The sequence below is a fragment of the Oncorhynchus masou genome, chromosome 11 (assembly GCF_036934945.1).
Source record: "Oncorhynchus masou masou isolate Uvic2021 chromosome 11, UVic_Omas_1.1, whole genome shotgun sequence".
In the NCBI taxonomy this organism is placed as follows: Eukaryota; Metazoa; Chordata; class Actinopteri; order Salmoniformes; family Salmonidae; genus Oncorhynchus; species Oncorhynchus masou.
The window spans coordinates 24,024,927-24,097,015 of record NC_088222.1 but is presented as its reverse complement, the minus strand read 5'-3'; the positions used below and the strand labels follow the sequence as shown (position 1 = coordinate 24,097,015).

At 41.8% G+C, this 72,089-nt stretch overlaps 2 protein-coding genes and 2 pseudogenes across 3 annotated transcripts; 3 read left to right on the top strand and 1 right to left on the bottom strand.

The window, feature by feature from the left end:
* Positions 1-4,885, top strand: part of LOC135547944 (short transient receptor potential channel 7-like) — an 8,428-nt pseudogene extending 3,543 nt beyond the window's left edge.
* A 14,276-nt stretch (positions 4,886-19,161) lies between these two features.
* Positions 19,162-26,736, top strand: LOC135548369 (eukaryotic peptide chain release factor subunit 1-like). The gene is made up of 11 exons (XM_064977899.1): positions 19,162-19,310; positions 19,652-19,760; positions 22,139-22,314; positions 22,527-22,666; positions 22,944-23,082; positions 23,169-23,359; positions 23,488-23,617; positions 23,715-23,897; positions 24,012-24,076; positions 24,310-24,457; positions 25,251-26,736. The coding sequence occupies exons 2-11, from the start codon at positions 19,675-19,677 to the stop codon at positions 25,331-25,333; spliced, it is 1,341 nt and encodes a 446-aa protein (XP_064833971.1). The 5' UTR covers positions 19,162-19,310; positions 19,652-19,674; the 3' UTR covers positions 25,334-26,736.
* A 2,686-nt stretch (positions 26,737-29,422) lies between these two features.
* On the top strand, positions 29,423-66,138 carry fbxw11b (F-box and WD repeat domain containing 11b). Of its 2 annotated transcripts, XM_064977898.1 has the most exons (14): positions 29,477-29,522; positions 33,668-33,718; positions 40,527-40,586; positions 40,898-41,120; positions 49,039-49,225; positions 49,440-49,530; positions 49,642-49,779; positions 49,967-50,085; positions 50,221-50,470; positions 59,249-59,367; positions 59,528-59,638; positions 63,984-64,062; positions 64,154-64,318; positions 65,204-66,138. In XM_064977898.1, the coding sequence occupies exons 3-13, from the start codon at positions 40,539-40,541 to the stop codon at positions 64,313-64,315; spliced, it is 1,527 nt and encodes a 508-aa protein (XP_064833970.1). In that variant the 5' UTR covers positions 29,477-29,522; positions 33,668-33,718; positions 40,527-40,538; the 3' UTR covers positions 64,316-64,318; positions 65,204-66,138. The 2 variants fall into 2 exon arrangements, with proteins under 2 accessions (XP_064833969.1, XP_064833970.1); XM_064977897.1 differs by lacking the exon at positions 33,668-33,718 and having other exon boundaries at positions 29,423-29,522.
* A 2,966-nt stretch (positions 66,139-69,104) lies between these two features.
* The window catches only part of LOC135547943 (fibroblast growth factor 18-like), a 3,965-nt pseudogene continuing 980 nt past the window's right edge, over positions 69,105-72,089 (bottom strand).

Sequence of the window (72,089 nt, the reverse complement as noted above, 5' to 3'; positions counted from 1 at the left end):
AGTTAAATAATATTTTCATCGGTGTAATGTATTGGCTTGCTTTCTCTCTCATATGCTCTCCACCCTCTCACTAATTTAACAATACGGGCTCAAAGCTTTGTGCAGATATTTCTGAAAGAGCTGATTTCAGTCTTTTGATCACACAGACATGATTAATTGGGCAGATATCAAATCAGGTAATACACGTACGTGCACTACACTCAAATATTATTGGAGTGATGACACACTTATATTATTGGAACCGCTTTGAGAAAATTAAGATTGGGAACACACTCAAATGAGTCATTGACCTTGTGACATGTTTAGAAATTATTGCAATATCTGAGTGTACTGTATGTCAGGCTTTGCAACATATTGCCCACCCTCAACATACAAGGTATTCATGTAGCTTTTTCAAGAATAAGTCTAATCAGGGATTTTCATATCCAGTCTGTTGACTCCTGGTATTGCTGGAGCTGTTCATAAATAATACTCCACAGGTCTGTCTAATCTATTTTATCCTGATTGTTGACCTCTCCAAATATTGTGTTGAGGTTTAAAATTGATGGGTATGAATATAGACACACACAAATACAGTATCTCCTCATACATTTTATAAGACACTTTTATCCAGAGTGACTTAGAGCTGTGAGTGCATATGTTTAAATACATTTTTTATTTTTGTACTGGTCCCCTGTGGGATTTGAACCCACAAACCTGGTGTTGCATGCTCCATGCTCTACCAACTGAGCCACACAGAACATGAACACGTAGATGCACGCCAGCACACACACAGTTCATGCTCATTATAAAGAACCACTATGTGTGACAAACACAAACATGGTTGATCTGTGGTGTTCCAGGTTTCTTTTAGAATATTTTACATGCAGGCCAAAAAGTGAGACACTGACACATAATAGCAATCCATCAAAAGTTGTGACCCCTGGAGTTTGCATCATTTTCAATCATTCTTACATACAGTAAGTCTCTCTCTCTCTTCTCTCTGTGTATAATGACTACAGGAAGCTATCCATGCAGTGTAAAGAATTTGTGGTGGGAGTGCTTGACTTATGCAGAGACACGGAGGAGGTGGAGGCCATTTTGAATGGGGATGTGGACCAAGCTCTGCCCGGCGATCACAGTCGACCCTGCCTCAGTCGGGTCAAACTGGCCATTAAGTACGAGGTCAAGAAGGTTCGCTGATTCACTCGAGCTGAATCAAACATATTTTTTTCAAACAGCCATTTTAAATGTTAATCTCTCTCTGGTGGTTGTGCGTGTCTGTAATTGTCTTTCAAAACACTCAGTAGTCTTCATTTGAAAAGTAATCAATCTCAAGGGCACAATGAGAAACACACTTTTGAGTATATTTTCCCATTCTACCCATCCCCTAAAAAGGGTTTATTATTTTAAAAAACTGAAATGGGGCCTAAATGAAATAGGTGTTTTACAGCTGTTTAACAACCATCAATGTAGGAATTCTACAACGCAATAATATGCAAGGTATGACAAAACAGACAACCTCTGCCTCTGGTTATCAATGTTGTAGTATGTCAAAGTGATTTTTCATTATGTCTCTAGTTTGTGGCCCATCCTAACAGCCAGCAGCAGCTCCTGACCCTGTGGTATAAGAACCTAGCAGGACTTAGGCAGCAGTCTGCTGGGGTGAAATGCTGGATAGTCCTGGGAGTGGCTATTGGCCTTCCTTTCCTCTCAATCGCATACGGGATAGTGCCCTGCAGTAAGGTACATACACAAACCCCTTTCTATTGTCTTCTCAGAATCACTCATTAACACATGATCCAGGCTGCATCACATCCATCCGTGATTGGGAGTCCCACAGGGCGACGCACAATTGTCCCAGCGTCGTCCGGGTTTGGCCGTCATTGTAAAATAAGAATTTGTTCTTAACTGACTTGCCTAGTTAAATAAAGGTTAAATAAAAACAAAACATAAAATAATAATATTAAAAATATGTGTTTTACCTCTACCTACATGTACATATTACCTCAATTACCTAGACTAACCTGTGCCCCCGCACATTGATTCTGTACCCGTACCCCCTGTATATCCACTCGCTACAGTTATTTTACTGCTGCTCTTTAATTATATAATTTTTCTATTTTATTCTTAACACTTATTTTTCTTAACTGCATTGTTGGTTACGGGCTTGTAAATTAAGCATTTCACTGTAAGGTCTACAGCTTTTGTATTTGGTGCATCTGACAATTACAATTTGATTTGGGTATATATCATGAGTTTGATGGTTGCTGTTTATGTGGTTGATTTCCTCTGTATTAGTTCGGTCAGATTCTCCGTAGCCCCCGTCATGAAGTTTGTGGCCCATGCTGTTTCATTCACCATCTTTTTTGGACTGCTGGTAATCAATGCCTCGAACCGCTTCGAGGGAGTAAAGAACCTTCCCAATGAGACTATAACAGACCACCCTCTTCAGGTGTTCAGGGTCAAAACCAGTCAATTCTCCTGGACTGAGATGCTCATCATGAATTGGGTGATTGGTAAATTACTCAGATTTACAAACAGCTGCTTTTTTGGGGAGAGACATTATTATCCAGTCTATTCATATCTCCTTGTTCATATCTCTTTACCACGGTATAATCTGAATGAAATCTGAATGTACTGAAATAATTTCACTCGTATGCTCCAAACAGACGGCTTTTGCACTAAAAAGCACTCTTCTCTTTGTTAGGGATGATCTGGTCGGAGTGTAAGGAGATCTGGGCTGATGTGCCAAGGGAGTACATCATGCACCTGTGGAACGTACTAGACTTTGGCATGCTGTCCATCTTCGTGGCATCCTTCACGGCTCGACTCATGGCCTTCCTGAGGGCCTCTGAGGCCCAGTTATATTTAGACATGTACGTTCCCAACATAGACCTGAGCAACGCCTCACTGCCTTCAAATGTAGCATATTACACTCATGGTCAGTGCAAGTGATATGTTATTATTAAAAGATGATTATAATAATAGCATAGGTCCAACTCTGTCTACAGGCTAACAGGGTGTGTATGTAGCATTACAGTAACCTTTGTGTCATAAAACGAACAAGTGCTGCCACCGTTTCTCTCTCGCTCTCTCAGCAAGGAACAGGTGGTTACCCTCCGACCCTCAGCTCATCTCCGAAGGTTTGTACTCCATTGCAGTGGTGCTCAGTTTCTCCCGCATTGCCTACATCTTGCCGGTCAATGAGAGCTTTGGCCCACTTCAAATCTCCCTCTGTCGGACGGTCAAGGACATCGTCAATTTCATGGTCATTTTCATAATGGTCATCCTGGCTTTCATGATTGGCATGTTCAATCTATATTCTTATTACCTTGGTGCCAAGTACAACCCTGCCTTCACCACGTAAGTACCCTCCTGCCTATTCTTGTAAATGAAATGCTTTAAGAAGAGATGTATTCATTTATTATTATTATTAATTTGTGTGCTATTTGTTTATGTCTGTGTCCACACGTATACTACTCGAGTGTGTGCGTGAGTGTGTGCGTTGTTTGATTATTTATGTGTATGTGTTCACAGAGTGGAGGAGAGCTTTAAGACTCTATTCTGGTCCATCTTCGGCTTGTCTGAAGTTATCTCTGTGGTCTTGAAGTATGACCATAAGTTCATAGAGAACATTGGTTATGTTCTCTTTGGCTTCTACAATGTAACCATGGTAATCGTACTGCTCAACATGCTGATTGCAATGATCAATCACTCCTATCAGGAGATTGAGGTGAGACTAGGAAGCAATAGGCTTAAACACCACTAGGGAATTCGCATGAAATCAAATGTCAATAATCACTGTATTGAGTTCAAAGGGGAATAATGTCCATTTAGAGTATGTGTGAGTATTATACTGTTATGTTCATGTTGTATTCATGTACCTTTTTATGAGTGTAATGTTGCGAGCAATTTTGGTAAAATTATCAGACCATACTAGATGACTTAAAATAAATGAGTCATTGCCTCTTTCCTATCACTCTCCACTTATGCTCTCACTGGTGGTCTGTCTCAATCTCAATAGGAGGATGCTGATGTGGAGTGGAAGTTTGCCTGTGCTAAACTCTGGCTGTCCTACTTTGACGAGGGGCATACTCTTCCCCCACCATTTAACCTGGTTCCCAGCCCCAAGTCCTTCTATTACCTAGTCCTGCGCACAAGGGCTTGTCTGGTGAGGCTGTGCAAGGCCACAGCCTGTCTCCAAGACAACCAGCGGGAGACGGCCATAATCAATTTGCGATTTAAGGTCAGAAGTCGGCTTTGAGGGAGTGGCTGTAGCCAGTTTGGATATCTGCCTCGTTAGATGTTGTCAGTCTTTAATGGATTTTTTAATAGGTGTGTGGTTTCTGTTCGGTTTCAGAACAATCAGTACAGACCTCAAACAAGGACACCAGGGCAGGATGACTTCACCATTAAACATCCTACTCGATACCAGGTACTTCCTCCATACCAGTCAATTTGATTAATTAGCAAGATCAGACGATACTCAGAAGTGCTACATTTTGAACCGTTGTCTCTTAAGATTCTCTCTTTTCTTGACAGAAACTGATGAAGAGGCTCATTAAGCGATATGTGTTAAAGGCTCAGGTTGACGGTGAAAATGACAAAATCAACAAAGGTGATTTATGATTCATATCCATATGTAAGATCAGAAAGCTGTTACGCCCTCTTAACGGAAGACTGATCATTCTTACAACTGCAAGACCGTGACATGGAGCTGTAGTGGATTGAGTGATTAATAACCTGCCATGCATCCCTTGCAGGGGGGCTGAAGTAGATCAAGCAGGACATCTCCAGCCTGAGATATGAGCTTCTGGAAGAGAATTCTCAGGCCACAGAGGAACTAGCTGACTTGATCCAAAAGCTTGGTGACAAGCTTAGCAAGAACGCCAAGAAACCTTGATGGAAGTTGAGGGGTGTCCTCTGTATAAGAGCTTTGTATAAAACCTTCAAACTTACGTTTGTCAAAAGAGAGTTCAGGGTCCAGAGTAACGCGGAGGTTCTTCACAGTTTTAATTGAGATGACTGTAAAACCATCAAGATTAATGGTCAGATTTAACAGAAGATCTCTGTGTTTCTTGGGACCTAAAACAAGCATCTCTGTTTTGTCCGAGTTTAAAAGTAGAAAATATGCCGCCATCCACTTCCTTATGTCGGAAACACAGACTTCCAGGGAGGGCAATTTTGGGGCTTCACCATATTTCATCGAAATGTACAGCTGGATGTCATCTGCATAGCAGAAAAAGTTAACATTATGTTTCCGAATGACATCACCAAGAGTTAAAATAAAACAGATGAACACCGAATGAACACCGAAATTTACAGTTGATATGTCAGAGGACAAACCATTCAGAGACTAACTGATATCTTTCCGACAGACAAGATCTAAACGAGGCCAGAACTTGTCAGTGTAGACCAATTTGGGTTTCCAAGCTCTCCAAAAGAATGTGGTGATTGATGGTATCAAAAGCACCGCTAAGGTCTAGGAGCACGAGGACAGATGCATAAGTGTCACGTTCTGACCTTAGTTCCTTTGTTTTGTCTTTGTTTTAGTATGGTCAGGGTGTGAGTTGGGGTGGGCAGTCTGTTTGTTTTTCTATGTTGGTTTTTGTGTTCGGCCTCGTATGGTTCTCAATCAGATGCAGGGGTCGTTAGTTGTCTCAGATTGAGAATCATGTTTAGGTAGCCTTTTTCCACCTGGGTTTCGTGGGTGTTTATTTCTTGTTTAGTGTTTTGTCATTCACCTTACGGGACTGTTCGTTTGTTGTTTATTGTTTATGTTCAGTGTTCATTTTGCCTCATTAAATTATGGACACTTACCACGCTGCATTTTGGTCCTCCAATCCTTCTCGCTGCTACTCCTCAGAAGAGGAGGACGAGATCCCTTATAGAAACACCCACCACAAAAGGACCAAACAGCGTGGTAACGGGCAGCAGCGGCAGCGATACTTGGAGAACTGGACTTGGGAGGAGATTCCAGACGGCAAGGGACCATGGGCACAGGCTGGAGAATATCGCCGGCCCAAGGCTGGGCTGGAGGCAGCGAAAGCGGAGAGGCGGCGGAATGAGGAGGCAGTATGGCAGCGCGGCTGGAAGCCCGAGAGGCAGCCCCAAAAATTGCTTGGGGGCGGCACACAGGGAGTGTGGCGAAGTCAGGTAGGAGACCTGCGCCAAAATTCCCATGCTTACCGGAGAGAGAGCGAGGGTCCGGGCAGGCACCGTGTTTATGCCGTGAGGCGCACGGTGTCCCCGATGCGTGTGCATAGCCCGGTGCGGTACATCCCAGTGCCTCGTATCGGCCGGGCTAGAGTAGGCATCGAGCCAGGTGCCATGAAGCCGACTCTACGCATCTGATCTCCAGTGCGTCTCCTTGGGCTGGTGTACATGGCACCAGCCTTACGCATGGTGTCCCCGGTTCGCCAGCACAGCCCAGTGTGGGCTTTTCCACCTCGCCGCACTGGCCTGACTACGGGGAGCATTCAACCAGGTAAGGTTGGGCAGGCTCGGTGCGAGAGAGCTCCAGTGCGCCTTCACGTTCCGGTCTATCCCGTCTGTCCGGAGCCGCCAGAGTCTCCCGTCTGTCCGGAGCCGCCAGAGTCTCCCGTCTGTCCGGAGCCGCCAGAGTCTCCCGTCTGTCCGGAGCCGCCACAGTCTCCCGTCTGTCCGGAGCCGCCAGTCAGCCAGGAGCTGCCAGAGCCGCCAGTCAGCCAGGAGCTGCCAGAGCCGCCAGTCAGCCAGGAGCTGCCAGTCAGCCAGGAGCTGCCAGAGCCGCCAGTCAGCCAGGAGCTGCCAGAGCCGTCAGTCAGCCAGGAGCTGCCAAAGCCGTCAGTCAGCCAGGAGCTGCCAGAGCCGCCTGTCACGCTGGCAATGCCGGAATCGCCCTTTTCTCCGGAGCTGCCGGAGTCTCCCGCCTGTCCGGCGCTGCCGGAGTCTCCCGTCCATTTATGGACCCATGGCGAGGGTCCTCAGTCCGAGGTCGGCGGCGAGCTTTTGTCGAGTTCAAAAGTAGAAAATATGCCGCCATCCACCTACTTATGTCGGAAACACAGGCTTCCAGGGAGGGCAATTTTGGGGCTTCACCATATTTCATCGAAATGTACAGCTGGGTGTCATCTATATTGCAGTAAAAGTTAACATGATGTTTCCGAATGACATCACCAAGAGGTAAAACAAAACAGAGTCCTGATGAACACCGAAATTTACAGTTGATTTGTCAGAGGACAAACCATTCAGAGACAAACTGATATCTTTCCGACAGGCAAGATCTAAACCAGGCCAGAACTTGTCAGTGTAGACCAATTTGGGTTTCCAAGCTCTCCAAAAGAATGTGGTGATTGATGGTATCAAATCACCGCTAAGGTCTAGGAGCACGAGGACAGATGCAGAGTGTCACGTTCTGACCTTAGTTCCTTTGTTTTGTCTTTGTTTTAGTATAGTCAGGGCGTGAGTTGGTGTGGGCAGTCTATGTTTGTTTTTCTATGTTGGTTTTTGTGTTCGGCCTAGTATGGTTCTCAATCAGCGGCAGGTGTCGTTAGTTGTCTCTGATTGAGAATCATACTTAGGTAGCCTTTTTCCACCTGGGTTTCGTGGGTGTTTATTTCCTGTTTAGTGTTTTGTCATTCGCCTTACGGGACTGTTCATTTGTTGTTGTTTTTCAGTGTTCATTTTGCCTCATTAAATTATGGACACTTACCACGCTGCGTTTTGGTCCTCCGATCCTTCTCGCTACTCCTCGTCAGAAGAGGAGGACAAGATCCCTTACACAAAGCCTCAGTCTGACGCTATTAAAAGGTAATTTACCACCTTCACAAGTGCAGTCTCAGTGCTATGATGGGTCTAAAACCAGACTGAAGCGTTTGGTATATATTATTTGTCTTCAGGAAGGCAGTGAGTTGTTGTGCCACAGCTTTTTCTAAAATGTTTAAGAGGAATGAGAGATTCGATATAGGCTGATAGTTTTTTTTTCTGGGTCAAAGTTTGGCTTTTTCAAGAGAGGCTTTATTACTGCCACTTTTAGTGAGTTTGGTACACATCTGGTGGATAGAGAGCCGTTTATTATGTTCAACACAGGAGGGCCAAGCACAGGAAGCAGCTCTTTCAGTAGTTTAGTTGGAATAGGATCCAGTATGCAGCTTAAAGGTTCAGAGGCCCCGATTATGTTCATCAATGTGTCAAGAGATATAGTATTAAAAAACATGAGTGTCTCCCTTGCTGCTTTTTAGTTAGCTTTGCGACAGTATCAAAAATACATTTTGGATTCCTCAATTGAGTTGGAAAAATAGGATGATCGAGCAGCAGTGAGGGCTCTTCGATAATGCACGGTACGGTCTTTCCAAGATAGTCGGAAGAATTCCAGGTTGGTGTAGCGCCATTTCCGTTCAAATTTTCTGGAAGCTTGCTTCAGAGCTTTGGTATTTTCTGTATACCATGGAGCTAGTTTCTTATGACAAATATGTTTTGTTTTTAGGGGTACGACTGCATCGAATGCATTGGGCAAGAATAAATTGAGTTCCTCAGTTAGGTGGTTCACTGATTTTTGTACTCTGACGTACTTGGGTAGGCAGAGGGAGTCTGGAAGGGCGTCTAGGAATCTTTGGGTTGTCAGATAATTTATAGCACGGCTTTTGATGATCCTTGGTTGGGGTCTGAGCAGATTATTTGTTGCGATTGCAAATGTAATAAAATGGTGGTCCGATAGTCCAGGATTATGAGGAAAAACATTAAGATCCACAATATTTATTCCACGGGACAAAACTAGGTCCAGAGTATGACTGTGGCAGTCAGTAGGTCCGGAGACATGTTGGACAAAACCCACTGAGCCGATGATGGCTCCGAAAGCCTTTTGGAGTGGGTCTGTGGACTTTTCCATGTGAATATTAAAGTCATCGAAAATTAGAATATGTGCGGGGGATATGGTCACTAGTGTAACCAGGAGGAGAGGCCTCATTTAACGCAGTAAATTCATCAGGCTTAAGCCATGTTTCAGTCAGGCCATTCTCATCAAGATTATGATCAGTGATTAGTTCATTGACTATAACGGCCTTGGAAGTGAGGGATCTAACATTAAGTAGCCCTATTTTGAGATGTGAGGTATTATAATCTCTTTCAATAATGACAGGAATGGAGGTGGTCTTTATCCTAGTGAGATTGCTAAGGCGAACACCGCCATGTTTAGTTTTGCCCAACCTAGGTCGAGGCACAGACACGGTCTCAATGGTGATAGCTGAGCTGACTACACTGACTGTGCTAGTGGCAGATTCCACTATGCTGGCAGGCTGGCTAACAGCCTGCTGCCTGGCCTGCACCCTATTTCATTGTGGAGCTAGAGGAGTTAGAGCCCCATCTATGTTGGTAGATAAGATGAGAGCAACCCTCCAGCTTGGATGGAGTCCATGACTCCTCAGCAGCCCAGGCTTGGTCCTGTTTGTGGGTGAGTCCCAGAAAGAGGGCAAATTATCTACAAATTCTATCTTTTGGGAGGGGCAGAAAACAGTTTTCAACCAGCGTTTGAGTTGTGAGACTCTGCTGTAGAGCTCATCACTCCCCCAAAACTGGGAGGGGGCCAGAGACAGTTACTCGATGCCAAAACATATGTCTAGCTGATTTACACGCTGAAGCTATGTTGCGCTTGGTGACCTCTGACTGTTTCATTCTAACATCGTTGGTTCGGACGTGGATAACAATATCCCTATACTCTCTACACTCGCCATTTTTATATTTAGCCAGCACCATCTTGATATTAGCCATAACGTCGGTAGCCCTTCCCCCTGGTAAACAGTGTATGATCGCTGGATGATTCATTTTAAGTCTAATACTGCGGGTAATAGAGTTGCCAATGACATGGGGTTTTCAATTTGTCAGAGCTAATGGTGGGAGGCTTCGGCGCCTCAGACCCCGTAACGGGAGTAGAGACCAGAGAAGTCTAGGCCTCTGACTCAGACTTGCAGTTTAACCTCTATGGAATTGTTCAGGACGCTAGCATCCCACCTCGTCAACAGCCAGTGAAATTGCAGGGCGCCAAATTCAAAACAACAGAAAACTCATAATTAAAATTCCTCAACCATACAAGTATTTTACACCATTTTAAAGGTACACTTCTCTTTAATACAACCACAGTGTCCGATTTCAAAAAGGCTTTTTGGCGAAAGCAGAACATATAATTATGTTAGGTCGGCAACTAGTCACAGAAAGCATTCAGCTATTTTGGTGTGGGGGCTGTGCTTTGGCAAAGTGGGTGGGGTTATATCCTTCCTGTTTGGCCCTGTCCTCGGATGGGGCCACAGTGTCTCCTGACCCCTCCTGTCTCAGCCTCCAGTATTTATGCTGCAGTAGTTTGTGTCGGGGGCTAGGGTCAGCTTGTTATATCTGGAGTACTTTTCCTGTCCTATTCGGTGTCCTGTGTGAATTTAAGTGTGCTCTCTCTAATTCTCTTTCTCTTTCTTTCTCTCTCTCGGAGGACCTGAGCCCTAGGACCATGCCTCAGGACTCCCTGACATGATGACTCCTTGCTGTCCCCAGTCCACCTGGCTGTGCTGCTGCTCCAGTTTCAACTGTTCTGCCTTATTATTATTGGACCATGCTGGTCATTTATGAACATTTGAACATCTTGGCCATGTTCTGTTATAATCTCCAGCCGGCACAGCCAGAAGAGGACTGGCCACCCCACATAGCCTGGTTCTGCTCTAGGTTTCTTCCTAGGTTTTGGCCTTTCTAGGGAGTTTTTCCTAGCCACTGTGCTTCTACACCTGCATTGCTTGCTGTTTGGAGTTTTACGCTGGGTTTCTGTACAGCACTTTGAGATATCAGCTGATGTACGAAGGGCTATATAAATAAATTTGATTTGATTTTCCAACCAAAGAGAGGTGTCACGCAAAGCAAAAATATAGATCAAATTAATCACTAACCTTTGACTATCTTCATCAGATGACACTCCCAGGACTCAATGTTACACAATACATGTATGTTTTGTTCGATCAAGTTCATATTTATATACAAAAACCTTTACATTGGCGCCATGTTCAGAAATGCCTCCAAAACATCCGGAGAAATTGCAGAGAGCCACATCAAATAACATAAATACTCATCATAAACTTTGATGAGAGATACATGTTTTACATAGAATTAAAGATAATCTTGTTCTTAATGCAACCGCTGTGTCAGATTTCAAAAAAGCTTTACGGCAAAAACACAATATTCAATCATCTGAGAACAGCGTTCAGCCACAAAAGCAAGCCATACAGTTACCTGCCAAATTGTGTCAACAAAAGTAATAAATGGCATTATAAATCTTCACTTACCTTTGCTGATGTTCATCGGAATGCACTCCCAGGACTCCCACAATACATTTTTGTTTTGTTCAATTACGTCCATATTTATGTCCAAATACCTCCGTTCTGTTAGCGCGTTTAGTTCACTATTTCAAAGGCACAATGCGCGAGCGCAAAATCCAGACAAAGTCAAAAGAGTTCCATGACAGTTTGTAGAAACATTACAATCCATCCTTAGGGTCTTTTTATAATATATCTTCAATAATATTCCAACCGGACAATAGCGTATTCATTACAGAGGAATAAGAAGGAACGGTGCACCCGCATGACCGCGCAGTAAACAACTGATTGGCCTCAGCCTAGTCCACTTGTTGAAACAGCTCTTATTCGACACCCTTCCATTATAGAAGACTCAAACAACTTTCTAAAGACTGTTGACATCTGCTGGAAGCCTTGGGAAGTGCAATCTGGCCCCATAGACACAGCATATTGGATAGGCAATCACTTAAATTAAACTACAAACTTCAGATTTCCCACTTCCTGGTTAGATTTGTCTCAGGTTTTTGCCTGCCAAATGAGTTCTGTTATACTCACAGACACCATTCAAACAGTTTTAGAAACTTCAGAGTGTTTTCTATCCAATACTACTATTACTATGCATATATTAGAATCTGGGACAGAGCAGTGCGGCTTGGTTGGGTTGTGTATCGCAGGACGCATGACTTTCAGCCTTTGTCTCTCCCGAGCCCGTACGGGAGTTGTAGCGATGAGACAAGATAGTAGCTACTAACAATTGGATACCACGAAATTGGGGAGAAAAGGGGGGTAAAAAAATATTTAAAAAAATAAGCAGGGTTGGGTAGGTTACTTTATAAATGTAATCCGTTACTAGTTACCTGTCCAAAATTGAAATCAGTAACAGTAAATCAGTAACTCTGTTGTTTATGAGTTTGTTGTCATGGAGGACTGATTGGGCTCATTGATTCGAGTTGAAAAATAAATAAGCTTGTTTTTTTCAGTTGTCTTGAACTCACTGAAGTCTTGAGCTTTCACAGTTCCGAGTTTCCAGATATTTGAATGTGGCAGAAGTCATGCTGGATTGACAGCATGGCCAATGTTGAATGTTTATCCTTTTCAGCTTGGAAAAGAGAGCGTTAAACGCAGATTTAAATCACACACCTACTCCACTGAATAGCAGGCTAGTGATTGATTTGCAATGAATGCTTGCAGTTAGCCACTGATTCCTTACAAACCACTCATTGTTGAATTTGATTTCCAACTTGTTGTGTAATGTTTATGTCCAATGGCCGATGAGCACCGTTTGGTTTTATCTATAATTTCTCTTCATATGACAAGGGTTGAAAAGGATTTGCCAGTAGATTGTCGACTTGATTCATGATGACTGCTTGACAAGCTAAGTTTTGAAAGTATGATTATGTTGACATGATCAGTCCAATCAAAGCTACAGTAGATATAACGTGATTCAACAATTTTATCTGCGGCCAATGACCTTGAGCCTTCCTGGATGGGCACTTCTAATGTAACACTATGGCAGCACCCAAGGGGCTTGAATTTTCAAGCACTGCCCGTAGGTTTTGCATTGACATCGTGTCCCCATGAGTGACAGAACACAGAGCCAATCACGGCGCAACTAGAGAACATTACAAACCCCTACCCTCTGTATTTTCCACTGGCTGCCCCACCACCACAGATAGGCTGAAACACCTGTATTTTGCAGCTGACTTACTCAAGAAAGCAAAATAGAGACCATGTTTGTATGCAGCTTTATTAAGTCAGTGATTTTATTTGTATGAAAACTGATACAGTGGGGCAAAAAAGTATTTAGTCAGCCACCAATTGTGCAAGTTCTCCCACTTAAAGATGAGAGCCCTGTAATTTATCATAGGTATACTTCAACTATGACAGACAAAATGAGAAAAAAAATCCAGAAAATCACATTCTAGGATTTTTAATGAATTTATTTGCAAATTATGGTGGAAAATAAGTATTTGGTCAATAACAAAAGTTTATCTCAATACTTTGTTATATACCCTTTGTTGGCAATGACCGAGGTCAAACGTTTTCTGTAAGTCTTCACAAGGTTTTCACACACTGTTGCTGGTATTTTGGCCCATTCCTCCATGCAGATCTCCTCTAGAGCAGTGATGTTTTGGGGCTGTTGCTGGGCAACACAGACTTTCAACTCCTTCCAAAGATTTTCTATGGGGTTGAAATCTGGAGACTGGCTAGGCCACTCCAGGACCTTGAAATGCTTCTTACGAAGCCACTCCTTCGTTGCCCGGGCGGTGTGTTTGGGATCATTGTCATGCTGAAAGACCCAGCCACGTTTCATCTTCAATGCCCTTGCTGATGGAAGGAGGTTTTCACTCAAAATCTCACGGTACATGGCCCCATTCATTCTTTCCTTTACACGGATCAGTTGTGCTGGTCCCCTTGCAGAAAAACAGCCCCAAAGCATGATGTTTCCACCCCCATGCTTCACAGTAGGTATGGTGTTCTTTGGATGCAACTCAGCATTCTTGTCCTCCAAACACGACGAGTTGAGTTTTTACCAAAAAGTTATATTTTCGTTTCATCTGACCATATGACATTCTCCCAATCTTCTTCTGGATCATCCAAATGCTCTCTAGCAAACTTCAGACGGGCCTGGACATGTACTGGCTTAAGCAGGGGGACATGACTGGCACTGTAGGATTTGAGTCCCTGGCGGCGTAGTGTGTTACTGATGGTAGGCTTTGTTACTTTGGTCCCAGCTCTCTGCAGGTCATTCACTAGGTCCCCCCGTGTGGTTCTGAGATTTTTGCTCACCGTTCTTGTGATAATTTTGATCCCACGGGGTGAGATCTTGCGTGGAGACCCAGATCTAGGGAGATTATCAGTGGTCTTGTATGTCTTCCATTTCCTAATAATTGCTCCCACAGTTGATTTCTTCAAACCAAGCAGCTTACCTATTGCAGATTCAGTCTTCCCAGCCTGGTGCAGGTCTACAATTTTGTTTCTGGTGTCCTTTGACAGATCTTTGGTCTTGGCCATAGTGAAGTTTGGAGTGTGACTGTTTGAGGTTGTGGACAGGTGTCTTTTATACTGATAACAAGTTCAAACAGGTGCCATTAATACAGGTAACGAGTGGAGGACAGAGGAGCCTCTTAAAGAAGAAGTTACAGGTCTGTGAGAGCCAGAAATCTTGCTTGTTTGTAGGTGACCAAATACTTATTTTTCACCATAATTTGCAAATAATTTCATAAAAAATCGTACAATGTGATTTCCTGGATTTTCTTTCTCATTTTGTCTGTCATAGTTGAAGTGTACCTATGATGAAAATTACAGGCCTCTCATCTTTTTAAGTGGGAGATCTTGCACAATTGGTGGCTGACTAAATCATTTTTTGCCGCACTGCATGTGACTGTATTAGTGCAAAAATAACACGCAAAACAGGCAACAACAAAAAAATATAATAACATACAGTATGAGTCAAAAGTTTGGACACACCTACCCATTCCAAGTTTTTTCTTAATTTGTACTATTTTCTACATTTTAGAATAATAGTGAAGACATCAAAACTGTCAAATAACATACATGGAATCAAGTAGTAACCAAAAAAGTGTTAAACAAGTCAAAATATATTTTATATTCTTCAAAGTAGCCACCCTTTGCCTTGATGACAGCTTTGCACACTCTTAGCATTCTCTCAACCAGATTCATGAGGTAGTCACCTGGAATGCATTTCAATTAACAGGCGTGCCTTGTTAAAAGTTCATTTGTGGAATTTCTTTCCATCTTTATGTGTTTGAGCCAATCAGTTGTGTTGTGACAAGGTAGGGGTGGCATACAGACGATAGCCCTATTTGGTAAAATACCAAGTCCATATTATGGCAAGAACAGCTCAAATTAGCAAAGAGAAATAGCAGTCATTACTTTAAGACAAGAAGGTCAGTCAATGCGGAAAATTTATTTGACAGTTTCTTCAAGTGCAGTCCCAAAAACCATCAAGCTCTATGATGAAACTGGCTGTCATGAGGACCGCCACAGGATAGGAAGACCCAAAGTTACCTCTGCTGCAGAGGATAAGTTCATTAGAGTTACCAGACTCAGAAATTGCAGGCCAAATAAATGCTTCACAGAGTTAGTAACAGAGACATCTCAACATCAACTGTTCAGAGGAGGCTGTTTAAATCAGGCCTTCATGGTCAAATTGCTGCAAAGAAACCACTATTGAATGACACCAATAAGAAGAAGATACTTGTTTGGGCCAAGAAACAGGAGCAATGGACATTAGACCGGTGGAAATCTGTCCTTTGGTCTGATGAGTTCAAATGTGTGGTTCCCACCGTGAAGCATAGAGGAGAAGGTGTGATGGTGTGGGGGTGCTTTTCTGGTGACACTATCAGTGATTTATTTAGAATTCAAGGCACACTTAACCAGCATGGCAACCACAGCATTCTGCAGCAATACGTCATCCCATCTGGTTTGCGCTTAGTGGGACTAACATTTGTTTTTCAACAGGACAATGACCCAACACACCTCCAGGCTGTGTAAGGGCTATTTGACCAAGAAGGAGAGTGATGGAGTGCTGCATCAGATGACCCGGCCTCCACAATTGTAACGCTCGAAGAGTGATGGGTGTGGAGTCAGGCACAGAAAGCAGAGGATTTGGTAAAACGCTTTATTCTCCGTACAGTAACAGCGCACAAACAGGTGAAGCCCGAAACACAGGCATAAAACACTCCAACAATGTACTAACTTGTACATACACTGTACAGCGGAACTCCCAACAAAAACCAGGAACACTCATTGACAAAACAGCAAACAAGCCTGCACAAACACAGGCAGGCTAATTGAATTTAAATAATCCCAACCCAAAAAAACCCAACAAGGAACAGGTGAAACCAATTAGACTAAACAAAACGAAAAGGGGAAAAAATGGATCGGTAGCAGTTAGTAGACCGGCAACGACGACCGCCGAGCGCCACCCGAACGGAAAGGGGAGCCACCTTCGGTGATATTCGTGACAACAATCCCCTAACCTCAATCCAATTGAGATGGTTTGGAATGAGTTGGACCGCAGAGTGAAGGAAAAGCAGCCAACAAGTGCTCAACATATGTGGGAACTCCTTCATGACTGTTGTAAAAGCATTCCAGGTGAAGCTGGTTGAGAGAATACCAAGAGTGTGCAAAGCTGTCATTACGGCAAAGGGTGGCTACTTGGAAGAATCTCAAATATAAAATATATTTAGATTTGTTTAACACTTTTTTGGTTATTACATGATTCCATGTGTTATGTCATAGTTTTGATGTCTTCACTATTATTCTAGAATGTAGAAAATAGTACAAATAAAGAAAAACCCTGGAATGATTAGGTGTGCCAAAACTTTGGACTGGTGCTGTATATATAAATTGTTTTATTAAATGTTTTGCTAATTAGGTGGGGCTCAAAACAGGTGGGGCTCTGCCGCACCTTCCCTGAATGACTGGTCGCCACTGACTGTCGACAGTCTGAAAAAAAAGCTAATATGAAATACACATTAACCTTGACTAGCCAGTCTACTGTAAGGTCGTAAGTATCTAATGGAAACCTGTACTTCCTCTAGATAGTCACGTTTGATCGTCTTCTCAGCGATGGATCGCAATTGTCTTATTAAAGGGGAAGCGTCCTATTATTCTCAAAATGACATTCTTCGGAAACAAAACTGAACGCAACTAATATAATTTCTCAAAACATAGATGAATGGCTAAATTACATTAAACAGCTAATACATATCATAATAACCAAATATAGCCTAGTAATAACTGGATATAGAGAGAAAGCATGCCAAAGTAGAGCTTGACAGCTTGTAGTCCTAAAAAACGGAAATTAGTTACCTCTGGTTCGTTCAGCCATTCCTATAGGGAAAATTTATGAGGAAATAATAGGTTTTGGCATTAACGCCGAAAGACAAGCTTCAAATCAAATCAAATTTTATTTGTCACATACACATGGTTAGCAGATGTTAATGCGAGTGTAGCGAAATGCTTGTGCTTCTAGTTCCGACAATGCAGTAATAACCAACAAGTAATCTAACTAACAATTCCTAATCTACTGTCTTATTCACAGTGTAAGGGGATAAAGAATATGTACATAAGGATATATGAATGAGTGATGGTACAGAGCAGCATAGGCAAGATACAGTAGATGGTATCGAGTACAGTATATACATATGAGATGAGTATGTAAACAAAGTGGCATAGTTAAAGTGGCTAGTGATACATGTATTACATAAGGATGCAGTCGGTGATATAGAGTACAGTATATACGTATGCATATGAGATGAATAATGTAGGGTAAGTAACATTATATAAGGTAGCATTGTTTAAAGTGGCTAGTGATATATTTACATAATTTCCCATCAATTCCCATTATTAAAGTGGCTGGAGTTGAGTCAGTGTCAGTGTGTTGGCAGCAGCCACTCAATGTTAGTGGTGGCTGTTTAACAGTCTGATGGCCTTGAGATAGAAGCTGTTTTTCAGTCTCTCGGTCCCAGCTTTGATGCACCTGTACTGACCTCACCTTCTGGATGATAGCGGGGTGAACAGGCAGTGGCTCGGGTGGTAGATGTCCTTGATGATCTTTATGGCCTTCCTGTAACATCGGGTGGTGTAGGTGTCCTGGAGGGCAGGTAGTTTGCCCCCGATGATGCGTTGTGCAGACCTCACTACCCTTTGGAGAGCCTTACGGTTGAGGGCGGAGCAGTTGCCATACCAGGCGGTGATACAGCCCGCCAGGATGCTCTCGATTGTGCATCTGTAGAAGTTTGTGAGTGCTTTTGGTGCTTTTGGTATCGTCCTTGCTTAGGAGATCTTATCCGTTTTATTCTACGAAATAATATCAGTCAGCAAATATTACCTTTAAGAATTGCAAATCTCAGTGGTAGCTGTTGAAAGGAGGATGGCTCATAATAATGGCTGGAAAGGCGCAAATCGAATGGCATCAAACAAATAGAAACCATTTGTTTGATACCATTCCACTAATTCAACTCCCTTTCCAGCCATGACCACGAGCCTGTCCTCCCCAATTAAGGTGCCCCCAACCGCATGTGGTAAAGCCTTTAGTGTTTTATTTGATTACATAAATGCTTCAAAATTCACATAAGTGACACTAGCTGATGAAGATGATCTCATAGATCAAAACGTATCAGATCTCATAAGGTTGTGTTTACCACAGACCTTATTTTTTGGCTATTATCCAAAAACCATACAAAAACTCCATTCATTTCCACATAGGCCTTGGTCAACAAGCATTGGTGGATTTCATGGTCTACAAAAAAATGCCATTACTATTGCTCTCCATAGGCCCTTCATGATCCCAATGCATTTAAAAACTACACCATGTCAAGTCCAGTAGAAATTGTGTTTGGGACAGTAAGAAAAACAGTTAACATTGGACTCTGTCATAGCCTATGAATAGAATCCAGAGTTTTACCTGACCAGGTCAAGAGAACAGGAAAAACTCCAGCCCCCTGAAAAGACGTATGAATTTTGCCACATCACTTTTGAAACTGTGGTGCCAGCTCTGAGTCGGTTGCTTCAGCCTTACCTCACAAACGAGCCCATTGATTACTCTTCTTAACATTGGGTTTTAAACCTAAACCTTACCTCAACCCTAACTTTAACCACACTGCGAACCTTATGCCTAACCCTAAACTTAAAAGAAGACCAAAAAGCACATTGTTGTTTTCATAAATCTTTAAGATTTAGCCAATTTGACTTTGTGGTAACTAGTGGGAAACCATTGGTATTTGTACTTGCTTTTTCTCTGCTCCACCCACCCACTGTTTAGCCCAATGAAAAATCTCTAAATCAACCGTAACTATGGCGTTTCCAGGAAGTAATCCCCAACCGGAATTATTCCAGCCGCCTCCCCAACATGACATGAGGGCCCATTGCACCATGCGTACTAGCAAGAACAAACCGGCTTGAGTGGAGCTACTACTCGACAACGTCAGGCGACAACTACTAAATAGCTGTCATTTGAGAGATAAAGTGCAGACAGAACGGCGCTTTGGGGCAAGTACAGTTGCGTGTTTTTGAGTGGTCATTTTGGGGATTTGGTGTTTGGTTCATATGCATATTATCGTTCTAATAACTTTGACATTATTCAGCAATACTTGAGCAGGTGGACTCTAGGGCCTGAGTAGGATTTAAAAGCCAGGAGATTTTCCAACCGAGACAGACACATCACCCGGTTGCTGACTAGATCAATTGGACCAATATTATCGTCCTTGCTGTTGTGGAAATAGTTAGAATTGTTTAATGTTGCTATATTTGTCATGAGCCTTAGCACAAGTCGCCCGTGTTAACTCGTTATCGCTGTCCGTCTTTTAATGCTGCCACTACTACCCTTCCAGGTCCTGAATAGACAACGGAAGAAATGGCGGACGACCCCAACGCAGCGGATAGGAACGTGGAGATATGGAAGATAAAGAAGTTGATCAAAAGTCTGGAAGCTGCTCGGGGGTACGTGTGGACATGACAAGTGCATGGGGTTGTCAGTGACTTTCTTCGTCTCATTGAACCAGTAAACAAGGGGCTAACTTAGTAGCTAACTAGCTACTACCTATGTGGAAGCTAGTACAAGGCCCATACAAATTAACATTATCTAGCTAGCAAATGACGTTAATAGTTTTAGTATTTATTTCAACGCGTAACTAGCTAGTTAACTTGGCGTTGATCTACGTAACGTTAGCTAGCTTGCTATTAGTTGTGTAACAAGAATGACTTCTTTACCTTCAGCTACCAAGCTGGCAATGCGTGTACTGGTGGTGTCTGACATTCACAGTTAGCTAGCTGATAATACAATCTGAATCTACACTTTGTTTTGGTTTTAACAATCTCATAGCTGATGCCCAACGCTATCTAGCTAGTCTACATTTAAAGAAAGAGTGACAGTGGGCAATTTTGCTGCTTTAAAGTAAAATGTGATGTAATTTCAGGCAGGTTTTTGCTGACCAAGTCTTGACCAGTCAGTGTCACATAAATAGGCCTTTAATAGCTGGCAATAGACCTGTCACTCAGCCAGAGTAGCTGACAATGTAGTTTAATTTAGAGCAAAGGGTCAAGCAATTCCTAAGCATTACTTTTGACCTGGATCCAACTTGGGAACTTCGCTTAGCTAAATTTCACACCTGACTTGTGCATGAGCACTCTTTTGCCCTGGGTGGTTATCTATATAGTCCAGTGGGTCAAATTGTTTAATGAATTCAGTCAGTGTACAGAATACTGTGACCTTCACCCCCTTGACTAAGGAGAGCAACAAGTTTGTATTGTCAACATTGTGGGCAAAACAAAAATGTGGAAATATGAAGACTGGGAAGGTCACACTCCCATTAGGCCTGTAATAATGTCCATCTGAACCTGCCATAAGAGCTCGCCTTAGAGCGGTCGGGTTTGATGTTATAGTTGAATAAAAAGGATATGCCTGGCTTGCTTGGGAAAACAGGATACATCTAGGGCAGGTTAAGCAAGTCGTGACCTGTGGTTTCTGTGTAGGTCAGTGGGTCAAGTTGTTTAATAATGAGTTTACCTAGTGCACAAACTACTGTGACCTTCACCCTCTTGACTAGGTACAGCAACAAGTTTGTAATGTCAACATGGTGGTCAAAACCAAAAAAACGTGGAAATACTACTTGGGCAAGGTCACACTCACTATAAAACCGTCTATCTTTTTACAATTATGGCCAAGCCTTAATGCTATGTATGTATTTGTAGGTATGTGTTAGTGCTTTAATACAGTACTAACAAGTAATTGTTAAAATATTGTTCATGCAAAAAACTCTGGTTGGTAATTAAGTCAGTCTGGATGCGCACACGCGTGCATGTCTGTACATGCGCGTGGGAGATATGACGAGGAGGAAAATTGCTGCTGGGCTTAGTTATGTTCCCTATAAAAATTGATCTGATTGATTGTTAATTATCATGTGTTGAGTTCACCCTGTGTAGAACTTCCTGATTTAAAAGCATTTGCAGAAACCTAAAATATTAAAACTGCTCACATTCTTGTGTTGAGAACATTTGTAACTCTGTTACATTTGTAAGCCTGTAAAAATGTTTTTATTTTTATGTAGATGCTAGCCATGGCGTGACCTTCACCTACTTTAGTAATGTCCTCATCTGAAAACCGGTCGTAAGAACTTGCTTTAGAGCAGTCTGGTTTGATGCTATACTTGAATAAAAAGGACATGCTTTGCTAAACAGGACTCCTTTACATGAAAGGCAGGTTAAACAAGACAACCTGTTGTTCCTTTTTGAAAATATATTTATGTGTGTGTGTACTTTTTTGTGAAATCCAATTGCTAGTTAGTCTTCCCATCGCTGCAGCTCCCGTACTGACTCGAGAGGCGACGGTAGAGAGCAATGCGTCCCCCGAAACACGACTCTGCCAAGCCGCACTGATTCTTGACACAGTGCTCACTTAACCCAGAAGCCAGACACACCAATGTGTCCAAGGAAACACAGTCCACAGGCGACCGTGTCAGCATGCATGCTAGAGCTCGATGGGACAAGGACATCCCGGCCAGCCAAAACCTCCCCTAACCCGGACAGCGCTGGGCCAATTGTGCGCCGCCTCATGGGTCTACTGGTCACGGCTGGCTGTGACCTAGCTCGCGATCGAACTCGAATCTGTAGTGACGCCTCGAGCACTGCGAACCAGTGCGTTAGACCGCTGCGCTACTCGGGAGACCCATGTTCCCTTTTTTTACAGTTGTAAAAGTTTAAATAAATAGCTTGCAGACATTTTGCCTGAGTTACTTTGCAGCTTATTTTACAACTCGAAGGAAGTGTTAGAATATGACTTGTTTTTAAAAGTGTGTTTAATGCAATTGATCTCCTCTCAGGAATGGCACAAGTATGATATCCCTGATCATCCCACCTAAGGACCAGATCTCCAGAGTGGCCAAGATGTTGGCTGATGAGTTTGGCACTGCATCCAACATTAAAAGCAGAGTCAACAGGCTCTCTGTGCTTGGAGCCATCACCTCTGTACAGCAGAGACTCAAACTCTACCATAAAGGTGTGTGAAGTCAGGTTGTAACTACTATCTCTCCTGTATTAAGTAATTTGGGGTGGTCCTGGCTGGGTTATGGCCATTTCTCCATTCATTCTAGTGGTCTAGAATACAAGCATTTTGCTACACCCGCAAATAACATCTGCTCAACACATGTATGTGACCAATATATTTTGATTTGATCTCTGAGCTCCAACTTATTTTTTTTTACCCTGCAGTGCCTCCCAACGGCTTGGTTGTGTACTGTGGCACCATTGTGACTGATGAGGGCAAAGAGAAAAAAGTCAATATCGACTTTGAGCCTTTTAAACCCATCAACACTTCTCTGTATCTCTGTGACAACAAGTTCCACACAGAGGTAAGGTTGATCAACACCCCTCTGTCCATTATTTTCTCACCTCACTATATATTTCCCATTGGGCTATTTGACTGGGAAATATGGAGTTTTGGATTGCATTGCACTATCGAAACAACACTTCTAACGGTATCACGATTGTGTTGCTTGTTTTGGTGAAGAAACTTGGCTTTGTGTGTGTAGCGTGACGTTAGGTATAGCCAAAACAGTCAAAATATTGACCACCTTTCTAATTTGATTTAAAAAATTATATTACATGCATTTTCTGTCTCTCTCCCAGGCTCTTACAGCATTGCTCTCAGATGACAGCAAGTTTGGTTTCATTGTGATTGATGGAAGTGGCGCCCTCTTCGGAACCCTACAGGGCAACACCAGGGAGGTGCTGCATAAGTTCACAGTGGACCTACCCAAGAAGCACGGTAAAAGCCCTACATTCACATGCACTCATGAACACAATTACAGCCTGTCCCCACACAACCATGTATAACAAACAGCTCTCTTTCAGGCCGAGGAGGACAGTCTGCCTTGCGTTTTGCTCGTTTGAGGATGGAGAAGAGACATAACTATGTGCGGAAGGTGGCAGAGACGGCAGCCACGCTTTTTTTGTGCAACGACAAGGTCAACGTAGCAGGCATGGTCTTAGCTGGTTCAGCTGACTTCAAGACGGAGCTCAGCCAGTCAGACATGTTTGACCCGGTCAGTAACTCCAGACCCACCATTCCAGGTCTTTCTGGTACCATTGTCAGCATTGCCATTGTAGCATTTATATGCCTGCTATGTGATCTGTTTGTTCACTGATGACTGTTTGACTCGTGTCCATTCAGAGGCTTCAAGCTAAGATCCTGAAGCTGGTTGACATATCATATGGTGGGGAGAATGGCTTCAACCAGGCCATTGAACTGTCCGCAGAAGTGCTTACCAATGTCAAATTCATCCAGGAGAAGAAACTAATAGGTACTTGTATTCAGTACATCTGATCTGTTGTTAATTTGCATGAATGCCTACTCCATCCTGTTGTCATATTGATAATATAGAGGACCTTTTCTCCCAGGTCGATACTTTGATGAGATCAGCCAGGATACGGGGAAGTACTGCTTTGGGGTGGAAGACACACTGAAAGCCATGGAAATGGGTGCTGTTGAGATCCTGATTGTTTATGAGAACCTGGATACCATGAGATACATCCTACGTTGCCATGGAGCAGAGGGACTTGCTATGGCGGAGAAGGGTACCGGTATGTAAATGTGCTCGACACATACTACAAAGTGCCTCCAGTTGAGGGATTCTTGTCTTAACATGTTTTTATTTCTTGCCCCTCTGTTCTGTTCAACCTCTTCTACTGATTCAGATGAGAAGACGTTGTATTTGACGCCAGAGCAGGAGAAAGACAAGTCTCACTTCACAGACAAAGAGGTCAGTGAGGAGTCATTATCTTTCCATAACCAACACAAGTGTATGAAGGAATTTCTGTTGTGGTCCCAGATTTTCTAGAGGACCTTAAAATGTGATGTAAGCAAAAATTGAAGAGAAATTTAATCTACTTCCTGTGTTCGCATCCACCACTTTTACATGGTGAATTCTCATCACAAAAGGATCTCCTCCAATTTTTCCTGTTCAATTTTTTGGTTGTGGGTTTATTTCTACAGACTGGTCAGGACCATGAGCTGATCGAGAGCTTGCCATTACTTGAATGGTTCGCCAATAGCTATAAGAAGTTTGGAGCCTGTCTGGAGATTGTCACTGACAAGAGCCAAGAAGGATCCCAGTTTGTAAAAGGCTTTGGTGGAATTGGGGGTAAGGGTTTAAGTATACATTCATAACTAAATGCTTTTACTATTTTGGGTGGGTTTATTCTGGGTTCATGCAAATAAATAAACATGTCAGTGTAGATTAGCAGTGTAATGCACCTCTGCAGAGTAATTATACTGAACAAAAATATAAATGCAACAATTTCAAAGATTTTACTGAGTTACAGTTCATATAAGGAAATCACTCGCCCATATGATACCATACACGTGGACTGCGGTTGTGAGGCCGGTTGGACGTACTGCCAAATTCTCTAAAACTACAGAGGTGGCTTATAGTAAAGAAATGAACATCATTAAATTCTCTGGCAACTGTTCCGGTGGACATTCCTGCATTCCGCATGCCAATTGTACTCTCCCTCAACTTGAGACATCTGTCATTGTGTTGTGGAAAAAAACTGCACATTTTAGTGGCCTTTTATTGTCCCTAGCACAAGGTGCACCTGTGTAATGATCATGCTGTTTAATCAGCTTCTTGATATGCCACACCTGTCAGGTGGCTGGATTATCTTGGCAAAGAAGAAATTATCACTAACAGGGATGTTTATTTTTTTATTTTACCTTTATTTAACTAGGTGGGCAAGTTGAGAACAAGTTCTCATTTATAATTGCGACCTGGCCTGTAAACAAATTTGTGCAACATTAGAGAGAAATTAGCTTTTTGTGCGTATGGATTTCTTGGATCTTTTATTTTGGCTCCATAAACAAGGGACCAACACTTGATATGTAATGTTATTTTTTTTTTTTTTTGTAAAACTATTTATTTGATTTATTTTTTACAGGGATCTTGCGGTACAGGGTGGATTTCCAGGCCATAGAGTACCAAGGAGAAGACGATGAGTTATTTGATTTGGATGACTACTAGGTAGTTGAGACTGACATGAGGGAGAAAAAAAAAAAATCATCAATTGGAAGGCTTTCCCTGATTTGACCAAGACTGATGGAGGGAAAGCAAGTCGTCAGGAGAGAGACCTGGACCTTCAAACAAAAGAGATAGACGTGATACCGTATATCAATGGATCCCTGACTAGAAGCAGTGACTCCATTTCCTGTTTGGAGGGAGCTTGTCTTGGTTTGTTTCTCTCCACTTAATGACGGATTCAAAGTGACTGACAGCAAGGCCATGCTCCTCCTGCCTGCTTGGCCTGCTCTAGGCCACAGTGATAGAAACCTGTTTTTCTCATCACTCCCTACTTTCTTCTTATCAATGCAATTTCCCTCTATTTTTTTGTCTTTTTTTACTGGTACTTGCTGCTGTTGTGTTTTATGAGATTCTGATTATTTTGTTTTCCTTTTTTAAATAAAATGTAGTGGGCAGGGAAAGAATAATTCAATTGGAACTGCTTGACTTCCATATCCTATCTTTAATTCAGTACCTGCTTTGTTTTGTCCCATTTCCCCCTCTGGTAATTTATCCACTGTTGCAGGTGCTGTACTCTGAGCCTATACTGTTCTCTTGTACCTGTTTTCATTTCGAGGACCTGTGTCCTTTATTACTCATACAGACTTCCCAGAGCTGGGATTTAGAATTGTACAGCTACATTGTCTGTTTTTATATTGCCTTGTACAATACACACTCTCACCAATCTGTCTCATTCAGTATAATGAACCATGCCCTCAGTGCTGTGCACCATGCATACTTTCATGTTCCCCAGAGGCATCTGTGTCCAATGTTAACTGTGATTGATTGTCTGAATTGCACAGTGACAGGAAACTGACCAATCTGAGAGCTAGTGTGGTGGTTGTTAGGCAGTTGTGTGTGGCTTGACTTCCAGGCATATTACTGGTATGAGTAATCCTCTAGTTCTATCGACATCAATTGAAACTTGAATGTGGATACTGTCAATACAAAAGTTGAGTGCAGCCCCCCCCCTTCCCCTACTGTTACATACTGTTGGATTGAAAGACTCCTGCCAAGCTCTGTTTCTCCCTACCAACAAGTCACAGAACATTTTGGTCAGAGGCACTGGATGTTTATTTGGGGGTATTTGTGGCTTGCATGGTCTAAAAAAAGAAATTGTCAGCCTGAATGTGAGATAGATATATAAAAAAATAAGCTTTAAGGGCCTTGACTATTGTCTGAATCTGGCACGTAAGAATGGTGTGTTGTGATGGTTCTCCATAGTTAATTTTGGGGCACAGTGAGCAGTTTTATCTAGTTATGAATGTGAGTCTACTTTGCAACATCAAGCCCATATTATGACATTTTCTAGATTTCATCTGTCACCATTTTGTATGAGACGTATTAAATGTCCTCATTGTTTGCAAGTCTGGTGTCAAGACTTTTGGTTGCCCAAGTGGATGTCCTATATTTACAGAAAATGAAGATTGTGGGAGCTATTTCTGCATATTACCTTTTTTTAACCTTTTATTTTAGACAAGTCAGTTCAGAACAAATTCTTACTTACAATGACTGCTTACCCTGGCCAAACCCTAACCCAGATGATGCTGGGCCAATTGTCCACTGCCTTATGCGACTGCAAATCATGGCCAGTTATGATACAACCTGGAATCGAACCAGGGTCTATTTTCCCCCCTTTTTTTCACCTTTATTTAACCAGGTTGGCCAGGTGAAAACAATTCTCATTTACAACTGTGACTTGCCCAAGATAAAGCAAAGCAGTGCGACACAACACAGTTACACATGGAATAAACAAACATACAGTCAATAACACAATAGAACATCTATATACAGTGTGTGCAAATACGGTACGGCAATAAATAGGCCATAGTGGAGAAATAATTACAATTTAGCAATTAAACACTGTCGTGATAGATGTGCAGAAGATGAATGTGCAAGTAGAGATAATGGGGTGCAAAGGAGCAAAAAAAAATAACAGTATGGGGATGAGGTAGTTGGATGGGCTATTTACAGATGGGTTATGTACAGGTGCAGTGATCTGTGAGCTGGCCTGACAGCTGGTGCTAAAAGTTAGTGACGGAGATATGAGAGTCCAGCTTCAGTGATTTTTGCAATTCGTTCCAGTCATTGGCAGCAGAGAATTGGAAGGAAAGGTGGCCAAAGGATGATTTGGCTTTGGGGGTGACCAGTGATACCTGCTTGAGCGTGTGTTACGGGTGGGCGCGGCTATGGTGACCAGTGAGCTGAGATAAGGTGGGGCTTTACCTAGCAAAGACTTAGATGACCTGGAGCCAGTGGGTTTGGTGATGAATATGAAGCGAGGGCCATCCAACAAGAGCGTAAGGTCACAGTGGTGGGTAGTATATGGGGCTTTTTTGACAAAATGGATGGCACTGTGATAGACTGCATCCAATTTGTTGAGTAGCGTGTTGGATGTTATTTTGTGAATTACATCGCCGGAGTCGAGGATCAGTAGGATAGTCAGTTTTACGAGGGTATGTTTGGCAGCATGAGTGAAGGATGCTTTGTGGCGAAATAGGAAGCCGATTCCAGATTTAATTTTGGATTGGAGATGCTTAATGTGAGTCTAGAAGGAGAGTTTACAATCTAACCAGACACCTAGGTATTTGTAGTTGTCCACATTCTAAGTCAGAACCGTACAGAGTAGTGATGCTGGTCGGGTGGGCAGCGATCGATCAAAGAGCATGTTTTACTAGCATTTAATAACAGTTGAAGGCCACGGAAGGAGTGTTGTATGGCATTGAAGTGTCCAAAGAAGGGCCAGAAGTATACAGAATGGTGTCTATCTGCGTAGAGATAGATCAGAGAATCACCAGCAGCAAGAGCGACATCATTGATGTATACAGAGAAAAGAGTCGGCTTGAGAATTGAACCTTGTGGTACCCCCATAGAGACTTCCAGAGGTCCGGACAACAGGCCTTCCGATTTGACACACTGAACTCTATTTGAGAAGTAGTTGGTGAAGCAGGCGAGGCAGTCATTTGAGAAACCAAGGCTGTTGAGTCTGTCGATAAGAATGTGGTGATTGACAGATTCGAAAGCCTTGGCTAGGTCGATGAATACAGCTGTACAGTATTGTCTCTTATCGATGGCGGTTATGATATCGTTTAGGACATTGAGCATGGCTGAGGTGCACCCATGACCAGCTCGCAAACCAGATTCAATAGCGGAGAAGGTACGGTGGGATTCGAAATGGTCTGTGATCTGTTTGTTAACTTGGCTTTTGAAGTCCTTAGAAAGGCAGGGTAGGATGGATATAGGTCTAACAATTTGGGTCTAGATTGTCTCACCCTTTTGAAGAGGGGGATGACTGCGGCAGTTTTCCAATCTTTGGGGATCTCAGATGATACGAGAGGTTGAACAGTCTAGTAATAGGGGTTGCAACAATTGTGGTGGATAATTTTAGAAAGAGGGTCCAAATTGTCTAGCCTGGCTGAATTGTTCAGATTTTGCAGCTCTTTCAGAACATTGGCCATCTGGAGTAGTGACACCTCTAGCCCTTTCTTGTCTTTTCTTCAGGGGTGTGGAGTTTGATTCAGGGCTTATTCAGTACACACCAAGTAAATATTGTCTTTTGCATTGTTTTTTTTTCATTGTTCAGTGTATTGGTACATCACTGATCTGTGAATAATACACTGTTCTCTTCACTGCTAAAAGGGAAATGTGTTACATTAATCAATGTCCAACCCTTGCCAACATAATAATTGCTAAGTAGAATGCATCATTATACTACCATAGCTATAAAGAGTTAAGCCAATTTGTATTTATTTCACTATCAATCATCTCCCCAATCCCAGGCACAGTATAGATTCGCTACTCTTTACATCATGAAGGATTGTTGTAACTAGTCTTTTCGAAGTGGAAGTCATTTATATATCACACAATCTGCGCAGCACTATGCTCAGGTAGACCCGCTAACAAGCACACATCTATGTCTTAGCAGCAGAAAAGAGCCAACCACGAAATAGCACATGACAACAACACCTTCATTATAATGTTTGACCAACCAAGTGCATCTATGCTTGAGTGAACCCCTCCCCAATCCTGTCTTCTGTGACGTCATATCAGCTGCAGGCCGACGCAGGGCTGGGTTTCCATTTTTCGCAGCGAGTGAGTTTCGGGGAACAAGAATATGGAGCCGGAGATGGAGGACAAAACGTTGGAGCAGATGGTGAGTTTTGAAACGGATTACTCGCTGCCTCATATTTATGTGAACGTGTGTCGGTGGACGTAATATGGTAGTATCTCCCGAGAGCGGTTTCGATCGAAAGGATTTGGAACTGACCGGAGGGTCGAGATGACAGACAAAATAGATGCTAACTAGCGTTAGCTAGTAGTTACCTAGGCTAGCGAGCAGAGGTAGGGCCCAATGTCCGTGATCTAACATTAACCAGTGGCTTATGATTCATTATTCTAGTTAACAGCATAATGTTTTGGGGAATGATTGGGAAACGAGTGATTATCATCCGAACGGTAATTTAAAGGTCGACATGACGAAGATTGATTAGGCAAGTAATAGTAGAGGGCCGTGAAGTGGCCCCGTCAGATGCTTGCTAGTTACAGTTAACCAGTTTAACTATATGTAGGAAAGTAAACTGGGCGATTGGATCTCACTGAGTCTCCGCTGCGCCGTTTGTCTGGCTCAAACAAGTTAACGTTAACCACTGCACAAGTTATCAGATCAAACCTAAAGTTAGGGTTCAGATTAATGTACCGGTTATTGAGCACATAACTAACGATTTGTCTTAGGTAAGGTAAGATAGCTACCCAGATAGAAATGTATTCATTGCTAGCGTTAGCTAAAACAGACACTCCCCACCCGAGCACTGGAGTTCAGTATCTGGCATTGTGAATAAGTGGTATTTTAATAAAGCTGCGCAGAAGGAAGTAACGTTGGTTAACTACCAGTAAAGCAAATGTCAGTTAAGTCACTACTACGTTATGTTGAAGCAGATGGACGGCGTTAAAGCTACATTTTACGAGTAGGTAGGTAGCAAGTCCGTATGACAATCTCATCAGGCAAAAATTAGCAAGGCTAACTGGATTCGTTATTCAGAATGATACAAAGGGTTGTTTGGATCGTGGATGTTGCTTGTGGGACAACTTCCGCCGCCATACCAGCCGACGACGTGGTATGTCCACTGTCCCGCAACCCAGGCAGGAAATTCATAACCTTCATCTTCCTCGGGGAAAAAAGCACCTACACAATATATTTTTTGCGTACTACTATTTGGTTTGCAACAGTTGGGTTTGTCTCAACCTACCTGTTTTACCTCTACGACCTGTATAACAATGTATCATTTTACAAACGTGTTCTCTCCCACTGCAGTAGGCAAGCCCAAGAATGAAGGTGAAACTAATAATTCGAAGGGCCTGGACACCAGTATCTAGATACTATTTAGTATAGCGATACTATTTAGTATCACTGCAACAAAACGGAAGTGTATTTAACTTCTTTAGGAAACAGCCCTATGTTGTAATCCAAGCTGCAGTCCATACACTTAAGACACCCTATCCCCCCGCCCTCAAATTAAGTGGAGACTTCTGATGACGTCTGACGAGTATACACTTGCAGGGGGAGGAGGGAATGATTAAAAAAAATCTATTAACAAATATCAACAGAGAAAAGGAATAGTCACATGCATACACACAAACTATTTACATTGCCAGGAATCCTAAACGGACTAATCGTATTCATTAATAATTCAAGTTTTACTTGCCTTTTTTAAAAATGTATTTAATTATTTTAGTTGAAGTAGTGCCATATTGTTTAAATTCATTTATAAAGTGAAAAAAGTTAGGTTTTGAATTGGACCATTTACATTTGTGAATATGAAATTGACCTAATAATATTAGTAGTTGAATTAAATATACTATAACTTTATCAGTGTCAGAATTTCTGAAATAAATCATATCAAAACCATTAACTTGTACAACCAGGCCTATATTAAAAAAAAATAATAATAATCTATGTCAATCTGAAGAAATCTACAATAAATACAGGCAAAACAAATGCAATATGGTCTCCTTCTCCACTCCACAGAAATTACATTTATAGCCAATATTCAGCTTGAATATTTACAAAACATGTTTCACAGGATAAATTCTATGTATCATTTTAAATGAAACTTCCTTTACCTTGTTACTGATACATATTTGTTAGCAATTTTCCATGCTTTCCCTAGTTGTATGTCACCATAGATATTTAACCAAAATAACCTTGCTGAGGGAATTGTAGTATCACAACAAAACAATATTCCTAATCTGTTTATTACTACATTTATCTTTGATGTTAATATTGCCAATTCATTTATTTTTATGTACATCTATGTTACATCAACCACAGAGGAATTTAAAAAAAAAAAAAAAAAAAAAAATATATATATATAACCCCCCCCCCCTGGAATCGCATCACAAAAAATTGCATATTCTTTCAGGGTTTTGGGAATTTAAAACTTATCAAGAAATTCCTCATATGAGAGTGGATTTCCATCCTCATTCAGTAACTGACCAACCAAAATAATTTTATTCCTAAAGCAGTTATGAAAAAAAATACTTACTTTTAAATCGTATATCTCTGTTGTTTCATAGAAAGTATCTGTGAGGGGAAAATGGTGTTTTATATGCTAACATCCAAGCTAAAATTGCCTGCTTATGGAATTTGGCCAATTTTACTGGGATTTTATCAACATCAAAATGACATTGAAGCAAAATTTCTAAACTGCCAACGGAGTCAAATAAATACTTAGGGAAGACATTCCAAATACTGTTCTGGTTCTTAATATACTTCAGAATCCAGTTTATTTTAAAAGTATTATTTAGAGTATTGAAATCTAAAACCTCAAGACCTTGTTCTTTGGTATTAGTGAGAATATCTTTCTATAGATAGTGAGGCTTGTTCCTCCAAATAAAATTATAAAGAATCTTATCTAAGTCCTTTATAATTTTAGGGGATAATTCAAGCGATAACGAGACAACCCGATCTGGATAACCCTTCAGCTTTGGACAATAAAACCCGACCGTATAATGAAATATCTCTCAGCAACCAGAGGTTAAATTTATTTTGTTTTTTCAATGGGGTTAAAGTTTAATAATTCACTCCTTTGTTTTTCATCCTTGCATGTAACAATTCCAAGATAAGTAACCTTATCTTTAAATGAGATACCATATACTTCTGGAAAAAAACAATCCTTGAGTGGAAATAAGACTGACTTGTTGATATAAATTTTCAAACCTGAAACTAAGGAAAGGTATTCAATACAGGAAACTGCTTCAGAAACCTCATTCCTGTCTCTCAAAAAATATGGTGGTATCATCAGCCAGTTTATATAGTTTAAATTCATTGCCAAGAGCTGAAACACCTTGAAAATTCCCTTTCTTGATATGAAGAGCCATAATTTGAGTAACCAATACAAATGGACTAATTGTGCAGCCCTGCCTAATGCCACACCCAATATTAAATATGTTGGATGTCCCGTGAGCTAATTTTACAGAGCTAGGACAACCATGATATAAAGTTTGGACTGCTTTCAAAAAAGTCACCAAACCCCAAAAAACGTATTGCTTTGAATATAAACTCATGTTCTACAGTGTAAAAAGATTTATAGAAAACAACAAACATAAGAAAACTGTCATCAAGGATGGGGTCATTATAGTCAATCATATCTAAGATCAACCTGATGTTATTACTAATGTGTCGACCATGCATAAAACCTGATTGTTCTTCATCAATTATGATGCAAGCCTTGTTTGAACCTCTTAGCAAATACAAGGGCAAATAATTTCCCATTATTTCAACTGGCTAATGGGTCTCCAGTTGTCGATATAAAGACTGTCCTTATTCGTTTTGGTAATCAAAGTAATTACACCTTGCTTTAAGGAAGCCGGTAACTCCCCTTATCCTATTGATTCTTGGAACATAGCAAGAATGAAAGGGATCAATTGATCATTGAATGCTTTATAAAACTTGCTTATTAAACCATTTCCAGGGGACCTATTTTCATTAAGGCTTTTAATGCAGTCTCAACTCAATTTCAGCTAACTTGTCACAAAAATCCCTGAAATCTTTAGCATATCTTAGCATATCTGTATTGGAAGTTGACTAGGCTGATGTATCCAGATTCTGATAAAACTGGGCAACATGCTGAGATATTTATTTTGGATTTTCATTGGGAGTATTATTGATCATTAATTTACATATGGAAGTGTTTTTGCCTGCCCTTTTTTCTAAATTAATTAAATATTTTGTATTTTTCTCTCCCTCTTCCATCCAATTCTGTCTGTTTTACAAACGCTCCCCGGGCCCTTTCCTCGTAGATACAGTCTAACTGCATTTGCAATGGTGATAGCTCCAGTAATTCCTGATGAGTGAGTTCAGTTTTTTTGTTGTATAATCCATTATTTCCTTTGTCATATTCTCTCTCTCTTGACACAATCAATTTCTTTCCCCATTAAAATAGCCAAAAGCCTTATCAAATTTCATTAGCCCACAGTAACTTCTAAACCTATTCATAACACAGGCACAATTCCACTATTTATCAGGAATTCCTGCTACATCCTTCTTAAATACTTAATTCTCTAGTAACGTCTTGTTAATTTTCCAGTAATCTTTAATTACTTTTTTTGTTTACAAACCATGCATATTTATCTTTATTGAGATCCCTTTGTGGTCTGTTAAAATCGATTGTTCAATTGAGTCTGCATCAACTTTGTCAGCCATATCTTCAGATATCAGCCAGAAATCAACACAGCATGGTATAGATACATCTTTGGTACTCTATGTAAACATCATCTTATCTGGGTTCTTATATCTAGAACACCTAACTGTAGACATGTATTCCTTATCTCACAAACAGAATTGCTATCCTTAGGAGGCCATCTTTCTAAATAATCATGTAATACTCTATTAATGTCTCCACCCCTTTTACTTTGGCCAATGAAAATTTAGACATAATTGTACTTATTTTCCTCTCAATGTCTATAAATAAAATAGTTACTTGACTTGTTATTGGTAGCATAAATATTTACAACAATTAATTGAATGTGGTTGACATCTACCAATAATATAATCCATCTCGCTGTGTTATCTGCTTCATGACTCAATATATGACCCTTAAAAGTTGCCTTTTAAAATAGCGACACCTGCAGACGGTTTCGTACCAAATATCATTCCCCCATTGACACTTCCAAAACACAGTATCTGTGGAACAGACATGAGTTTCTTGAATTAAATAAGTCTGCACTTTTACCCTTACAATACAAAAGTAAAGATTTCCTTTTCAAAATACTACGGATTCTCCTGGCATTAATAGAAAAATCAAATTAACATTTACTATTACAGTGACTATATGAAGAATATTAAACTTGTGTAGGTTCACATGAAGTGGGTTCTCACAAAGAAAAGTTCTTACTAGTTGCAAATAAAAACAGTCCTTTGCACCACGCAAGTGGTTGACCTACATTTTATATATATACACATACATACAGTTGAAGTTGGAAGTTTACATACACCTTAGCCAAATACATTTAAACTCAGTTTTTCACAATTCCTGACATTTAAACCTAGTAAAATGTTCCTGTCTTAGGTCAGTTAGGATCACCACTTTATTTTAAGAATGTGAAATGTCAGAATAATAGTAATTTATTTCAGCTTTAATTTATTTAGTCACATTCCCAGTGGGTCAGAATTGTGCGTACACTCAATTAGTATTTGATATAATTGCCTTTTAAATTGTTTAACTTGGGTCAAATATTTCAGGTAGCCTTCCACAAGCTTCCCACAATATGTTGGGTGAATTTTGGCCCATTCCTCCTGACAGAGCTGGTGCAACTGAGTCAGGTTTGTAGGCCGCCTTGCTCGCATTCGCTTTTTCAAATCTGCCCAAAAATTTTATATGGGATTGAGGTCAGGGCTTTGTGATGGCCACTCCAAAACCTTGACTGTGTTGTCCTTAAGCCATTTTGCCACGACTTTGGAAGTATGCTTGGGTTCATTGTCCTTTTCCAAGGCCCATTTGCGACCAAGCTTTAACTTCCTAACTGATGTTTTGAGATCTTGCTTCAATATATCCACATAATTTTCCTACCTCACGATGCCATCTATTTTGTGAAGTGCACCAGTCCGTCCTGCAGCAAAGCACCCCCACAACATGATGCCGCCACCCCCGTGCTTCACGGTTGGGATGATGTTCTTTGGCTTGCAAGCCTCCCCCTTTTCCTCCAAAAATAACGATGGTCATAATGGCCAAACAGTTCTATTTTCTTTTCATCAGAAGAAAAGTACAATCTTTGTCTCCATGTGCAGTTGCAAACCGTAGTCTTTTTTTATTGCGGTTTTGGAGCAGTGGCTTCTTCCTTGCTGAGCTGCCTCTCAGGTTACGTCGATATAGGACTCTGTTTACTGTAGATATAGATGCTTTTGTACCTGTTTCCTCCAGCATCTTCACAAGGTCCTCTGCTGCTGTTCTGAGATGGTTGATTTGCACTTTTCATACACAAGTACGTTCATCTTTTGGAGACAGAACGCGTCTCCTTCCTGAACGGTACTGAACGATATGACGGCTGCATTGTCTCATGGTGTTTATACTTGCATAATATTGTTTAAACAGATGAACCTTGAGGCATTTGGAAATTGCTCCCACGGATGAACCTGATTTGTGGAGGTCTACAATTTTTTTCTGAGGTCGTGGCTGATATCTTTTGATTTTCCCATGATGTTAAGGAAAGAAGCACTGAGTCTCCTAACCGACTTGCCAAAACTACAGTTTATTAACAAGTAATTTGTGGATTGGTTGAAAAACAAGTTATAATGACTCCAACCTGAGTGTATGTAAACTTCCGATTTCAACTGTATATATATATACATCCATACAATTGCAAATAACATTGTGCCATTGATTGGTAAAATGAATAGCCATCAAGCTAACATTAAGTGTCAGTGTGAATTTCCCTGCCATTTAAAAACACTTGGCTCACACGAACAATGCTCTTCCTCAAGAAATATCAAGATTTATGAGATGCAAATAATACTCAGTCCTGCACAACTCACTTGATAAATTCAGCAGTCAACAAGCTAGGCGTCAGTGTTAATTTCCCTTCCATTAACCAAATCCTTGGCTCCCCCAAAGTAAGAACTTTTCCCCTCCCTTGTTCTCTCAATCATCGGCCACAGACGATTCCGAACTTCTTTGTCAAATGCTGTCAGATCCTCCTTGAACCTCAACTTGTTGTTCTTTAAATAGTAATTTTTCTTTGCACTTTTCCATGTCACATCCCTCGCTGTCCTGGAGATGAATCTCATGATCACTGATCGTGGTGGCTGGTTGTTTTCCCCATCTCTCAGCCTATCCAGGCGGTGCACTACACCCAGAGAACCTGCAACAACGTTTCGCCCCCTCCTCCAGGACTATTGCCCAGCAAATGTCCTTCACTCTTGCTTTGATATTCTTGTCAGAGTTTTCTGCTATTCCATAATTCTGAGATTCCATCTCCGATCCTACCGGTCCTCCCCATTTACCTTTGACTCCATTTCAGTGAGTTTCTTCTCCTGGTTTGCAACCTGAATTTTCAATGTTGCGTTTTGCTGCTTCAGAGTTTTTACTTCCTCGGCATTAAAATCAATTGCTTTCTTCAGGTTAACGATGCTGATAGTCTTCTTTTTCACCAAATCCATGATGTCATCTGCGCTCTCTTTGATTTTTGCCCTGGGGATGCGGACGATGTTTTCCTGTAGCTAGCTCAGTGATGGTTCACTTCTCAGCTTCTTTGGAAGTTGCTCCTTGGTTTGGGTATTTGGGTATGAATCACATTCACCCCCCTTTTTTTACACTGCAAGCATATGAGGGAGTTTCAGCAATGCCTCTTTTCTCCTTGAAGTTTCAACATCCATTATCCCAGCAACAGTTTGGTCATGTCCTGATTCCATGATACTAGCTATGAAGACGTTAGTGAGCTAACTTAACATGCTGAAACTTTTCGATAGCTAGCTTGTTTGTTGAAAATCGTCAAATATAATTCAATGGTTTGATTAATTACAAAATTATTCATGGCTAGACAAAAAATTGCAACTGAGAGAAGCCTAAAATTGTTCCTCAGATAGAAATGTTACACCCTCGTGCTACACCCTCCCATCTTGAGCCCCCTCCTCAGGGAATGATTTTTAAATGGACCACCCTTGCCCAGAAATTCATCACTCGTTCACCCCGCGATAATTGTGTTTTCAACCCTGGTAGATTGTGGGTGCTTTCTAAGTGCTGCAGTCAATTATGATTGCATGTCTACTTATTTACTATGTAATTATTAATATACTCCTACTGTGTGATGGCTAACTAACATTCATCTGCCTAGCTGGAACTTCTGAAGAAGGAAAATGTTTTATTTCTACAATTTCCCAAAGCTAACCAAACATTACTTTTACGAGACGTATTTGTGCATTAGTAGCACAATTTCTAACCTTTCTTAGTTAGCTTTTACTTACACTTGTATGTTGACTTCTCCGTTGATGTTCTTTTTATTTTTTTAGCAGATGTTCCATTGTTGTGAATTGAATTATGGGCAGTTTCAGGCCCCGGAGTGATCATAATTGTACACTCGCAAACTCTACTAAAAACTCTATAAAAAAAATCTACTAAAAACAGGGGCTAAGGGGCTTACGTGCAAACCTCCCTTGCTTGGCTAATCATTTGGACCACCCTACAAGATGGTGATGGGGATTCCCCCAAGGGCATAAGGCAAAGTGGACAAGGTTGGGTCTTTTATGAGTTTGAACCACTGCCCCAGAGTCGTGTTTTTTTTTCTCTGAACTATAGCACAAAATATATGACATAAAGCAGGAGTTTGTTTGCTTCGTATTTACATTCTAGCCCTGGAAAAAATATTGCATTACTGCCATCCCCCTCTACCACTAAGAAACCATAAACACTCAGAATTCCATTTTATTAATTAACCAGCACAGTGCATCCTGTGTAGGCCTATTCGATATGATTAGAATGACTTAGTTATTTTCACCAAGTCATTAATTCTAACGACCAGCCAGCTTGGGTCGCAACTTCAGAATCCAAAATGGAGCCGATATGGGCCTGCAGGCAAGGGAAATAATGTCTGAGTTGGTGTTAGAGCTCACTTAATAGTTATTGGCAGCCCCTAACATGGAGATCGGAAAGTGATGGAGTACCATTTTAGCTGGCAACGGTATGAGTGGGACGTTCCATTCTCCGCCAAAGAAGAGGCAAGTGCTGGCTGTCATCAACCTGGCTCTACCATGGATAGTTTTTCCAGTTTTGTGCCATCAATGGAAATGTCACTAACCTCACCAACTAGCTTGGTTAGTTCTGACTCTAACAGCAGTAGTTGCCTATGTTGGCCTTTTGGAAATGTATTCAATCATTATATATTTAAGTTCTTGTCTCATCATTGAATCTCTGCTTGCTTGCGACATGACAATGATTTGTTTAGCATAGCAATGTTGAATGAATACAATTTAGAATTGGATCAAAACATGAGGAAATAACGAGCAAGCAGCCTGCTTGGTTAGCAGCTTCAGGATGCAAAAAAAACAAATTTTACCTTCTCTCTTGGTGGGCAAGAAATGTGCCGCCAACTGGAGAAAACCGATTTTGTGCCCAGTTATCTCTCACTTCACCTCTTCCTCTCTGTAACAGCAAGCTAGTTTATTTTAGGCCTGCTATGTTAGGTTAGCTAGGCATTAATATTAGCTAGCTACCAAATCAAATGTATTTATATAGCCCTTCGTACATCAGCTGATCTCTCAAAGTGCTGTACAGAAACCCAGCCTAAAACCCCAAACAGCAAGCAATGCAGGTGTAGAAGCACGGTGGCTAGGGAAAACTCCCTAGAAAGGCCAAAACCTAGGAAGAAACCTGTACCTGTAGACTATATTTTTGATTTAGCCATCCATAGATTGCTGTCATCCGCATATCTTATAATATATCTAGCCACTGACAGTGGTTATGCACCTCCATCAGTGCATTTGTTCCAGTCAGTGTTCTTCTGTTTTGTCACCTTAAAATCTTTGTCCATGTCGATCATTCCTGTTTCCACACAATATGTCACTGGCACTATCTTACAAAGTGACATGAGCTGCCTAGTCCTGTGCTTTTCTATTGGACAGAGCATGCCAGTCTAAGCGTGTGTGACATATGTTAGGCTAGTGTCATATGACACTCACTTAAAGTTGCAATATGTAACTTTTTGGGGCGACCTGACCAAATTCACATAGACATGTGTTATAGAGCTGTCGTTCTCATTGAAAGCAAATCTAAGAAGTGGTATATCTGTTCTATGTGCACTATTTCTATGCTTTGCGTTTTAAGTTTCATTTTTGCATCTTACTTTTGGTTTTGTACAAAGCTTCAAACAGCTGAAAATACATTTTCTGTAACCAAAAATAATGTATTTCACAACGGTTTCGATGGTACATTGATACTTTACACTAGCTTGTTTTGTCACACTGAAATTAGGCTAACTATTTGAATTTTAGCAACCAGGAAATGGTGACGCAAATTATTATGATCTTTATTTTTTGTGGATACAGGCAGGAGTAATGTATGCAACATCAACTGCATGTGTTTTGGCAACACGCACATACTGGAAGGTTCAGTTGTAAGTAATTTGTCGCTCCAGAGAAACACCCTCACGCTTCCAGGAGGACAGTAAGGCTGATAACATTTAGACACAGCCAGGACACACACACTCATAAAAATGGGGTGGCAATGAAACCCCTCAGGATACAAATGTTGCCATCCATAGCATTTCCCAGTTCTCCATATATTTTAAATGCTGTTATTATCAGTCCATCTGGTGTTATTAGGCTAAATCATAAATTACCTTGCACAGCCAACCTAACAAGGTCTGATTTCATGTCAATCTTTTGAACACAGATTTCAAATTGATATGGCTCTACAGGTCTGGAAACGGCGCAGCTGTTAGATCAGCCATGGATTCTTCCCTCCCGACGCTCAAGGAGTTAGTTTACTTTGACTGACAGCTTCTTCAGATGAGAAATTATGGCAAGCCTCTTAGCCTGGCATTGTAATTTGGTCCCCGTAGTAAATTGGATTTTGTGCAGTTTGGACCAGAAGGTTTGGGCTGGCTGTTAATGAATAGTATGTGTCTCTTGATGTACTAATGGCCTGTCGCTCTCTCTCCTCCCCCTCAGAACTCCACTTTCATGGACTCCCAGACAGATGAACGATCAAAGAAAACCACAGTGTTCAAGGTGAGCAAACTGTCCAGTGAGTATACTAATGCTAGACTACAGTGTAGCCTTTAAGTCAGAAAAACACTTCTCATAGCACAATGTCTTCTTAGCCACCGATTTGAAAAGGCAATCCACATGTACCAAAACCATACTCAACATATAAAGCCAGTTTCCCAGACACAGATTAAGAATAAGATTGTCAAGGAATCCAGCCCATAGAGTTCTGTACACTGTTTAGCAGGATTAAGGCCCAAAGCCCATCTCTCATTTGACAAGAGAGCCATGTAGACTGAAGCTCTGGTTTATAACCTATCCTCCTCTGTGTTCAGACGATCACGAACGGTCTGATGACGGGCTCAAGGAAGCGACCATCGGAAGGGAACTATGAGAAGGAGAAGGAAGTGTGCATCCAGCTGTTTGACCAGTGGTCTGAGGCTGACCAGGTGGAGTTTGTGGAACACCTGATCTCACGCATGTGCCACTACCAACACGGCCACATCAACTCCTACCTCAAACCCATGCTCCAAAGGGACTTCATCACTGCACTGCCAGGTATGGTACTCACTTGCTCTCGAGAACCCATGATGCCTTATGGGACCATGTGAACTACAATCCCGACGCTCTGTTTTAACGTTTAGAAATGTCAGTCATTGCTTTCCATATACGTTTTTCGAAACCTATGGAACTTATCTTTCATATCAGTGAGACATAAACTTTCAAATAAAAAATATACATTTACTGTAGCAGGTTTGCACAGATTCATACGGCTGTGTGTACCTCCAGCTGACAAACTACACTTCTCCAGTTACGCTTACATAGGTGTTCATGCACGCTAGATAGCTAATTAGCACAGGTGGTCGCCTCTGTCTTCCTTAAACAAGTGATAAAACATGGCGATATGGCCGTGTTGGAACCCTATAAAGGTGTTTGTAGTAATTAGGGCTGACCCCCAATTAGTTGACTGGTCGATTGTTTGGTCTTAGGCTGTTAGTCGACCAAGATTTGTTTTAGTCGGAGTAATATATTTAAGCAATAATGCACGAGGAGGTGTGGTATATGGCCAATATACCACGGGTAAGGGCTGTTCTTTTGCACGATGCAACGTGGAGTGCGTGCATACAGCCCTTAGCCGTGGTATATTGGCCATATACCACACACCTCCGAGGTGCCTAATTGCTATTATAAACTGGTTACCAACTTAATTAGAGCAGTAAAAATAAATGTTTTGTCATACCCTTGGTATACGGTCTGATATACCACGGCTGTCAGCCAATCAGCATTCAGGGCTCAAACCCAGTTTATAAATAAATATATATCGCACACACTACCGGTCAAACGTTTTAGAACACCTATTCAGTCAAGGGTTTTTCTTTATTTGTGCTATTTTCTACATTGTAGAAAAATAGTGAAGATATCTCAACTTTGAAATAACACACATGGAGTCATGTAGTAACCAAAGTTTTAAACAAATCTAAATATATTTGAGATTCTTCAAAGTAGCACTGTTTTGCACACTCTTGGCATTCTGTCAACCAGCTTCACCTGGAATGCTTTTTCAACAGTCTTGAAGGAGTTCCCACAAATGTTGAGCACTTGTTGGTTGCTTTTCCTTCAATCTGTGGTCTGGCTCATTCCAAACTATCTCAATTGGGTTGTCAGGGGATTGTGGAGGCCAGGTCATCTGATGCAGCACTCCATCACTCTCCTTCTTGGTAAAATAGCCATGACACAGCCAGGAGGTGTGTTGGGTCATTGTCCTGTTGAATAACAAATTATAGTCCCACTAAGCCCAAACCAGATGGGATGGCATATCGCTGCAGAATGCTGTGGTAGCTATGCTGGTTATAGGGATAGTGAGACGCTAGCGTCTCAAGTGGCCAATAGCCTCGGGAAATGCATAGCGCCAAATTCAAATAAAACGCGATAAAACTCAAACTTTCATTAAATCACACATGCAGGGTACTCAATTAAAGCTACACTCGTTGTGAATCCAGCCAACATGTCAGATTTTAAAAATGCTTTTTGGCGAAAGCATGAGAAACTATTATCTGATAGCATGCACCCCCCCTGAGCCACCTGAACGAGTTGTAAACAAAATAATTAGCGTAGCCGGCGCTACACAAAACGCTGAAATAAAATATAAAAACATGCATTACCTTTTTGACGAGCTTCTTTGTTGGCACTCCAATATGTCCCATAAACATCACAATTGGTCCTTTTTTTCGATTAATTCCGTCCATGTATACCCAAAATGTCCATTTATAAAGCAGGTTTGATCCGGAGGAAAACAGCTTTCCAAAACACAACGTCACTACAAAACATTTCAAAAGTTTCCTATAAACTTTACCAAAATATTTCAAACTACTTTTGTAATACAACTTTAGGTATTTTTTAAACGTTAATAATCAATCAAATTGTAGACGGGGCAAACTGTATTCGATAGAGAAAGTAAACAAAACATGCTCCTTTTTCCCTCTTGCGTAACTATCAAAAGTGTAACGTTCCAGGAAGTGCCTCTTCTTCGTTTCACCAATGATTAACTTCAACCCAATTCCAAAGACTGGTGACATCCTGTGGAAGTCGTAGGAACTATGAAATGGGCGCTATCTATTTTCCCTTGCCAAAGACAATTGAGGGAACTGTCAGAGGGGAAAAAAAACATGTTTTATTCTGAACAGTTTTTCCTTGGGGTTTTGCCTGCTACTTAAGTTCTGTTATAGTCACAGACATGATTGAACCAGTTTTAGAAACTTCAGTGTTTTCTATCCACACCTACTAATCATATGCATATAATATATTCCTGGCATGAGTAGCAGGAAGTTGAAATTGTGCACGCTATTTATCAAAAAGTAGAAATGCTGCCCCCTATCCTTTAAGAAGTTAAGTGTGCATTGATTTCAAAATAAGCCACTGACAGTGTCACCAGCAAAGCACCCCCACATCATAACACCACCTACACATGCAAATACACATGCAGAGATCATCTGTTCACCCACACCGTGTCTCATAAAGACACGGCGGTTGGAACCAAAAATCTCAAATTTGGACTCTTATACCAAAGGATAAATTTCCACCGTGCTAATGTCCATTGCTCATGTTTCTTGGCCCAAGCAAGTCCTTCTTATTGGTGTCCTTTAGTAGTGGTTTCTTTGCAGCAATTTGACCATGAAGGCCTGCTTCACACAGTCTCCTCTGAACAGTTGATGTTGAGATGAGTTTGTTACTTGAACTCTGAAGCATTTATTTGGGCTGCAATTTGAGGCAGTTATCTCTAATTAACTTATCCTTTGTTGCAGAGGTAACTCTGGGTCTTCCTTTCCTATGGCGGTCCTCATGAGAGCCAGTTTCATCATAGCGCTTGATGGTTTTTGCAACTACACTTGAAGAAACTTTCAAAGTTCTTGAAATGTTCCGTATTGACTGATCTTCATGTCTTAAAGTAATAATGGACTGCCGTTTCTCTTTGCTTATTTTAGCTGTTCTTGCCAAAATACTTGGTCTTTTACCAAATAGGGCTATCTTCTGTATACCACCACTATCTTGTCACAACACAACTGATTGGCTCAAACACATTAGGAAGGAAAGAAATTCCACAAATTTACACCTGTTAATTGAAAAGCACTCCAGGAGACGACCTCATGAAGCTGGTTGAGAGAATGCCAAGACTGTGCAATGCTGTCATCAAGGCAAAGGGTGGCTATTTGAAGAATCTGAAATATAAAATATAATTGGATTTGTTTAACACTTTCTTTAGTTACTACATGATTCCATATGTGATATTTCATTTTTTTATATCTTTGTTGTACAATGTAGAAAATAGCAAACTTGACTGGTTTTGTGTGTTATTTTTTTGGACTCATCTCAGTGAACTAATCCATTGCGGAGGCCTAGACATAAAGCAAGCAAGCATTTATTCTTGATTCGAAAATGTGGTCTGAGGCTCCATATGGAGGGTGTGATGCAATTGCTGAGGCATGCGGAGTCCAAATCGAGCTCTGTACCGCATCGCCATGCGCCTCCCAAATGTTGTCAATGTGGCTCTAGCTCCACATTGATATGATTGGTAGGTGGGGGCGGTTCATCTTGTATTTAACACGCAGTCACTTCCTTGACAACAGCTCTGCACTGCTCTGCGAAGCCAAGAAGTATGAATGCCTTGAAGTCTGCTGAGACCATATCACCAAAAATGCTGCATGGCCAATGCAGATGTCGAATTGACCATGCGCCCAGATGCACAATGCACTTCCTCTCCAGGATGCGCTTTCTCTCGCCATTTTGTGCACATTCATTGTTTCATAACTTCATTGTGGGAAATGTTAGTGCATATCAATTCCCCGTTACATATATTACCAGTAGTACATTTACCTTTTAATTCCTATAATTTCTAATCTATAATGTTTGTTACTTTGGTTACAGTAATTTATTTTAATGCATTCAATATTCATATTCCTGTCTTCCTGTACTCATTGACTGAGTGGACACATTGACTGAGTGGACACATTGACTGAGTGGACACATTGACTGAGTGGACACATTGACTGAGTGGACACATTGACTGAGTGGACACATTGACTGAGTGGACACATTGACTGAGTGGACACATTGACTGAGTGGACACATTGACTGAGTGGACACATTGTTTGCTGAGTGCACAACCTATGCTACACTTCTGAGAAACAAGTTTTGGTTTATTTAATTCCATTTATGAGTTCTGTCAATTTAGTTATTGTCTTTTGTTTGGAGCACTCCTGTCAATTTTGAGTAAGGACGCCCGCGCATAGAAGTAGGTCTATAGGCTACCTGGCCTGTGCACAAAAGTAGGCATAAATGTACCCATTTGGGGATGTGTTAGCATTTCTGATTTGATTTGTTTAACGCACTAATAAACTGGAGCTTTGCAAAGTAATCTTTTCTTCACCTCAAACACCAAGCAAACAGTATTTTTTTTTTGTTACATCCACTGAGAATTACAATTGTTCAAATATATTGAGGAACTATCTTTCCAGCTCTCTTCTTTCGATAACCACCTAGCGTGAAAGGGATAAATGTCAAGCTCTGATCCAGTGGAAAAGTCATAAAATAGGCTTCTTATCAGTTCTTGACTTGGACTGAAATAGGTTCCGGTACTCCTTTTGGGTGCAGGAGCTCCACAAGACTTTTGAGCTAATATTCTTGAAGAGGAACAGGAGCTCACAGTAGAACATTTGAGGTTCCAGTACTCCGCTTCGGTGAGCTCCTGTCCAAGTCGAGCACTGCTTCTTATCCCATGCACAAATACCCTACAGCCGTGTCTGTCCCGAGCTCACTGGTGCAGGGAACTTTGAGGGCCCAGAATATTTTATACAATGTTGCAAGCTTTGGGCCTGAACTTAGTTGATACAATGTTTCAAGATTGGCTAGACAAGGCCTGTCTGCAACAATGTGATTTATATATTTTATTTTTATCTGGATATTTTCTACCTGCAGGCTGCAATGTTTTTATTTGCTGGCTTTGTGTAGGCTATTTTTACATAGTTGGCAGTTTAAGTAACTTTTTAGGTTTTATAGTTTATTTTGATAGAATATTGATAAACCACAAGACAATGATTTTGCAATATGAAGACATTATACATTTAAATCTTTCATGAAAATGTGCATAATGAAAACCATAACTGTCACGCAGATCGGTAGAATTTGTAAGACAATTTGGCATTCCACATGACAAAGTTCGTTGCACTACTGGCAACTTCAGGAGAGTAATGGCAGAATAGTTTGGTTAAGTTTTTTTTAAATGTTATTTAATTTTTCTGGTTATCTAGGTCTCTGGTGCCCTCCTTGAGGTATCAAACCATAAGCTGAGAGCACCAGACAAACTCGGTGCATCTAGTTGATTTTCTTAACACATATGGTCTCTCATATATGGAAAAATACGCATTTTAAACTTTTTTCTTTTTTTAAAGTCTGGGACAGCTAGTAGTAATTTAAATGTTTGTTTTTAGAACATTTTATCTTGCTGGTATGAAAGAGGCATTCCTTATTTTTCCAAAACCTTATTGTTCAAATTTGACCTTTTAATAAAGAGGTTTCCATTTTAAATCACATTGGTTTGTAGGTATTTCCTATTTGGATTATAAGGGAAGAAAACAGAAAATAAACTCAAACAGTAGATCAGCCAGGTTGATGAAAAATATCATACCACTATTAGATCTAGTCTTGGCTACTTCTCATCCATGTTCTTCAACATGAACTAGTCAAGCTGCTGCCTGCTACTAGTATTGGGACAAGTTGCTTAAAACTTGACGTGAGAACTACAACAAAAACTAGCTGAATGTAAAGTTCTGATTTTTAAAATCATGTGAAATAAGACTTGAATCTCTAGAGGCATTCAGCCATGGTATTCTAACCACTCATTTGGTTAGGTACAGTATATCACAAAAGTGAGTAGACCCCTCACATTTTTGTAAATTTGAGTATATCTTTTCATGTGACAACACTGAAGAAATGACACTTTGCTACAATGTAAAGTAGTGACTGTACAGCTTGTATAAGTGTAAATTTGCTGCCCCCTCAAAATAACTCAACACACAGCCATTAATGTCTAAACAGCTGGCAACAAAAGTGAGTACACCCCTAAGTGAAAATGTCCAAATTGGGCCCAAAGTATCAATATTTTGTGTGGCCACCATCATTTTCCAGCACTGCCTTAACCCTCTTGGGCATGGAGTTCACCAGAGCTTCACAGGTTGCGACTGGAGTCCTCTTCCACTCCTCCATGACGACATCATGGAGCTGGTGAATGTTAGAGACCTTGCACTCCTCCACCTTCCGTTTGAGGATGCCCCACAGATGCTCAATAGGGTTTAGGTCTGGAGACATGCTTGGCCTGTCCATCACCTTTAACCTCAGCTTCTTAAGCAAGGCAGTAGTCGTCTTGGAGGTGTGTTTGGGGTCATTATCATGTTGGAATACTGCCCTGCGGCCCAGTCTCCGAAGGGAGGGGATCATTGTCTGCTTCGGTATGTCACAGTACATGTTGGCATTCATGGTTCCCTCAATGAACTGTAGCTCCCCAGTGCCGGCAGCACTCATGCAGCCCCAGACCATGACACTCCCACCACCATGCTTGACTGTAGGCAAGACACATTTGTCTTTGTAATTTCACCTGGTTGCCGCCACCCACGCTTGACAGCATCTGAACCAAATAAGTTTATCTTGGTCTTATCCGACCACAGGACATTGTTCCAGTAATCGTTGTCCATAGACTGCTTGTCTTCAGCAAACTGTTTGCGGGCTTTCTTGTGCTTCATCTTTAGAAGAGGCTTCCTTCTGGGACGACAGCCATGCAGACCAATTTGATGCAGAGTACGGCGTATGGTCTGAGCACTGGCAGGCTGACCCCCCCCACCCACCAACCCCTTCAACCTCTGCAGCAATGCTGGCAGCACTCATATGTCTATTTCCCAAAGACAACCTCTGTATATGATGCTGAGCACGTGCACTCAACTTCTTTGGTCGACCATGGAGAGGCCTGTTCTGAGTGGAACCTGTCCAGTTAAACCGCTGTATGGTCTTGGCCACCGTGCTGCAGCTCAGTTTCAGGGTCTTGGCAATCTTATAGGCCAGGCCATCTTTATGTAGAGCAACAATTATTATTTTTTTCAGATCCTCAGAGTTCTTTGCCAAGAGGTGCCATGTTGAACTATGAGGGAGTGTGAGAGCGGCAACACCAAATTTAACACACCTGCTCCCCATTCACACCTGAGACCTTGTAATACTAACAAGTCACATGACACGGGAGGGAAAATGGCTAATTGGGCCCAATTTGGACATTTTCACTTAGGGGTGTACTCACTTTTGTTGCCAGCGGTTAAGACTAATGGCTGTGTGTTATTTTGAGGGGACAGCAAATTTACACAGTTATACAAGCTGTACACTCACTACTTTACTTTGTAGCAAAGTGTAATTTCTTCAATGTTGTCACATGAAAAGAATATACTCAAATATTTACAAAAATGTGAGGCTAACATTAGCATAACTAACTAGTTACTTCTGTGCAAATGAAATTTTTCCTGTTATCTAAAGAAATGCTTGTGAATGTGTTTTTTATGGTTGAACTTTCTGTAGGTTTTCCTTCAAATGTGTTATTCAAAGCTGCGCACATAGTGGATGTTTTAGCACCACAAGAGACTGTAGCTACTGCCAACGAAGAGGACAGAGGGCATTGTGTGGAAACAGACATTTGGGTGAAAAAAATGGAGATTGGATTAAAAGTTTTTTTTTTAGTAATAATAATCACTTTGTAAAGACTTTCAACAGCTAATTGTATTTAACGCCCCAAATGAATGCACATACACATAACATATCACCTAACCACCACTGCATGCTCCAAGGGAAACCGCTTTGCAGACTCAGTTCATCCAAACATTCGCAATGGACACGTACTTCTAATCATTGTATTAAACTGTGTTGCACTGTCTCCTTGTGGTTATAGCTCAGGGTCTGGACCACATAGCGGAGAACATCCTGTCGTTCTTGGATGCGCGTTCTCTCTGCTCGGCAGAGCTGGTGTGTAAGGAGTGGCAGAGGGTCATCTCAGAGGGCATGCTGTGGAAGAAACTCATAGAGCGTATGGTCCGTACAGACCCTCTTTGGAAAGGCTTGTCAGAGCGGCACCAGTGGTGAGTACGGACTGGGACCACTGGCTGGGTCACCATGGATCGCAATATCTTTCCATTTGTTTTCAAGAACCTACATGTTAGCCTGTTTCCAAAACTGTATCCAAGTGTCCTCACCTTAGAAAAAGACAATTGATGTTGTTGAGATTAATATATTTGTGGATGAAAAATAAAAAAACACACATACACTGATTTATTTTATTTTTTTCTCTCCTAGGGAGAAGTACCTGTTCAAAAATCGAACCACAGAAGTCCCACCAAACTCCTACTACCGCTCCCTTTACCCCAAAATCATCCAGGACATAGAGGTGAGTTCTGCTGCTGCTCCCCTTGCCCTCTCTCATGAACCTTACTCTCACTGATCTTTCCTGTGTTTCCCATTCACTGACCTGGCTCCACGCCCCTCTCCCTCCATGCAGACGATCGAGGCTAATTGGAGGTGTGGTCGGCACAATCTGCAGCGGATCCAGTGTCGTTCAGAGAACAGTAAGGGGGTTTACTGTCTGCAGTATGACGACGACAAGATCATCAGCGGCCTCCGAGACAACTCCATTAAGGTTGGTGTTCCTGTTTATTCTTTACTTGACTGAAGGGGGGGAATATTCTAATGCCTACTGGATATTTTGAATACAAGATCCAAACTTTGAACACAGTGCCTTACAAAGTGTCATTGCAACGTGTAGTCAATTTCTTTTTATAGATCATATTTTGAGATAAAAATGTCTCACCGCCTTGTCTGTGTAGATCTGGGATAAGCAGTCTCTGGAGTGTCTGAAGATCCTGACGGGTCATACAGGCTCAGTGTTGTGTCTGCAGTATGATGAGCGGGTCATCGTCACCGGCTCCTCAGACTCTACCGTCAGGTCAGCACCACCCCCTCTCTTCTGCTGTTGTCCTCTGCCCTCTTACCTGTGCTCCAGGAAGCTCCAAAACTTTTTTTATTGAAGAGAAGAGTGTCATATATTGAGTTTGATATTGATGATTTCTCTCTGTCTCAGGGTGTGGGATGTGAACACTGGGGAGGTGCTGAACACTCTGATCCACCACAATGAGGCGGTCCTCCACTTGCGATTCTGTAACGGTCTGATGGTGACGTGCTCTAAGGACCGTTCCATTGCCGTGTGGGACATGGCCTCACCCACCGACATCAGTCTGCGCCGCGTGCTGGTCGGCCACAGAGCAGCGGTCAATGTGGTGGACTTTGATGACAAGTACATCGTGTCAGCATCCGGTGACCGTACCATCAAGGCAAGTCTGCCCCGAAGACCCAGGGTCAGCTCACTAGAGCCTCAAGCATGTCACCATCTCAACAAGCATATGTTCTAGTACTTTTGCGGTGACACAAGACTTGGTCTTCTTTGTCTGTATTGGGACTTAAGACCTCGATCTCTACCACTACAGTCTCTTACTATAGCTTAGGTCCCCTGAGAGATCCAGCTCAGCCACCACTGTCTGTTGTCTTTGGTCTGCCTTCCTTGTATTTTACAGTTGGTGTCCATTTGTGCGCTACTTTATGGATTCTTTCTTGAGACATCCTCTCAGCACCTGTCCAACCCAATGGATCTCCAATAGCCATATTTTTACATCCTGTCTTACATGCTTTATAGATCTTGTTCGACCAGTAAATGTTGCAGATCTTGCAAAGACAACCATTTTGTATCACTAAGTTCATGTGTCTTAGTGATACTCCAGCACTCAGCATTGTAAAGTCACTAGTTTTGTATGGTTCAGAGTCTACTGACTGCACATCCTGCCTTTATATTTAACCAGGCTTTAATTTTTTGGGCTTGTCATATAGTGTGTATGGTACTTCCTGTAAGTTAAATTGATGGGGGGCTTTAGTTCTTTCCCCCTGTGCTGTATGAGCATGGCTGTTTTAATCCAAAGCTCGTTACCTTCCCCATCACCGCTTGTCATCATTCATTCACAGAAGATACTTGAATTAAAAGCCAGCCATGCCTTTGAAGTGCCCCCTACCCAAACCTACCAAATCCTCTCATTCTAGGTGAGTTCAGTTGTTCTGTGAAGTGTCCAGTAGAGTACAGTATAGAGGAGTTAGCCCACCGTGTGATGCTGGCTGTGAGCACTGACTAAACCCAGAGTTCAGAGCTGACGTCTCTCCTCCTAGGGCCAAACTGTGGGCATGTCTCCTCACCTCAGCCCCATCCCCAGTCTCAGCCACAACCCTAGTCTTAGCCCCAGCTCCAGCCCTGTACCTGCTTGCCCTTGTCTTCCAGACAGTGGATTTGTGGGCAGCCAGGAATAAAGAGACCCTTGTTAGCCCACCCATCGCCCTTGGAGACGTGCTAAGGCATTGCGTACTGAGCTGCCTCCCACACAACGTCCAAGTGCTCTGAAAACATTCCCCAATAAATAATTGAGGGACTGCAATGTGTGCGTTTGGGAGAGTGAGTGTTACTCTACACCCAAAACATGGGTGTTACTATTATACCTACAGTACCAGTCAAAAGTTTGGACACCTACTCATTTCAGGGGGTTTTCTTTTTACAATTTTTTACATTGTAGAGTAATAGTGAAGACATCAAAACTATGAAATAACACACATGGAATCATGTAGTAACCAAAAAAGTGTTAAATCCACATTTATTTTATATTCTTCAAGGTAGCCACCCTTTGCATTAACAGCTATGCGCACTCTTAGCTTTTTCTTGAACAGCTTCATGAGGTAATCATCTGGAATGCATTTCAATTAACAGGTGTGCCTTGTTAATTTGTGGAATTTATTTTCTTCTTAATGCGTTTGAGCCAGTCAGTTGTGTTGTGACAAGGTAGGGTTGGTATACAGAAGATAGCCCTATTTGGTAAAAGACCAAGGCCATATTATGGCAAGAACCGCTCAAAGCAAAGAGAAACGACAGTCCATTATTATTTTAAGACATGAAGGTCAGTCAATCCGGAAAATTAGCGTTGCTATCTGTCCCAGGATCCTGCCAGATTCCATGCAGGGGGAGAGACGCGAAAACCCAGCTAGTCTCGCTGGCTCTGCGGTCTCAAATGGAGGCCGCTATTGAACGTTTCCAGCGTTACAGGGGCTGTGCTGGGTACAATTTACTTTGCTGGGTACAATGTGGACCGCAATGACTTTCAATGTAGCAACTGCTTGCTTGCGGAGGACTACAGGAGCGAATTAGCTACTCTTAGCAAGCAAGTAGCAAACCTACATAAGCTACTTGGGAACCTACACCCACCTACTTTTTATTTTCTTCTACCCCAGTAGCCGAATGCTGCTCTGGTCTGGTGGATGTTTCGCTGTTGTTGGCTCGCCACAGCCGACTGGCCAGTGCTTGGCAGGGTTCCATCCCCGACGGGGTCTAGATGTTGAGCCCGGAACTGACACAGACCAGAAACAGTTTTGCTGCCCTGGATCGAGGTTCCGGCGCCTTCGTCCTTGGTGGCTTCCCAATCAAGATCGGATCCGGAGTTACCTTCATCCTCTGTTCTGTCTCCCTCTCCGGTGGCTTCTATCTCGGGTTCAGATCCTCGGAGCTCCCAGCCTCACCAGACTGCGAGGCTGCCTGAGAGACCCGGCTCAAAAACCCTGTGCTACCAAGGAGCACGAGTACAGGATGTAACAAGGCTGCTTCCGACTGTTCTACCGCAGATGCTGGGAGCTGACACTGTCGTAGTCCTCCTGATGTCGTTTGACCCCACATGGACTATCTCGGAACATTTGAAAATGTATTTTAAATAACTGATTTTAGCCTTAAAAGAAAAAAGAAAAAACTGCCAATAATTTCAGGTCCAGTACCATTTGTTGGGCAGCAGGTGTGAAAGATTGAGCAGCCTGCTGGCATTACACATCTGGCTAACAGACTACTGTAGCTCTGCTGGAGTCAGTTTTATTGATAACTTGGACACCTTCTGGAAACAGAAGATACTCTACAGGAATGACTGAGTTCATCCAAATCATCTTGGCTCTTGGACGCTGTCCATACATTTCAAGGCTGCGTTGAAACAATGACTGGTAAATGATCCAAGACCAGCTCAGTTAACCCCTACCATTGTGACAATGAGTCGTCATAATGCTGCATCAAATCTACATGATCCTCGGGGCATTGGCAAACACAATGTAAGTAACTTAATTTATGTACCCCTAATTGCACCGAATACATCGGTTTATCCTATTAGCGCGCACCCCGCTAACTAGCTTGCCATTTCACATCGGTTACACCAGCCTTATCTCGGGATTTGATAGGCTTGAAGTTATAAACAGCGCAATGCTTGAAGCACAGCAAAGAGCTGCTGGCAAAATGCACAAAAGTGCTGTTTGAATGAATTCTTACGGGCCTGCTGGTGCCTACCATCGCTCAGTCAGACTGCTCTATCAAATTATAGACTTAATTATAATATAATAACACAGAAATACGAGCCTATGGTCATTAAAATGGTAGAATCCAGAAACTATCATTTGAAAAAAAAAAACTGTTTTATTCTTTCAGTGAAATACAGAACCATTATGTATTTTATCTAACGGATGGCATCCCTAAGTCTAAATATTGCTGTTACATTGTACAACCTTCAATGTTATGTCATAGTTATGTACAATGCTGTCAAATTAACTATGGCCTTTGTTAGGAATAAATGGGCTTCACACAGTTCGCAACGAGCCAGGCGGTCCAAACTGCTGCATATACCCTGACTGCTTGCACGGAATGCAAGAGAAATTACACAATTACACAATTTCCCTAGTTATAAGAAATTCATGTTAGCAGGCAATATTAACTAAATATGCAGGTTTAAAAATATATACTTGTGTATTGATTTTAAAGAAAGGCATCTATGTTTATGGTTAGGTACATTTCACAAATGCGCTTTTTAAATCACCCGTTTGTCGAAGTAGGCTGTGATGCAATGAGAAATTAACAGGCACCGCATCGATTATATGCAACGCAGGACACGCTAGATAACTACACATGGTTGATGATATTACTAGTTTAACTAGTGATTATGTTAAGATTAAGGCTAGCTAGCAACTTACCTTGGCTTCTTGCTGCCCTCGTGTAACAGGTAGTCAGCCTGCCACGCAGGTTTCTTGTGGAGTGCAATATAAGGCAGGTGGTTAGTGTTGGACTAGTAACCGGAAGGTTGCAAAAACAAATCCCCGAACTGACAAGGTAAAAACCTGTTGTTCTGCCCCTGAACAAGGCAGTTAACCCACCGTTCCTAGGTCGTAATTGAAAATAAGAATGTGTTAAATAATATTGATTACCGATTTGTTATGAAAACTTGAAATCGGCCCTAATTAATCGGTCGACCTCTAATTGTAAGCAGTAATCATGAGCCTATAAACCAGAGTTACTGTTAGCACTGAGGTGGTGTGCAATAGTAGGTAGACCACTTTATGCAGCTCACCCTGCACTATCAACTCCAATGTAAATAACATGAGTCAGTCTACCTCTAAGCTTCCCAGTAAAGCATTAAAAACAATCAAGCAACCCAGAAAAGTGCTAAAAATAGCTCATATTAACAGACGTAGCCTAAGAAACAAGGTCCATGAAAGAGATTACATTCATATTCTCTGAAACTCACTTGGATAATACCTTTTCATGATACAGTGGTAGCAGTACATGGTTATAACATCCTACCGAAAAGACTGAAATGCCAACGAGGCGTTGTTGCGGTCTATATTCAGATCCACATTCCTGTAACGTAATATGGCTACAGGTTCAACTCATCTGCCTCACCTAAAGCCCATTATTGTGGGAAGCTGCTATAGACCACTAAGTGCTAACAGTCAGTATCTGGATAATATGTGTGAAAAGCTTGATAATGTATGTGATATCAACAGAGATGTATATTTTCTGGGTGATTTTTATTTTATCTTAAATATCGACTGGCTATTGTCAAGCTGTGCACTCAGGAAAAAACTTCAAATTGTAACCATTGCCTGCAGCCTGGATCAGGTTGTCAGTTAACCTGCCAGGGTAGTTACAAACTGCACAGTAATTAAATCATCAACATATATTGATCACATCTTTTCTAACGCTGCAGATATTTGCTTTAAAGCAGTATCCAAATCCATCGGATGTAGTGATCACGATATAATAGTCGTATCTAGGAAAACCAAAGTTCCAAAGGCTGGTCCTAATATTGTGTATAAAAGGTCATACAAGAAGTTTTGTATTGATTAATATGTTGATGATGTAAAGAATATGTTGGTCTGTGATGTGTAATGAGGATCAACCAGACACTGCTCTTGACGCATTTATGAAACTTCTTATTTCAGTTACTAATAAGCATGCACCCGTTAAGGAAACGACTCTTAAAAACTGTTAAATCCCCCTGGATTGATGAGGAATTGAGAAATTGTATGGTTGAGAGGAAAAGGGTATGGCAATTAAGTCTGGCAGCCCAACTGATTGGCAAACGTACTGCAAATTGAAGAAATCATGTGACTGAACTAAATAAAAAGAGAACTACACTATGAAACAAATAAATTATATAAAGAATGATAGTAAAAAGCTTTGGGGCACCTCTTAGGGATTGCGGTCCACCTGTGACAACATCCGGTGAAATTGCTGAGCGCCAAATTCAAAATAAGAATCTAAATATTAAACATTCATGAACATACAAGTGTCTAACAACATTTAAAAGCTCAACTTCAAAAAGGCTTTACGGCGAACCATGAGATTATCTGATGACAGCGCCCCACATAAATACTTTTTCAACCAGCACCGGCGTCACAAAAATCACAAATAGCAATAAAATAAATACATTTTCTTTTTGAAGGTCTTCCTAGGTTCCCAGCTCTACACAATGAATGTTAGATCAAGTCCTTCTTTATATCCAAAAAAGTCAGTTTAGTTGGCGCCATTGATTTTCAATAATCCACTCCTTCAACATGCATACAAAGGAATCCAAAAAGCTACCGGTAAACTTTGTCCAAACAATGTTTCTAATTAATCCTCAGGTACCCTAATATGTAAATAAATGATCATATTTCAGACGGAATGAACAGTGTTCAATAGAAAAGGAAAATAACAAAGAGCGCGCCCTCATTCACGCTGGCCAAAAGCCTACATTTCCTGTTGAGAACACCTTGGATAAACTTCAAGAAACAAGCCTGAAACCCTCGATAAAGACTGTTGACATCTAGTGGAACCTATAGGAACTGCAATCTGGGAGCTATTGTTTTTGTATATCACTTAGGCTTGCATTGAAAACGCCTGTGACCAAAAAACAAAAACTCTGGATGGATTTTCCTTGGGTTTTCACCAGCCATATTAGTTCTGTTATACTCGCATGCATTATTTTAACAGTTTTAGAGACTTCAGTGTTTTCTATCCAATTCTACCAATTATATGCATATCCTAGCTTCTGGGCCTGAGTAACAGGCAGTTTACTTTGGTCACATCGGTCATCTGGAAATTCAGGATACCGCCCCCTAGCCTTAAGAAGAATTACATTTTTGGGGGGGAAAAAGCCACTCTGCTCCATTCATTGAATCAGATGGCTCATTCATCACAAAACCCACTGATATTGCAAACTACTTTTAATTACTTTTTTATTGGCATGATAAACAAACTTAGGGATGATGTGCCAGCAACAAGCGCTGACATTACACATCCAAGTATATCGAACCAAATTATGAAAGACGAGTTGTACTTTTGAATTCCGTAAAGTCAGTGCGGAAAAGGTGAAACTTGTCTGTCAACAATGACAAGCCACTGGGGTCTGACAATCTGGATGGAATATTACTGAGGATAATGGCAGATGATATTGCCACTCCTATTTGCCACATCTTCAATTTAAGCCTACTAGAGAGCGTGTAACCTCATGCCTGGGGGGAAGCTGCAGTCATTCCGCTACCCAAGAATAGTAAAGCCCCCTTTACTGGCTCAAATAGCCAACCAATTAGCCTGTTACCAACCCTTAGTAAACTTCTGAAGAAAAAAAATCTGTTTGACCAGATACAATGCTATTTTACAGTAAACAAATTGACAACAGAATTTCAGCCTGCTTATAGGTAAGGACACAAAACAAGCACAGCACTTACACAAATGACTGATGATTGGCTGAGAGAAATTGATGGCAAAATGATTGGGGGGGCTGTCTTGTCAGACTTCTGTGCAGATTTTGACATTATTGATCATAGTCTGCTGCTGGAAAAACCTATATGTTATGGCTTTACACCCCCTGCTAGAATGTGGATAAAGAGTTACTTGTCTAAGAGAACAGAGGGTGTTCTTTAATGGAAGCGTCTGAAATGTAATCCAGTTAGAATCAGGAATTCCCCAGGGTAGCTGTTTAGTAAAGCCTATGTATGCAGATGACTCAACACTATACACGTCAGCTACTACAGCGAATTGAAATGACTGCAACACTCAACAAAGAGCGGCAGTTAGTTTCAGAGTGGGTGGCAAGGAATAAGTTAGCCCTAAATATTTCTAAAACTAAAAGCATTGTATTTGGAACCAAACACTCACTATATCCTGAACCTCAACTAAATATTGTAATAAATAATGTGGATTATTGAGCAAGTTGAGGTGACTAAACTGCTTGGAGTAACCCTAGATGGTAAACTGACATGGTCAAAACATATTCATGCAGTAGTAGCTAAGACTGTCTATAATAAAGCCATGCTCTGCCTTCTTAACTAGGGCCTGTAGGACCTGCCTTGTTTTGTCGCACCTTGACTACTGTTCAGTTGTGTGGTGAGGTGCCACAAAGGACGTGGGAAAATTGCAAATGGCTCACAACAGGGCAGCACGGCTGGCCCTGGATATACACAGAGAGCTAATACTAATAATATGCATGTCAATCTCTCCTGACAAAGTGGAGGAGAGATTGACTTAATCGACTTTTATTTGAGAGGTATTGATGTTGAATGCACCGAGCTGTCTGAACTACTGGTACACAGCTCGGACACCCATGCATACCCCACGAGGTCACTTCAGTCCCCAAGTCCAGACTATGGAAGGCACACACTACTACATAGAGCCATGACGACATGGAACTCTATTCCACATCAAGTAACTGACACAAGCAGTAAAATTAGAAAACAGATAAACACCTTATGGAACAGAGGGGACTTTGAAGCAACACAAACATTGGCACACACACAATAACATACGTACTATACATACACATGGATTTAGGACTGTAGACATGTGGTTGGGGCCTGAGAGCACACAGTGTTGTGAATTATTATTTTTTATTTTTTTTATTTTTTTGTATAAACTGCCTTAATTTTGCTGGACCCCAGGAAGAGTAGTTATTGCTTTGGCAGCAGCTAATATGGATCCATAATAAATACAAAGGAGGACAAGAGACTTGCTTGGGCCAAGAAACACGTTTATAATTTGTTTTTCAACAGGACAATGACCCAACACACCTCCTGTCTAAGGGCAATATGACCAAGAAGGAGCATGATGGAGTGCTGCATCAGATGACCTGGCCTCCACAATCACCTGACCTCAACCCAATTGAGATGGTTTGGGATGAGTTGGACCGCAGAGGGATTGAAAAGCAGCCCACGAGTGCTCAGCATATGTGGGAAATCCTTCAAGGCTGTTAGAAAAGCATTCCAGGTGAAGCTGGTTGAGAGAATGCCAATAGTGTAAAGCTGTAATTAAGGCAAAAGGTGGCTACTTTGAAGAATCTCAAATATAAAGTTTTATATTTTTATTTAACACATTTTTGGTTACTACATGATTCCACATGTTGTTTCATATTTTTGATGACTTCACTAGTATTCTACTATATATATATAAAAATATAAATGCAAGCCCTGGAATGAGTAGGTGTGTCCAAACTTTTGACGGGTACTGTATGTGTTTACATTAATGTGTTCATCCAGCAGCACGGTATCATTCTCTCTGACACGTGAGTGTGTGTCCAGACAGTGACTAGTACAGATGCATTCTAATGAAGGAAAACCAGAAGGATGAGGTTTCAAGAGATGTGAAGTTTGTCGACATGAATAATTATGTAGGCCAAATGCCTGTTTGTATTGGCCCCATGGGGTTGTTTGTTCGCTCATGTTTTGCCTTGTCTCCCCTGCAGGTGTGGAGCACCAGCACGTGTGAGTTTGTTCGCACACTGAACGGCCATAAGAGAGGCATTGCCTGTCTGCAGTACAGAGACCGACTAGTGGTCAGTGGCTCATCTGACAACACTATCCGGTGAGTGTGTATGTTTGTTCATGAGGGCGAAATCTGTCAGCTGTGTGTGTGTGTTACACTGGTCTATATTTCTAGAACTATAATCTGGAGATGAACATAATTTGTCATGACTGTTCTCTCAAATGTTACTGAATTAACACTGATTTATTTTTCTCCTCAGATTGTGGGATATTGAGTGTGGAGCATGTTTGCGCGTATTGGAAGGCCATGAAGAGTTGGTCCGCTGCATTCGATTCGACAACAAAAGGATCGTTAGTGGAGCCTACGATGGGTGAGAGGCTTTATTCCTTTGTGGCAGGCCTTAGCCTGAGCTGATGTCTCACTACTAATGGAGATCTGACCCTGAATGGGTTTATTCCCTCACTCTAATCCTACACTTGGCCATTGTTTATCCTTGTTATTCTCTCACTGCTAATCGGACTCTTGGTCTCCCCATCTCAATCCCAGTCTCGGCCAGTTAATCATAATAAATCTGTTAGGCTGTTTGTCAAACTTTTTAAAAGGACAGAGTAATGGATCTTCCAGTTTATCCAGTAACATAACTTTGTCTCCAGTCTATTGCGTACAGCTTATAAACTCAGACTTGGGAGACTGTTATTCAAATCAAATTTTATTTGTCACATGGTTAGCAGATGTTAATGTGAGTGTAGCGAAATGCTTGTGCTTATAGTTCCGACCATGCAGTAATCTAACAAGTAACCGAACCTAACAATTTCACAACAACTACCTTATACACACAGGTGTAAAGGAATTAATAAGAATATGTACATAAAAATATATGAATGAGCGTTGGCCGAACGGCGTAGGCAAGATGGTATAGAGTACAGTATATACATATGAGATGAGTAATGTAGGGTATGTAAACATTATATAAAGTGGCATTGTTTAAGTTGCTAGTGATATATTTATTACATACATTTTTTCATTATTAAAGTGGCTAGAGATGAGTCTGTAAGTTGGCAGCAGCCACTCCATGTTAGTGGTGGCTGTTTAACAGTCTGATGGCCTTGAGATAGAAGCTGTTTTTCAGTCTCTCTGTCCCTGCTTTGATGCACCTGTACTGACCTCGCCTTCAGGATGATAGCAGGGTGAACAGACAGTGGCTCGGGTGGTTGTTGTCCTTGATGATCTTTATGGCCTTCCTGTGACATCGGGTGGTGTAGGTGTCCTGGAGGGCAGGTAGTTTGCCCCCGGTGATGCATTGTGCAGACCTCACTACCCTCTGGAGAGCCTTACGGTTGTGGACAGAGCAGTTGCCGTAGCAGGCGGTGATACAGCCCGCCAAGGATGCTCCCGAATTTCTTCAGCCTCCTGAAATTGAAGAAGCACTGCTGCGCCTTCACAATGCTGTCTGTGTGGGTTGACCATTTCAGTTTGTCCGTGATGTGTACGCCGAGGAACTTAATTTACTACCCTCTCCACTACTGTCCCGTCGATATGGATAGGGGGGTGCTCCCTCTGCTGTTTCCTGAAGTTCACGATCATCTCCTTTATTTTGTTGACACTGAGTGTGAGGTTATTTTCCTGACACCACACTCCGAGGGCCCTCACCTCCTCTCTGTAGGCTGTCTCGTCATTGTTGGTAATCAAGCCTACCACTGTAGTGTCGTCTGCAAACCTGATTATTGAGTTGGAGGCGTGCATGGCCACGCAGTCATGGGTGAACAGGAAGTACAGGAGAAGGCCAAGAACGCACTCGTGGGGCCCCAGTGTTGAGGATCAGCAGGGTGGATATATTGTTACCTACCCTCACCACCTGGGGGCGGCCCGTCAGGAAGTCCAGTACCCAGTTGCACAGGGCGGGGTCGAGACCCAGGGTCTCAAGCTTAATGACAAGTTTGGAGGATACTATGGTGTTAAATGCTTAGCTGTCATCGATGAACAGCATTCTTACATAGGTTTTCCTCTTGTCCAGATGGGTTAGGGCAGTGTGCAGTGTGGGTGCGATTGCGTCGTCTGTGGACCTATTGGGGTAAGCAAATTGGAGTGGGTCTAGGGTGTCGGTGATATGGTCCTTGACTAGTCTCTCAAAGCACTTGATGACGGAAGTGAGTGCTATGGGGCGATCGTCATTTAGCTCAGTTACCTTCGCTTTCTTGGGAACAGGAACAATGGTGGCCCTCTTGAAGCATGTGGGAACAGCAGACTGGGATAAGGATTGATTGAATATATCCGTATACACATCAGCCAGCTGGTCTGTGCCTGCTCTGAGGACATGGCTGGGGATGCCATCTGGGCCGGCAGCCTTGCGAAGGTTTTGCTCATGTTGGCTGCAGTGAAGAAGAGCCCGCAGGTTTTGGGCCGTGGTCCATTCAAATTATGTCGTTAAGATAGTATGTCTGTGTCACGTGAATTTTCTATCCCAATGATAATAACTGACAATCAATAGCTCTGACCAATCCCCGAGGTTTGTAAGACCATGAGTATAATAATAATAATAATTAGTCAGAGACTCTGCTTATGCAAAAGGTTAGTGCAGTTTATTCAGAGAACGTTCTGAAGTCAAGAATACAAAGACATCCATTTTATAGCTACGCACATACATACACACAAACAGAAGATATCCTACGCACATACTGTCTCACTACCCAGCCGACAGAGATCAGGGAGACCTTGACCTTGAGACATACTCCCTGTTCTCTCCCAAATCTCTAGTCAGGTCGGCGCCAAATTTTGCTCAGACAGTCTGTGTTTAAAATACCATAAAGACCCTAATTCTGGCTTGAACTACACATGTATTGATTATAATTTTATACATTCTAATCAATTCCATACAATTTTATGGTTTCATGGTGGAATATTCTAATCATTCAATTAACAGATAAATCCCATTAACAATCCACCCTTAATGACTAAATAATACACACTTACACATCAATTGTATACAAGAATAATCCAGACCAATACATTGCTTATCATATCCTGCCATATGTTACACAATCTATTGCAAGCCCAACGGTTTCTCCCCTCTCTGGGTGGGGAGACTTCCTTCCCTGTTATCAGATTCAGTGGTCATAAGTTGTCTGCCACAGTTCCTTGTCTGCTATGATTCATACCCATTTCCATATGTTATACAGTGACAGGGTGGAATACTGTTAATTTTTGCCTAAACATTCACTACGAAAATTACACATTTTTATTATTGTCAATGTCACTCAAAATCAACTTCACAAAACCAATATATGTATTTTTATTCCTTATCCATCAATGACTGTTATAGGCCTACATCAGGTATCCTAACACTTCCTGTTTGTTTTTTATGAAGATTGTAATAAAAACCATGTCTTAATGATCAAAAAACATCCGCTCTTTGCCTTTTTTAAAATCTTACTAAAGTCCTCTGAACTCAACCACCCAGTCTGGTCCCTCATTGTCTTGTCTGCTGTCACACTCTCTGTCCTATTGCATGTTCTTACTTCCCCTACTTCCCATCCGTGTGTGATGTATCGAGCCATACAATAATAATGTCCTCCTGTGCAAGGGGGAAGTCTGGATGTAATGGGCACATGGGATACAGTTAATGCAGATCAATGCAACTCATTGTCTGGTTTCCCTGCCTTCATGAACAGCTTTACCATACAGGCCATTCCCCTGGGTGTATCAATTCCATCAAATGGGAAGGGAATGGTTGTCAACTGAGGTTTTGCTGTGGTGCAGGCATTTCTTTCGCTACTGATCTGGCTGTATACTGAATCCATTCTAACCATAGGTTAGAATCCCCAAAACCAGTTTCCACCTCAATCACTTCCTTGAGATCTTTCGTCTGCACTATCCGCACCGACCCTTGGCTCTGGACGGCTCTGCTGTCAGTATCTGTTTTATCAGGGGCTCTGCTTGTATTCTGGCTGACTATAGAGCTATCACCTGCCCTAACGTCTTCTACCCGGAATGGCACTAGGGTATCAACCGAAACCTGATCAAATCCAACATACCATAACCCGAGATCCTCTTCCTTTACGTTTTTAATGGTAATTCATACCTTTACGCAGTACTTCTCTCGCTCCGGATTACAGTCCAACACCCTCACCTTCACTATACTCCACCTTCTTCCATACTGGGTATGTGGATTTATATAGCCCTCTCTCTGGGTGTGAGCTATAACCTGTTTCCATGAACTACATTATCCAGATCAAGTGATCTCTTGTACTTGGTTAATACAAAATCCTCATCGTCTAAACTAGGGGACAAGTTACCACCTTCTGCATTCTCGGATGGGTCGTGGTGTATTTAGGAATATTGGTCCCACAATAAGACTTCTCAGTTCTTCTCCTAACTCTGTGATTGTTCGACAGTGTCATTGTGTCTTACCCTCTTGCAATGTGTGACATGACCCCAGGTAGCTCTTTCAGCTATTCTCACCGCCAAGGCTGTCACCAGGAGTACTTGGTATGGCCCCTCCCAACGGGGCTGCTTCCCAACTATTCTCGTCAGGGACTGGATTGAGTGAATCACCTTCTCCTGTAATTCACCTGTAGAGCATAACATCTTGGACATACGGGTTTGGTTAACAAACAGCCTTCTCATGTGTTCTGCTAGTATTCTGCTAGTATATCTTCAACTTCTATGCCTACTTGTTCTGGTCCCTAACACATACCGTCTGTTTTCTTTCTTTGTAGTAAAATCAAAGTATGGGACCTGCAAGCTGCTCTGGACCCTCGTGCCCCTGCCAGCACCCTCTGTCTGCGCACACTGGTGGTGAGTCTAGCCTGGATCTAGAATATGGCGATTGTGGCAATGATTATAAGGATAGTTATTGTAGATGATGCTGATGAATGTTGTTTTTCAGGAGCATTCTGGGCGTGTATTCCGACTACAGTTTGATGAGTTCCAGATAATCAGCAGTTCCCATGATGACACCATCCTCATCTGGGATTTCCTGAACGTGTCGACCAATGGACAGACTGAGGGCCGGTCGCCCTCTCGCACGTACACATACATCTCCAGATAGCAGGTATTCACGACTTGCACACATTCAGAAGAGTACACACCTGCATACACTCACTGGAACTAACACACACTGGAGATGAAAACAAAACATTTGTGATTTAAAAAAAAAAAAATTATAAACCAGATTTGGATCTGACTCAAAATATGTGGCTTTTCAATAGATAAGACGTATGTCTAGTATGCACGCTTATGTCTTACTTTATTTTGCCAGATATGTTAAATTCAAAAATCATCTGAAATGTAATAGATTAATCGATCGGCCCTAGCAACCATCAACTAATAGATTTTGAGAAAGTTGAACTCATCCCAAACATACATGTTGTCCTACAGACATGTAAATGAAGTGACACACCAACATGATCAATTGTGCAAATGGGGTGCACACGCAGAAAAATACAAGTTGGCTTTTCTGAGTGTCTTATTTGTTGACACTCATCAATATGCAGTTGCCAGTAGCAGCAGGATGAACTGCAGATATTTCAGATGGGTGCGATGCAAGACGTAAAAAAATCTGTGCATGATAGCTGTGGGTCCATACCAGCCTCTCAATTTGTATTATTTCCGTAAAAGCCAATTTATGCTTGATCTGAAAAGGGGATCGGAGGCTTCGTATGGAGGGTGTAATGCAATTGCGGAGCATGCAGAGACCAAAGCCTTTAAGTCTGCTCTATATTTCTGTTTACTTTATGCGTTGCTGACTCTACCTTTTAAGCCAGCCATCCTATTTATTCTATTGATCTTCAGTCTACAGCACTTGTTTGGGTAAGCTCTGCAGCTCATGTACAACTCCAAAATGTTTTGCTTGGTGGCGGGACTACTGACCTTAATCGAATACACCTACAAGATAACATGAATAGTGTGCTGAGTGTGTGTGCGTCTCTCTCTGCAGGGCAGGCCCGGTGGTGTGTGTGTCTGTGTCCGAGGACAGTCCTGATTGCCAAGTCAATGTGTCAGAGGTCAAGGAAAGGACCCACCCTCCCTTCCCTCCATCATCCTCTTTGCACCATCTCTGTTGTCCTCCTGGTGTTCATGTGGAGGGGTCATCCCTCCCCGATCAGCCATTCAGTGCTCAAACGCACTTCCCCTTACCCCTCTGAAAATCATACAAACACACATACTCTCGCACACAGAGCAAAGTCTATTAGGTCACACTCTAAGCCCCACCTCCCCTTACTCTGCTCCCTCAAGACAGAGGCCTGGACATGAAGGAATCTGAACTGAATGGCTGAAGGAGGGGGCTGGAGATGGCCTGTTAAAGATGCCCTGGGGTGGAAAAAAGAGGCAGGTCCCGGGGCTCAACTCTTCTCATCCTGACTGAGTGACAGATACCTCAGGCCTGCCCCTTGGACCCAAGGACTGTATCAATATTGTTCCTTTCTCATTTTGTTTGGTGGAAGAAAGAAAAAAGACTGGAAAAGAGAAAGCTGACGTGTACATTACTTTACTGCATGGATGAATGATGGGACAACCGTGTGCTAGTGACCTATTTGTTTTTCTAACTTTTACTTTTTATTTGGGACTTTTAATTTAGCTTTCTTTGTTACATTGTACTAAGAATTGTAGTTTCTCTTTCCAAACCCCTCTCAAATTAAACTTCTCATATCCCTAGTTCTCTACCTTGCGTCCCTCTTTCACTTTCTCTCCCTGTCTTGTTCTGTCCTCTTGCTGTCTGCCTGTCTAGGTTTTGAATGATCCCTAACTGAGCGGAAATTAGTTGTAAACAGCATTGTCTCGTCTAAAATGGTGTTGTATATTGAAATGATTTTTTTAATGAAAGAAAAACCATTAATACAAATAAAGTACTTGACTGTGAAGGAGTGTAAACCAGCGTGTATGAGTAGTGTTTGTTCAATATCATGTAACTATGCCATCAGTACTGTATGTACAGACCAAACCACGACTCTGACGCGGACCTCATTGTTAGTATATTTAAAGAATCTTGATAAAGTCTGAGAATGACCGAAGCAGGACTTGTTGTGTGTAGCATTTTGAGTTTAATGAGTGTGCCTCTGGAAATTGGCAAGAAACTAGTGAATTGAGGTTATATATTATTAACTCTGAGTTGGTGTGTGTAGTGCAGTGTTTCCCAAACTTGGTCCTGGGGAACCAGGGGGTGCACGTTTCGTTTTTTGCCCTAGCACTACACCGCTGATTTAGGTAAAGCTTTATGAGGAGTAAATTATTTTAATCTGCTGTGTAGTGCTAGGGCAAAAAACGAAACGTGCACCCCCTGGGATCCACAGGACCGAGTTTGGGAAACACTGGTGTAGTGTATCGAGGGGATAATCATGGGTTAGTCTGCAGACAGGGAATTCTGGAGCACAAAAAGGGTGATCAGGAATGCAGCAATGCACTGGAACCCACATTCCTCTACACATCCAGCCCATTCTCTGCCTTGCACACATTGAGGTGGTTCAATTCATCTCGCCTGGGTGTTTTCTCACATGCAAAAATGATTGCTTTTGAGCTGTATCTGCCATTTAAAAACGAGTAAAATTCAAACATTAAGTCTATGGAAAATAAATGTGTGTTTCTAGACTATGCACCATGCTGACCGAGCGGCACAGATTACTGTTCCATTTGAGAAGGGAGCTCCTCCCGCACCACTTTCGCCCAATGACGTAACGGCCTTAGACTGTTGCTCCGCATTATCAAATCCTCCCATTCTCAAGGAAATGTTCTATGGTAATGAAGGGGTTATCTAGTCCATTGCATAACATAATGCATTCAACTGAAATTAGTCTTCTGCATTTAACCCAACCCCTCTGAATCAGAGAGGTGCAGTGGGCTGCCTTAATCAACGTCATCGGCGCCCAGGGAGCAGTTGTTGAGGGTTAACTGCCTTGCTCAAGGGCAGAACGTCAGTTTTCCACCTTGGGGATTTGAACCAGTGATCTGGCCCAATGCTCTTAACCACTAGGCTACCTAACACAATGAGAGGCTGTACCTCTTGCCCCTCCCTCCTCAGTACCACAGGGCAGAGATGGAAGAGAACACAAGGGGGGTGGAATAAGTAGACCAGAGCAGGCTGTTATTGGGCAGTTTCACACTGGAAAAAAAAATCCTGTCTGAATGGGACGTTCCCTCTCTCACGTGAGCATGCCAGAGATTATGAAGGAACTGTGAGCGAGGGAACGCTCACACAGACACGAACCGTGATCAATTATACAACATCTTAATTTATCCACCATATTTGCTACAGGGCACACATGCCTGTGAGAGTCCCAGCTGCAGGAAATGATCATGATTATGGGTGTGGCCCTCAATGAGGCCACCATCCAGTTATGGAAGGCTGCACTGCTCACAAGTAGATACATCTATAACACACTAATATGTTAGTGTATAGGTACTCTCTGTTTAAGCTCATTACCCATTTCTCAACTCAAGACTTTAGTAGTTGTATTAACCTGATCACCATTGATTCTATGTATTGGCAGGTGCATCCCATCCGAGAAAGTCTCCATAGGCTCAGCTCGTTTTCCAAAGGAAGAATCAATTGACTTAATCCTGTGGTTTGGCACATATTCTGAGTTCTGTGCAGATGCTCCCAGTGACCACCAAATGGAACTTGTAGACTTTTTTTATTTGTATGAAACACAGCAGCAATGACTCTGAGCATGGTGCCAGCAATGTCTAGTTTATGAGTTGTCCACGGACCAATTTCAATTATTTTTGGGGGGTACTCAGGTCGGGGTCCCCACTTACTGTTGAGAGTTAGAATAATAGAATATACAAGGTGCAATTTAGAAATTTGGTTGTGCATCAGCAGTCACTCAATTAGCCCACATCAGCTAAATGTTTTTAGATTGCTGGCAGCTAGACTAACCAATCTAAACTAGTAAGCATGGTCGACCTACTGACCGGGGTGGGGCCTATTGCTTATCAGATATAATTAACTGCAAACATTTACCTCCACCCCATGACAAAATGAGTAGACTTGCATGAAATGAGTTATGAAATTGCTAAATGTTCTCTGCCTCATGGTAAAATGTGTAGAATTGCAGAAAATACATTTGTAAACGTCAAATGTTTTCTCTGTCATGAGGTGGGCCACTAAAATGTCTTGCTCGCAAGCTGGGGTGTATGGATTGTGGGTACGCAGATCCACAAGGCACTGCGGCCCCTCTTGATGAGATCTGTTTGTTTGTGGCCCAAACCACATCAAAGTTGACCATCCCTGACATAAACTGACCAAGTGAAAGCTTTGATCCCTTATTGATGTCACTTGTTAAATCCACTTCCATTGGTGTAGATGAAGGGGAGGAGACTGATTTAATAAGGATTTTTAGGCCTTGAGACAATTGAGACATGGATTGTGTATGTGTGTCAAGAACTACAACGCTGCTCGGTTTTTCACGCTCAACGGTTTCCCGTGGCTATCAAGAATGGTCCACCACCCAAATGACATCCAGCCAACTTGACACAACTGTAGGAAGCATTGGAGTCAACATGAGCCAGCATCTCTGTGGAACGAATTCGATACCGTGTGAAGTCCATGCCCCGATGAATTGAGGCTGTTCTGAGGGCAAAGGGGAGTGCAACTCAATATTAGGAAGGTGATCCTAATGTTTTGTACACTCAGTGTATGTATTCAATTAAGACAATACCATTGGTCTAAAACAGCTGTCATACCATCAAGTTGAATAAATAATTGTGTTAATGATAACGATTGTAATAAAAATCCATTATATAATTTCTCAATTTCTTGTTAAATATTTTCCAATGAGTCAAGCTGAAGATATGGTAATAACTACGTTACAGCACCTTTCTGTATTGAGTGAATAGGCAGCAACAGTCACTCCTGAATCAAATATGAAGAGAAATACAAGAAATGTCTTGGGAAACCATGACTGACCCTCTGTGTTGGCTACACATTATAGTCCGGTCATCTTTGGTGGTTCGGATGTTTGTTACTGAAAGGTTGACCCGTCATCTTTGGGATGTTCAAAACATGAATATTTGGTATTGAACTCCATGGTTCAGTTGTCTTTAGGATGTTCAAAACATGAATATTTGGTATTGAACTCTGGTTCAGTCGTCTTTGGTAGCACATCTTTAACCCCTGTGGTAGCAAACAGTGACTTTAGCTATCTTCTGTAGCCTAACTAGAATGGTTGGCACTGTAAATTGTAATTCAACAGACTTTGAAACAACATTGTGTCTTGGGAAATGGCAAGACCATTTTTCCCTGGTCACTTCCACAGCACCAACCACTGATGACGTGGTCAGATTGTTTAATTCCAAGTCTTTTGATGTATATTCGGTATACACCAAAAAGCTCTTTTCCTGGGCTCAGCCAAGCAAACTCACATTCTATTCACTGGGGGAAGGACAGTTGACTATCTAGGTGCTGTAGTTGCTGTTGGTCGGGTCCCTCTCACTCTCTTTTTCCTCTTGCTGACTGGTAAAGCGGAAGGGCTGCAGGTCGGGTTGCTCCCCGGGAGGCAGGCGCTTCATGAAGTGAACGTCCTGCTGGTTGGGCAGTGTCTGAGGGCCTCTCCTGGGGCGTCCCCTCTTGGTGAATCCCACGTACCATCCCGTATAGCATGCTGACATCAGAGCTGTGTAGTGGTTCTCCAATACCATCTCAATGAAGACACAGTCTGCACTGCGATTACTAGCCTTCTAGGAGACACACACACATGATCATGTCAATACAAGATGAAAGAGAATAACTGCAGGTTAAACTCCACATTGAACGGAAAGTATAGCGAGAGTCCGAATAAAAATGGTGTTTGTCTCACCTTCCCCACAAGCTTGCCTCGACGGTTCATGCACAGGTAGAAGTTGGTTTCTTTACCACGGATTCTCACCTGACTTCCAAAGGTATCAGCCTCCACAACAAGCTGGGCTTGGAAGGAGACAGAGGCCCAAAAAAACAGATTGTAGGGGGGATTGTTAAATGCAATTAAATCATTGATGTAGCCCAACAACATATTGCGGAGGTCAAACTCAATCAATAACATACATTCCTTCTCTATCGCCCTCTCACTACCTACCCCAAACCCCCTCGATCCTCCTCCAACAAAGCAACAAAGCAGGGTAAATGGAAAACCAATGACCTTATCAATGGCGTAGAGTGGGACTGAGTCTAACACACAGAAACTGCTCCTCCATCTTTTTCCTATTTATATTTCTCATGTTAGGGTCTGTTAATCAAATCAAATAAAATTGTATTTGTCACGTGCTAAATACAACACATTTCACCTTACAGTGAAATTCTTACTTACAAGCCCTTAACCAACAATGCAGTTTTAAGAAAATACCAACAAAAACAAAAGTAAGAGATAAGAATAACAAATAATTAAAAATCAGTGTTAAACAAAAATTGTGGGGCTATATACAGGGGGTACCGGGAACAGAGTCTATGTGCGGGAGCACCGGTGTCGAGGTAATTGAGGTAATATGTACATGTAGGTAGAGTTATCAAAGTGACTATGCATAGATAATAACAGAGCAGTTGCAGCAGTAGCAGCAGCATAGAAGAGGAGGGGGGCGGGGGCAATGCAAGTAGTCTGGGTAACCATTTGATTAGCTGTTCAGGAGTCTTATGGCTTGGGGGTAGAAGCTGTTTATAGAAGCCTCTTGGACCTAGACTTGGCGCTCCGATACCATTTTCCGTGCTGTCATCAGTAGCCAAAGGGCTTGTCTGTCCATTTGATAGTTTATGAATTTGAGGGCCATGTACTGTAGGTATGATAACATACAGGGAATTACTGTTTGGTTCTAGCTGATTCTGATTTTTATTGGAGGGTTCTGTATATTCATGTGAATGTTAAGTATGTTAATAGGAAGTACACTCATAGGAGAAGAAAAAGGTGCTATCTAGAACCTAAAAGGGTTCTTCGGCTGTCCACATAGGATAACCCTTAGAAGAACCCTTTTTGGTTCCAGGTAGAACCTTTTTGGGTTCCATGTAGAACTGTTTCCACAGAGGGTTCTTCATGGAACTACTCCTATGGGGACAGCCGAAGAACCCTTTTTTCTAAGAGTCTACTATTATATCTTACCATATTTATCCCCATCGTCTCCCTTGGCACTGATTTTCCTTCCCATCACCTGCACATGTTTGCCGCTTGTCCTGCTGTAGAGCTGGTACACTCTGTGCTGCCGACGGCTCATGGCGTCTCGACCTCGTGTCTGATTCTCCACGTATACACTGAAATTAACATTGTCCACAGCTAAGACCTGTACCACCACAAAACAAACAGGCATGTGGTTAGAATGAGAGACTTTATCCAGAATTGGATATAAAAAAACTAAATGGATACAATTCTATACACACATTTACCTGCAGGTGGCTGCAGACCACCAGTAAAGCCTGGACAGATCTGAGAGAAGGGGAGAATGGATCTGCCTTGAGATTACATGTGGTATTTTTCATCTCAAAATAATAGAAAAGCAGTCTGGCTGCCATGTCCCTGCCTCTTTTCTGCCTCCACCAACAATTTTAAATGAGTCTCTATGCCTCCAAAAAAGGTACTTTTTAGTTCAAAACCTCACAACAAGAGACAGTGGTGGCCATGTTGTCGCTCTCCAGGGACAGCTGCTGAGCTCAGCTCATATCTATGGTGAGCTAACAGGATATCAATATTCACGAATCCATCCAGCAATCTATCTAAGCACTTCAAGTTCTTATCCCTCTCCGGCATACACAGCACATGCATAGATACATAGATTGCATTACAATGCTGAACTCCATCTTAAATAAAGAGGGGGGAGAGCAGGAGAAACGTTACCAGTAGAGTGTTGTTTCAGCTTCCCAGTAACGTCTG

What these genes read in the sequence shown, in the direction of transcription:
- LOC135548369 (XM_064977899.1), top strand. Translation starts at nt 19,675, where the DNA reads ATGGCGGACGACCCCAACGCAGCGGATAGGAACGTGGAGATATGGAAG. An exon ending in AGTCTGGAAGCTGCTCGGGG is followed by an intron (nt 19,761 to 22,138) that starts GTACGTGTGGAC and finishes ATCTCCTCTCAG; the next exon opens with GAATGGCACAAGTATGATAT. An exon ending in CCAGGAGAAGAAACTAATAG is followed by an intron (nt 23,618 to 23,714) that starts GTACTTGTATTC and finishes CTTTTCTCCCAG; the next exon opens with GTCGATACTTTGATGAGATC.
- fbxw11b (XM_064977897.1), top strand. Translation starts at nt 29,484, where the DNA reads ATGGAGCCGGAGATGGAGGACAAAACGTTGGAGCAGATG. An exon ending in AAATCATCCAGGACATAGAG is followed by an intron (nt 49,531 to 49,641) that starts GTGAGTTCTGCT and finishes CCCTCCATGCAG; the next exon opens with ACGATCGAGGCTAATTGGAG. An exon ending in TCCTCAGACTCTACCGTCAG is followed by an intron (nt 50,086 to 50,220) that starts GTCAGCACCACC and finishes TCTCTGTCTCAG; the next exon opens with GGTGTGGGATGTGAACACTG.